Source organism: Triturus cristatus, chromosome 1_2, assembly GCF_964204655.1.
Source record: "Triturus cristatus chromosome 1_2, aTriCri1.1, whole genome shotgun sequence".
Lineage (NCBI taxonomy): Eukaryota > Metazoa > Chordata > Amphibia > Caudata > Salamandridae > Triturus > Triturus cristatus.
The window spans coordinates 1,040,863,262-1,040,935,350 of NC_140580.1; positions in this window are offsets into that span (position 1 = coordinate 1,040,863,262).

Sequence of the window (72,089 nt, forward strand, 5' to 3'; positions counted from 1 at the left end):
CGATCCTCTTTGATTATGTCCTACATCGTAAAGAGGAAGCGTCATTCCGTTTCCTCTAAAACGACGCCGATTGTCACCACTTTCCTTCGTTTTTACATGTTCGTTTTTTGGGGGTGTGGGAGACCCCCCAAGCCCCCTTTTTTTTCCGCATGCATTTTTTTGGGGGGAGACCCACCAAGCCCCCCTTTTCTTTTTTTACCTTTGAACACAGGTCTTCGCCGCCGACATCAAAAACGGACGGGGAACAACCATTACAATGCAACTTTTACAACGCACTACACTTACAACGCATTTTTTACAACGCAAAATCCATTACAACGCATTCCATTACATAGCATGACACTACAACGCATTTTTAAAAACTACCTTTACAACGCATTCCATTACAACGCATACTACCTTTACAACGCATACCATTACAACGCATAATATTACACTACACTATCCAACACTTACCCTACTGTTGCACCCCCTGGGGTTAGAATAGTAATTTTTACCCCTATACTATCCAACACTTACCCTACTGTTGCACCCCCTGGAGTTAGAATAGTAATTTTTACCCCTATACTATCCAACACTTACTCTACTGTTGCACCCCCTGGAGTTAGAATAGTAATTTTTACCCCAATACTATCCAACACTCACCCTACTGTTGCACCCCCTGGAGTTAGAATAGTAATTTTTACCCCTATACTATCCAACACTTACCCTACTGTTGCACCCCCTGGAGTTAGAATAGTAATTTTTACCCCTATACTATCCAACACTTACCCTACTGTTGCACCCCCTGGAGTTAGAATAGTAATTTTTACCCCTATACTATCCAACACTTTCCCTACTGTTGCACCCCCTGGAGTTAGAATAGTAATTTTTACCCCTATACTATCCAACACTTACCCTACTGTTGCACCCCATGGAGTTAGAAAAGTAATTTTTACCCCTATACTATCTAATACTTACCTAAAATGCAATTTAATATTATGCGTTGTAATGGTATGCGTTGTAAAGGTAGTATGCATTGTAATGGAATGCGTTGTAAAGGTAGTTTTTAAAAATGCGTTGTAGTGTCATGCTATGTAATGGAATGCGTTGTAATGGATTTTGCGTTGTAAAAAATGTGTTGTAAGTGTATACGTTGTAAAAGTGTGCGTTGTAACGACATACATCCAAAACGGACTTAACCTGAGGAAGATGAACTGGTTCCAGTGAAGCTTGCGTGGTAAAGACGGTCGTGGAAGGCATACGTGTGGTAAAGACATTTACGTGGTAAGTGTACCGTTGTAAACGTAACGCGTAGAAAAGCCTTCGTGGTTAAGGATGTTTCCCGTTACAGTAATAGGTGAGATAAAGCATGCCAGGTTTACTTTTGAGAGAAAAGGTAAGTTTTTAATTTCTTTTTAAACTGATACTTGGAGTCAATTTGTTGAAGGTAAAGAGAGAGTTAATTCCATGCCAAAGGGCCCAAGTAGGATAAAAAACGGCCACCAGTTTTTGAATGGCAGAACATAGAGACTGCAGCCAGGTAGCTATTAGAGGAGCGTAATTTCCTATTTGGGCAATATCATTGTATCCTAGTGGATAGGTATCTTGGGCCTGTTTGATGCAGCACTCTGAACATTAGAAGCAAGATTTTGAACTTAATTTGTTTATTCACTGGAAGCCAATGCAAGGCCCACAAGTGAGAAGAAATATAAACCCTCATTGGTAGATTGAGAATTAGGCAAGCCGTAGCATTTTGTATTACCCACACTTTTTTAACTCGGTAATGGGGGAGACCTGAGTAGAGTGCATTTGATTAATCAAGGCCAAAATCCCCGTTTCCTGCCTGGATGGGAAAGAAAATGCAAGAATTTTGAGCTGTGCATAAAAGGCCACAACATGTTCTTACCACTGTATTAATTTGTTTTTGACTGCTTGTCGACCCAGACCCCCAAGCTTTTGTCCACCTCAACTTGCATACTTTGAGGGGAAGCTCCCTCAGGCCAATGAATTTGCCAATCCAAGGGGAGAATGTGCTCAAAACAGAGAAACTCTGTCTTCTCTACATTGCACTTTAGTTGGTTCAAGCACATCTATTGAAAAAGTGCAGTAAGACATGGTTTGACGGAATCTGGGGCAAAGGTTTCATCTCTGTTAAGTGAAAAGAAAAGCTGAGTATCTAGCATAAGCATAGGATGTCATTTTGACCCCAAAAGTCTCCAGCAAAGAGGCCGGCAGTGTCATATAGATATTGAACATTGTAGGGCTAATGGCTGAGCCCTGAGGAATTCTACTGTCACTTCTCTTGTGCCTGAGGAATTCGGTGGCATCCATACTTACTGGCACGTATCATCTAGAAATGACTTCAGCCACTTCCATGCAGCACCCCGATTCCTATATTCTGTAGGCAGGAAAACAGCCTGGAATGGGGCACTGTATCAAAGGCTTCTGATAAGTCTAGAAGAATGAGTACTGCCTTTCCCCCAGCATCCAGGGTATTTCTGACAAGTTCAGACACTTCCAGAAGGGCCTAAAGCTAGACTGGCTGATGTGAAGTAGCTCATTGGATTCTAAGTAGCCCGACAACTGCCAATTTACACATGATTCCAATACTTTGGACAATGCTGGCAGAAAAGAGATGGATCTATAAATGCTATTTGTGAGCATACAGGCCCATAGGAATGAATGGGAAATTGCATGCGCAATTTGCAAGTACCCAATAGGTACTCACATATTGCGCATACAATTTCAAGGGTACAAGGGTGTCAAAAGGACACCCTGTTGCGCCCCTGAAATTGATCTGTGCACACATGTTGCGCACACACATGCCCCAAGGGCATGTGTGTGTGTAACCTACAACTTTGAAAAATGCTATTTGCGATTTCATCATGCATTGCATTTAAGGAATCGCAATTTGCTATTCCTTAAATGCAATCTCAATTTAAGAAATCTCAATAAATTAAGATTCGTTAAATTGCGAGAGCCTTACAGTTTGATGCATCGCAGAAGCCCTTTTTGCGGGCGCAAACGGATGATTTTTGCGAATCGCACCGTTTGCGCTCGCAAAAAAGGTTGAAGCATGTGCCTGTTTGCCTGTTGACAAGGAATCATTCAACAGTGTATTAACCACGGATTCATGGTATCCCCCCACAAAGCTAAAAGAAAGGGGAGGGGCAGGAGTCCAAAGCTGAGCCTGACTTCAGATTTATAATAGCTGACTTAGTGTCTGACATAGAGAGGGTATTAAAGGAGAGTAATGAACATGGCACATCTTTGGGGTCTTGATATTAGTGTTTAAAGAAGCATCAGATGTCTCTGTCGTATTCTGGCTGATTTGTATTTCCTGGATTTTATGGTGGAAGAACACAGTCAGTTCACACCATTCAGCTGAGGGTTCCTTACTTCTTAGACAGACTAATGGTTCTGTAAAACTTTTTACAATTTAAAAAAAATTCTTACTCTATTATCATGTCATTGTATCATTTCATGCCTTTGTGTCTCAAACGTTCCCACTCGATGCTCATTTATTTTATTGATTGGAGATGGGCTTTGATGTGGATGCCATCTGTGTGCCATGAAAATGCAATTCTAAAGTCTCCCGGGGAAGATTTATTTACATACAAAGAATACATGCACACTCCACATGCAGTGCCTCCCATCAGGGTGCACCAATCTCAGAGGTTGAAGTAGAGAACATTGTGCTCCGACTCATTGATAATGCAGAGCAACAGAAGACGATGCAACAATGGAAATAATTAGTGGATAGGATGGCACAGTATGTTGGACATAGCGCCTCCCCATCTTCTGTCAAAGTCACCAACAAGGCATTCACCAGCCTTATCTAAAAAGAAATGCCACAACAAGCGTATTATAAACATCCAGTCAACAGTTTTAGAACTATACTAGGCATGAAATATCTCTCCCAACTTTGTCTTATCAAGTGCAATCATGCATTAAACCGTCTTTATCGAAATACAGCAAGGAGCCAGAAGGTATTTCAGATACAGAGGTGTGGCAGCAAGAAAGGGGATGCGAGAGGAACCTTGTGTTGTGTTAGTTCATTCTGTTCCTGCCAAATGCTCACAAAACACCTTTGAAGCCATGTGTTTCTTATGACCGTACTCGAGAGGGCCAGCACCTCTGCACTTTGTACCTGGTGCTCTGAATTTCATCAACCCGTCCTAGAAGCTCTTTCCCACTGGAGATTGCTGCCATTTTTGACACTTTATGCGCAGTGACGTTTGGCTGCCTCTCCTGTCTGCCAATGGTGCCAACCTTGAAATGTATAGAGCCAATCTTGAGCTCTCTTTCAGCAGCACTGTAGGCAGCGGCCTAGAGTTGCTCTGCCTTACTGTTCCTTGCCTCTTCCTGTTTGACTCAGGAGCTTTGAGGTTGGAGTCTTTTTAGATTGCGCTGCTAAGTTCTGCCACAGTGTGTATTTCTATGATACGCTCACAATGACGTATGCGTGAAGAGTTTTGTCGGGTCTTAGGGGCATACTATCAAGAAACGGCATTAAAAGTATCGCTGCTTTAGCGGCAGAAAACTGCCGCTAAAGCGGCAATAATGGGCTCGATAATATGCCGCAGAGAATTCCAATAGAAGCCCATGTTCTGGTGTCAACATGGGCTTCTGTGGGAATTCTCAAGAGCATAGGCTCATTATCGCCGCTTTAGCGGCAGTTTTCTGCCGCTAAAGCGGCGATAATTTTAACGCCGTGCTTGATAATATGCCCCTTAGTGAGGGATAATAACATTTTACATATTCTTGTTGCAATTCTGCATGAAGCTTAGCTGTCTGGCAACTGACATAGTAAGTGAATAAAAGAAAATCTTGACAAAAAAACGAAAACAAAAGACAATCAATCAAATGAAAGATGTTCAGTGTACACTGAGGTTCTGCTAAATACGTCTTCGACTGCAGAGAAAATGTAATTAGCATCAAAGGTCCTGCCCAGAAGCAAGTAACTGACGTCCTGTCAGTCTCTCGCATCTAGGGTCATGAATGTGCACCTGTGGCAACATCTACCTTGCGAAGATGTGCAAATGAACCACAGTGTGCTTCCACTCACATCTAGAACTGCACAAGTGAATGCCTCCACATGCCTCCACAGCGCCATGCTTCACTGGCTGTCAGCCACACTATCTCTTGCAGCTCTCGCAACATCTGCAGACAGGAAACTATCAGACTGGGGACAGAGGAGCGCAAAACAGAAAAGAATCCGGCAAAGGCCTTCCCCATCTGTGGATCGAGATGTGTGACTCCTTTCATCATATTTATTAGGACTGTCCCAATCCGTCTACATTTAAAAAAAAAAGCAGAATACTCCTATCTTTAAAGAACAGTGTACAAAGATATAGTACCAGTACAAGAGTGTAGTCTGGTGTATTCAGTAGGGAATAGCATCGTTATACCTTAATATCAGAGCCAAAATATATAGAGCAGAAATATTGAAAGGTAAAAAAACAAACTAAAAAAAGGTACATATATGGAAGTGCAGATTTACTGTTCTTACCATGTACCTTGGAGATATATATATCTATATTCACTTAAAAAACCATAGGTTTCTCACATGTTATAGTTAGGTGGACATTTCACTCGTAAAAAACCAATGAAATTCCACCGTTATAGTTAGTTCAGATAACTATAACTCGCGCGCCCACAATCCAGTGCTCATGACGTCACATATTTCATCACTCATGACATGGTCAGTGGCATCACTCATGACATCACTGATGACATCATCCTTGGGATAGAGTGGCGGTCGCGCGAGTTATAGTTATCTGAACTAACTATAACGGTGGAATTTCATTCGTTTTTTACGAGTGAAATGTCCACCTAACTATAACATGTGTGAAACCTATGGTTTTTAAAGTTAATTTGCAAGGTTTTTTAAATGCTAATTCCTAACTATAACGTGCCTGAAACCTATGGTTTTTTAAGTGAATTTGTACGGTTTTTTAAATGCTAATTTTTTTTTTTTTTTTTTTTTATGGTTTTTTACCGTGCGCACACCCCGCGATTTAAAAAAAAAATGTTTTTTCACCCTTCGGGGTCCTTTAGGGACCCCCTGACAAAGGCTAGGGGGTCAGGAACTCTCTACCCTGCCCCCTTTTCACGTTCGCCACCTCTCTTTTTCACTCTCGCACCCACAACAAACAAAATGGCGGCCGACACTTCCTGATTCCGACCGATTCAAACGTTGACTGACATGTAACCACCAATCAGAATTACGCTCGCCCACGTTAGGATGCGCGCACGGTGCGCGGCTATAGATATGTATGTGCTTTTAAATGCAATTTTCTCAGGAACTACTGAACAGATTGACTCCATATATGCAAAAGGCACTTCCCTGACCTGAGGACTTCCTCTCTGCCAAATTTCAAGTAATTCTGTTCAGCCGTTCGGGCTGTACCTTCGACTAAAGGTTCTAAGGGAAAATGCATGGGGAAAACGCGTTTTGGGACCCCCCTTTTTTCTCGGCCCCCGCTTGACGAATCACCCCAAGAATTTCAGGGTAGGAGCTGAGTGGAGCGCCCCATTAGTTTTGAAAATTTCGCGAGGATTCGTAAACCGGCGCCAAAGTTATTCAAAATAGAATTTTCAGATTTCCTATGGAAACACGGTCCTAACTATAACTATCTACTGGCGACCGCCAGTAGATAATATATATATCTATCTATATATATATATATATATATATATATATACACACCTTTTTTATATATATATATACATATATATATATATATATATATATATATATATATATATATATATATTTCCAACAAACTCCTCCCGAAAGAAAGAGCAGAGGCCACATCGGGGAACAAAGGAAGCTTCTTTATTGGAATCGCTTGGCGAATGCATTTCAGCCTTGTCCGGCCTTCATCAGCGCCATGGTGTAACAGGAGGCTGTTTTGCGCTGTGCTTTAAATATGTCCTGCCGCACTGCATTTGGTGCAAAGTCCGCTACTCCCATTCGATGTTGTGCTCACCATTTGCAGTTCCCGAGTTGCTTAGAGGACTGCAGTTCCCAGGGTGCATCTGGCAACTCCCAGGTAAGTGGTGCATGGAGTTGTGCTCAGAATAGTCCAAGTACTTTGCGGTAGGCAGGATCTTGCTCACAGCATGAAAAGTCCCCTGCTGATTAAAATTCAAGTTGCCGCCTCGGGTCCCCTTTGACCGCTTCAACCCTCTTGTCTGGATTTCAAATAGGCGGGGGTAAATATGCAATGCATTTCGCCCAAACCAAGGTAGATACCCTCATTGTACCGCTGCATGTTGATCCAAACTTGAAGGTGGGCCTGGATCCTTCAATATCTTGAAGTTAGAAAAAATGCCGAAGCAGGAGCCAGTGACATCCAGGCCGACTTGGGAAACGGGTGCCTCCGTATCGCGTCTCTGGTTGACGTGTTTAACATTTCCAACAAACTCCTCCCGAAAGAAAGAGCAGAGGCCACATCGGGGAACAAAGGAAGCTTCTTTATTGGAATCGCTTGGCGAATGCATTTCAGCCTTGTCCGGCCTTCTTCAGCGCCATGGTGTAACAGGAGGCTGTTTCGCGCTGTGCTTTAAATATGTCCTGCCGCACTGCGATTGGTGCAAAGTCCGCTACTCCCATTCGATGTTGTGCTCACCATTTGCAGTTCCCGAGCTGCTTAGAGGACTGCAGTTCCCAGGGTGCATCTGGCAACTCCCAGGTAAGTGGTGCATGGAGTTGTGCTCAGAATAGTCCAAGTACTTTGCGGTAGGCAGGATCTTGCTCACAGCATGAAAAGTCCCCTGCTGATTAAAATTCAAGTTGCCGCCTCGGGTCCCCTTTGACCGCTTCAACCCTCTTGTCTGGATTTCAAATAGGCGGGGGTAAATATGCAATGCATTTCGCCCAAACCAAGGTAGATACCCTCATTGTACCGCTGCATGTTGATCCAAACTTGAAGGCGGGCCTGGATCCTTCAATATCTTGAAGTTAGAAAAAATGCCGAAGCAGGAGCCAGTATATATATATATAATCCTAGCGCTAACTGCCTAACATGAGATTATCGCTGGAAACCCAGCAATAATCTCACGTAGTTTGGCGTTAGTTTGCTGATAGGGACTCCCAAACTTAGCCATGATATCCACCTTTCATAGGATATCATGGCTAAGTCAGTCCTGAAGCAGGCGTAAGGAAAGTAGCGATAACAGGGGTTATCGCTACTTTTCCTGCCGCTATGCTTCATAGCGTGGGGCTTGATGATAGGAGAAATGTCGCTAAGCGACATTTCTCCTGTCATGTTAGGTCAGGAACGCCCACTTTGTATCTCATTAGAGATGCAAAGCTGGGCGTTAGGAATCCCCACGCTAAAGCAAGGTTTCACGCGTCAGCGTGGCCTTGCTAATTAGGCGATAAAATTACCGCCGAAAACGGCCGCAAAAGCGGCGATAATTTTTTATCGCCAGCTTGTAAATATGCCCCCAATAAAATAACGTAGGGTGTAAAGAAGGCATAGAGATGATTGGATTTATGATCTTGCAGAATGTCCAGGTACTTGATCTTACTCCAGCCCCACTCCAGGAGAAAATTGAACTCTCCATCTCATAACACTCAGAACCCACCTGCCACCAGGGGGACCTATACTACCTAGCACATGGGAGTATTAACACAATTGCCTGTTCATCACAACCCTTAAAGTTTGCACCCAAGCATTTAACTCATGGGCTTGACATCTCTTTGGTCATCATGTGGTAGCTCTAAAGCATCTATCAGCCGATGTTGTCATATATAGTATGTTCCACTTGGCCCTTTCAGCAGGGTCACCCCCAAACATTTTGCCTCTACCCTTCTGGTACTCTTGTCAGCTACAGATGGCTACAGCCTCCAGTATTGCTGCGCTGGGATTTTCTACTTCCACAAAGGTGACTATGTCCGAACGAAGAAATCTTCACCGCGACTTAGCACTGCAGCACCCCGACAACAATGCTCGCTCCTCGGAAACTTCCTGATGCCTTGCCACACTGAATTTTACCTTCACAGAACATATTTTCCTCAAATTTCCTTCTAAGTCCGAAGGTAAGCACTGACTGGGTCTAATCCACTCTTTGTATCTGACCTGTGCTTCTTCGCGGTTGGCCATATTTTTCGACTTTGACCTGGTCTTGCACGACTAGATGTCTGCAGTTGGTGCATTGATCGTTTTCTGGTGCGACCTTTCACCCTAAACTTTAAAGATTAATAACTCTTTTACGTGTTTTGTCTTTCCACTTGGTTCCTGTTTGTGTGCTGCATAAATACTTAACACATTGCCTCTAAGTTAAGGCTGACTGCTTTTATGCCAAGCTACCAGAGGGTTAAGCACAGGTTAATTTAGTGACTTTTGTGATTCACCCTGACAGGGACTGTGCCTATTGCTTGAACAGGGTTAACACCCCATTCAACCAACAGCCCAATTGCTCACACGGTAGAGCCACATCTTATCATGAATCCAATAGCCCCAACTGTAACAAAAGAGGCAAACATCACAAATACAAAAACACAAAATGCAAAAATACAGATAAAAGCCTGTTTGAAACAGAAGGGGGATGGGAGCACACTGCTACCTCCCAGCACAGTTCGCCCCTTTGCATCCTGGTACATGCAGTTCAATTTAAATGCTTACTTAAAATTTTGCAGAGTGTCTCACCAAAGTTGGTGCAGGTTAGTGCTGTTAATCTCTAGACACATGTGTTTCTGGATTTCATCCTTCTTCAGTAGAGATAAAACGAAATTCCTCGGGGGTTTGCTGAGAAAGCTGCCACAATTCTCTCAGGTCTCTGTACCTCTCCCTGGCGCACAGGTGCCTCCCATGAGCTCGTCAGCCCAGTGGCTCAAGGGAGCCTTTTTGAAACAGAAGGGGGATGGGAGCACACTGCTACCTCCCAGCACAGTTCGCCCCTTTGCATCCTGGTACATGCAGTTCAATTTAAATGCTTACTTAAAATTTTGCAGTGTCTCACCAAAGTTGGTGCAGGTTAGTGCTGTTAATCTCTAGACACATGTGTTTCTGGATTTCATCCTTCTTCAGTAGAGATAAAACGAAATTCTTCTGGTGTTTGCTGAGAAAGCTGCCACAATTCTCTCAGGTCTCTGTACCTCTCCCTGGCGCACAGGTGCCTCCCATGAGCTCGTCAGCCCAGTGGCTCAAGGGAGCCTTTTTGAAACAGAAGGGGGAATGGAGCACACTGCTACCTCCCAGCACAGTTCGCCCCTTTGCATCCTGGTACATGCAGTTCAATTTAAATGCTTACTTAAAATTTTGCAGAGTGTCTCACCAGAGTTGGTGCAGGTTAGTGCTGTTAATCTCTAGACACATGTGTTTCTGGATTTCATCCTTCTTCAGTAGAGATAAAACGAAATTCTTCTGGGGTTTGCTGAGAAAGCTGCCACAATTCTCTCAGGTCTCTGTACCTCTCCCTGGCGCACAGGTGCCTCCCATGAGCTCGTCAGCCCAGTGGCTCAAGGGAGCCTTTTTGAAACAGAAGGGGGATGGGAGCACACTGCTACCTCCCAGCACAGTTTGCCCCTTTGCATCCTGGTACATGCAGTTCAATTTAAATGCTTACTTAAAATTTTGCAGAGTGTCTCACCAAAGTTGGTGCAGGTTAGTGCTGTTAATCTCTAGACACATGTGTTTCTGGATTTCATCCTTCTTCAGTAGAGATAAAACGAAATTCTTCTGGGGTTTGCTGAGAAAGCTGCCACAATTCTCTCAGGTCTCTGTACCTCTCCCTGGCGCACAGGTGCCTCCCATGAGCTCGTCAGCCCAGTGGCTCAAGGGAGCCTTTTTGAAACAGAAGGGGGATGGGAGCACACTGCTACCTCCCAGCACAGTTCGCCCCTTTGCATCCTGGTACATGCAGTTCAATTTAAATGCTTACTTAAAATTTTGCAGAGTGTCTCACCAAAGTTGGTGCAGGTTAGTGCTGTTAATCTCTAGACACATGTGTTTCTGGATTTCATCCTTCTTCAGTAGAGATAAAACGAAATTCTTCTGGGGTTTGCTGAGAAAGCTGCCACAATTCTCTCAGGTCTCTGTACCTCTCCCTGGCGCACAGGTGCCTCCCATGAGCTCGTCAGCCCAGTGGCTCAAGGGAGCCTTTTTGAAACAGAAGGGGGATGGGAGCACACTGCTACCTCCCAGCACAGTTTGCCCCTTTGCATCCTGGTACATGCAGTTCAATTTAAATGCTTACTTAAAATGTTGCAGAGTGTCTCACCAAAGTTGGTGCAGGTTAGTGCTGTTAATCTCTAGACACATGTGTTTCTGGATTTCATCCTTCTTCAGTAGAGATAAAACGAAATTCTTCTGGGGTTTGCTGAGAAAGCTGCCACAATTCTCTCAGGTCTCTGTACCTCTCCCTGGCGCACAGGTGCCTCCCATGAGCTCGTCAGCCCAGTGGCTCAAGGGAGCCTTTTTGAAACAGAAGGGGGATGGGAGCACACTGCTACCTCCCAGCACAGTTCGCCCCTTTGCATCCTGGTACATGCAGTTCAATTTAAATGCTTACTTAAAATTTTGCAGAGTGTCTCACCAAAGTTGGTGCAGGTTAGTGCTGTTAATCTCTAGACACATGTGTTTCTGGATTTCATCCTTCTTCAGTAGAGATAAAACGAAATTCTTCTGGGGTTTGCTGAGAAAGCTGCCACAATTCTCTCAGGTCTCTGTACCTCTCCCTGGCGCACAGGTGCCTCCCATGAGCTCGTCAGCCCAGTGGCTCAAGGGAGCCTTTTTGAAACAGAAGGGGGATGGGAGCACACTGCTACCTCCCAGCACAGTTCGCCCCTTTGCATCCTGGTACATGCAGTTCAATTTAAATGCTTACTTAAAATTTTGCAGTGTCTCACCAAAGTTGGTGCAGGTTAGTGCTGTTAATCTCTAGACACATGTGTTTCTGGATTTCATCCTATTTTTAATTGCAGGCAGTCTACACGGCACCCCTCTACACTTACCTACTCCCTGCTGACGAGAGGCAACTACCTCGGAACACGTGTCCAGGGATGGCTAATGCGACACATACTTATTCTTACACTTCGTAGCATAGGTGTACTCGCCGTCGCTACTACATCGCCCATAGTTCCATGGGGCAACTTGCTGGTATGACGAGCAGTGTGCGGCCATTTATACCTAATTCATTACGGCTCTCCTGAGCTACCGGACTGACGAGTCTTTGACCGGCACCTGTGCGCCTTGAAAGGTACTTCACCTATTTTTAATTGCAGGCAGTCTACACGGCACCCCTCTACACTTACCTACTCCCTGCTGACGAGAGGCAACTACCTCGAAACACGTGTCCAGGGATGGCTAATGCGACACATACTTATTCTTACACTTCGTAGCATAGGTGTACTCGCCGTCGCTACTACATTGCCCATAGTTCCATGGGGCAACTTGCTGGTATGACGAGCAGTGTGCGGCCATTTATACCTAATTCATTACGGCTCTCCTGAGCTACTGGACTGACGAGTCTTTGACCGGCACCTGCGCGCCTTGAAAGGTACTTCACCTATTTTTAATTGCAGGCAGTCTACACGGCACCCCTCTACACTTACCTACTCTCTGCTGACGAGAGGCAACTACCTCGAAACACGTGTCCAGGGATGGCTAATGCGACACATACTTATTCTTACACTTCGTAGCATAGGTGTACTCGCCGTCGCTACTACATCGCCCATAGTTCCATGGGGCAACTTGCTGGTATGACGAGCAGTGTGCGGCCATTTATACCTAATAGATAAAAGCCTGTGTCTACGTCTAATGATTCCCTTCAATACAAATGGCCCCTTCATATTCCTCATTCATTCTCCAAAGACTCTTTCGGCATACCTCAATAGAAGACATAAACCATAACAAGACACTTTCTGTCGAGAGTGAAGAGTGTTGCAACATTATGCCCAGTACATCAGAAGAGACAGCCAATAAAACCAACTAGCTATCAAGCCTTAAGATCCCTTAATTCTACCGCAGATGTGGTGCTGGAAGTAGGTGTAAAGTCCAAAGTTTCAGACTTTAGGAAAAAATATATGGCTATCTCAATAAAAGGACCTTCAGCAATTTTGCACTGCTAAGAAAATTAAGGCTGTCACAGGAGGCATTGAAAAAAATAGAAAAGACGGACTATTGAGACCTTTTGTTCACAATCATACAAGAGCAGGACTGCGGCTGTGGGAATTATAACATGCATCTATAGGCAGATGCATCTATGAATTACACGCATCCACGGTTGAACGAGAGCCCTCAGAATAGCCACAGGCAATGCAGAGCTTACAGAGAGTGACCTGCAGAATGGGAATATATGGTAGCGTTTGCATAAGGAAACAACACTGTGGGTCATCCTCATTAGTGCAGATGAGCAGGGTCAGGCCATAGTGTAGGGTTGAATTGCGAGCCATCTGGGTCACTGAAGGAGTAATTGCAAATGGGGATATTATAAAAAGTAATTATTCGGCATTTCCACTGCCGGATAGAAATGTCTGAAGACAATATTCATGCACAGAGCAATGCTGGTTCAGTGGAAGAGCAAACACACAGGAGGGGAGCATGCTGTGAGCTCGAAGGAGTGAGGACAGAACACCCATGAAAACCATTTGCCCGAGTCTAGTGGTCTAGTAGCAAACACATAGATGTACCACTTCACATGTACAAGGTCAGGTGTTTTGTTGTGTCCCTACAGATGTACTGCAACCACATAATACAAAACTTCACGTGCATGAAATTTACAACATATGTAGTTGGCTGACATGATCAAGGTGTATCAGTGATCAGACAGTGATGCCTACATCTGCTGAAGTTTCCTCTGATTGAAACTGTTTTCAAACATAAGAGATTGAATCGGATCACATGAGGAGAACACACTGTGGAGATGTTGCATAGTTGACCCTGCATGCAATTGTAGACATCTTCAACCAACCTGTTCTGTGAAGCACGGTGAGACACAGAATGCCCTCACAGAAAGGAATGAGAGAGTGCTGCAGAGAGGCAGGTCAGGCTGGGACCCAGAATTTCATATCCAGCCACATTGCCTGAGACAAAGATGTGGGGCACAAGCCAACAGTGTACCTACAGTGAAAGGAAGAAGGAGCAAGCACTGGAAGTTGGCATGGTACCGCTGATAAGTTAAATCATGGTGCCGAGAAGCTGGCTAAACCAAGGTGGTGTAATGGTTCATCTGTTCCTGGCAGTGAGGCAAATGTCACAGGTACCCATGCAAAATACAGAGCACCAGCACCACCTGAACTCTCCACTTCCAGCCTTGTCTGCTGCTGCAATGCAGCATGTTCCCAGCTCTTCTTAACTAACATTAACTTCCAGTTAGTCTCATCCAAGGCACTGACTTAATATTAACTAATAAAATAATGCACTCACAATGCTAGACATTGAACTGCATTGTTAAGCTACATTGTTAACACCACCTGATAGGAGAGACATCACCTAGATGACTACTGCATCTTTTTTGGTTGTAGACAATGTATTACTTTTATTGACAGTACACAGCTATGGTACTGTGGCACAAATACGTTTATGTCATCCAGACTATCAGCATAATAGCAGTGTAGCAGGCCTGGAGAAGGAAGGCAGTCCAACCTCTCTTTCTTGGCTCCAGGAACAGTGGCCACCATATTGGTTTGGGTTTAGCGCAGAAACCCATTACACCTTGTATTGCTGTAGAAAAAATGTCCACCTTCCTTTTAAAGAGTTAAAAAGGAACTATAGAACATGGAAATAAAATATACACAGTTGCCCCACTAGATAGCAATATCTGCGGATCAAATCCGAAGAATTCTTGCTGGCTACCTCAGCTCTTCTGTATGCCTACTCTGGGCACAGCACTTCACACACAGTGTATGAACAGGACAGTCACACATAAAAGTTAAAAGTACATGTACAACTTTTTCAATACAGTGCACCCTGCCCTTTGGACTGTTTTGGCCCACCCAAGGGATGACTTATGTGTATTAAAAAGGAAGGTTTAGGCCTGGTAAAAGTTTTATTTTGGCAAGTCTAAATAGCAGTTTACAACTGAACACACCCTGCAATGGCAGGTCTGATATATGTTTAAAGTGCTACTTAAGTTGGGGCCACAATGTGTGCTTCAGGCCCACTAGAAGCATTTAATTTACAGGCCCCAGGTACATGTAGTGCCTCTTTACCAGAGAATTACAGGTAAATTAAATCTGCCAATTGGGTGGAAGCCAATTTCACCATGTTTAAAGAAGAGAGCACAAGCACTTTAGCACTGGTTAGCAGGGTTAAAGTGTGCAGAGTCCTAAGGCTAACAAAAACGAATTCTGCAGAAACAGGAGAAGCAAGTCAAAATGTTTGGGGGAAGACCACCCTAAGACTGACTGGTCTAGCACACATTCCTCACAGCTGAAAGTGGGGAAAACTACCAATTCTGCTGGGAATTCTCATCACTAAGATGGAAAAACCTGGAGAGACCATCAGCATTGGTGTGGTCTGACCCAGGGTGGTGTTCCACCATGAGATCCATTCCCTGTATGGGGATTGACCACATCAACAGCTTGGGGTTCTCACCACTCATTTGCATGAGCCGTCTGAGGGGCCAGTGGTCTGTCTGTACCAAGACGTGAGTCCCAAACAGGCATGATCTCAGCCTCTTCAGTGCCCAGACTACAGCAAGGCCTCTCTTTCAATACTACTGCACCTCTGTTCCCAGGAAAGTAACATTCTATTGATGAAGGCTTTTAGTTGGCCTAGGCCCTCCTCATTAAACTGTGCTAAGACAGCCCCTATGCCATGCTCTGAAACGTCTGTCAGGCCAAACAAATCCTGGGAGAAGTAAGGAGCCTTGACTACAGGTGTTGTACACATGGCCTCCTTGAGGATGTGGCAGGCTTTCTGACAGGTCTCTGTCCTGATCACCTTTTTGGGTGGCACCAGGTGTGGTAGCATTTGACACCTACACAACTGGACTGGATCAAAGAATGTTGGAGGGCTCAATCATCCCTAATGCCAGCATTGTGATGGCTTCCTCCTTGATACTGGTTCCCACTTTCCCTGCCAACCTGTCCATTTTGTTATTAACAGCTGTACTGTCTCCAGTATCTATGGCGTGGGTATACACGTGGGGAAGCCCAGGGGTGAGGGAGAAAAGTTACGCAAACTGATCCAACCGTTATTGAGATTCCCTCTGCTGCTCTGGAGTCAGAGCAGGGGAGAAGTTGACACCCTCTACTAATCCGTCATGCTCCTTGGAGGATAGGAGGTGAAGGAGAGATTCACTTTCCTTTTCCACCCCATCATCTGTCACCAGGGACATGTTGACCTCAGACATCTCAAAGTATGGCTTGAGGCAATTGATAAGGAGAACCCTTAGGTTGTTTCTAGGGGTTTTGAGGTCTGCCAGGTAGGTGGCCTTCCCCTTCTGCTCCTTTACCTCAGAGGGTCCTGTCCAGTGATCTTGGAGAGCCCTGGGCTCCTAAAGCTCAATGACCCACACCTTCTTTTCAGGGTGACATTCTACCAGAGTGACCTTCTGGTCACAGCAGAGTTTCATTACCTCTTGGCTGGCTATAAGATTCTCTGTACCCTTCTTACAGAAGCTCTGCATCTGGTTGTGGAGAGCCAGCATGTAGCTGACTACATCCTGACAGGGCTTCCTGGGAGCTCGCTCTCACCCATCTTTTACAAGGCTCAGAAGACCCATAACAGGGTGGCCATACAGGAGCTCAAATGGGATACACCCATGCCTCTTCTGCGCTACCTCCCTGTCGGCAAATATCAGGCTTGCTATGAGGATGTTCCACTTTCGCCTCATGGGCTCAGGAAGGCCCATAAGCATGCCTGTAAAGCTCTTGTTGAATCTCGCAACAAGCACATTTGTTTCTGGGTGACATGGTGTGGAGAATTTATAGGTTACTCCATGCTCATCCCACATGAACTTTATGTACGTGGACATGAAGTTGGTGCAACTGTCAGACAGACCTTTCTTGGAGAACCCTACTCGGGTAAAAATCCCCATCAGGACCATAGCCACTGCAGGTTCAGTCACTGACCGGCCTCTGTGTATCTAGTGGTGTGCTCCACCAACATCAGGATGAACCTGTTGCCTAAGGCAGTTTTGGGGTCCAAGGGTCCAACAGTGCTAACGCCTACCTTCTCAAAGGGAGGGCCAATGGCAGGCAAGGAAACAATGGGAGCTTTCAGCTTTTTCCTGTTTTTCCACTGGTCTGGCAGGTGGGACAAGGCGTACAGGATGTATCTGAGGCTGTCTCCTTTTGGGGCCAATTGAAGTGGGAGACAAGCCTGGAAAAGTTCTTGTCCTGCCCTAGATGTCCTTCTAGTGGTATGACATGAGCCAACCCCAGTACGAAGGTCTAGCAACACTGGGGGACCACCACAACACCGGTGCCTCAGGTCCAGGAACCCTAGGCACAAAATATAGAAGGGCATTCTCCCAAGAGATAAGATAATATCAAGAGTTATCACCTGCTGCCTAAACCTCAGCTTGCCACCTTCAGCCCTCACGGGGAGGGGGCACTGCTTCTGCGCCTTACAGAATTACCTTAGCCTTGAGCCTAACCCTCAACTTACCAACCAGCATTCTCAGGCAGGTGCCCCAGGACAGCAACATCCTCCCCAGTAGGCTCAGGGGTGGCCTCCTCCGGTGCCCTCTCACCTGTTACTGTGGATGTTTGAAGGGCTGGTTCCCCATGCCCCCTGCCCTTCCCCTTGTTGGCAACTGACTGGGCCATTCAGGCTCCAGACTTCCTTGACTGCCCTCTTGGGTAGCCATGGACCGTGTGGTCATGCAGATCCACTCAGGCAATCATATCATCTCCAGGTTTGGCCTCAGCTCCACTTCCTTCCAGACAGTGTGCTCTATGTCATTGCCCAACAGGCAATCTACAGTCATGGCAGGGCTTATAGCTATCTTTAGAGAACCTGAGACCCCCCCCCCACTCAAGGAGAACCATAGCCACTGGGTGGTGACTGTTATGGCTGTCTGCGACCATGACCTGGTGGAATGTATTAGGGATGATCTGTTCTGAGGACACCAGATGACATCTCACGGTAAATACTGGCTTCTATGTCTACCAGAGAGTCCACATGTTGCCCATTGATGGTGACCTACCGCCTATACTTGGAAGTATTGGCAGGCATGTGGGCTTTTGACACCATCTCTCTATTACCCTGGTACACTAGGATAGCCTCTCTGTCACATCCCCTAAGCTGCCTGGGACCATTTTCTCCCCAAGCGCTACACTCACAAACCCAGGTGTCTGCCCACCTGTGGGGGGCTGTGCCCACTTGGGACGCTTGGTGCCTCCCTTGGAGTGCCCATACTTGTTGACTGTACACTGGAGGGGCGAACCTCTCTGTCTGCTTATCATCAAACCTGTTTGTCTTTGGCTGTCCTGATTGTGAGTGGTTACTGCTCCCTTGGGAATTATTATGGGGGCCTTTAGAGAACTTTAGATACTTTCATGGACTCTCTTCTGCTGTCCCAGAGTCTGCCTCATTAGCTAGCCCTCTGTGTCAGTGAGCTTACAATCCACTAGGTGTGAGCACAGCTCTGTAAAACAGATATTGAGCATGATGTGCTCTCTCAGTATCAGATTAAGCAACCCAGTAAAATCATCAGCTTTGCTCTCCCTCACCAAGCCATCCAGTGCCTTGATGGAGTAATCAATAAAATCCACTCAAGACTGGTTTGGTAGTTTCTGGCTGTCCCTAAATCTCATGTGGTACTTTTCTGGGGTGAGTCCACATTTGGTGACAATAAGGGCTTTCATGGGGGCATACCTCATCTGGTCTCCTATCGCTAGCATGAGCAGGGTGCCCCTCCCCACTGTAGGCATGTGTTTCCAGAAACTCAATCCCAAATAGTTCTCTTTTAGTTTTAAAAGGAGATTTTATTGAGGTCAATTACAACAGAATAACAATAAAATACAGTGTCTAAAATACATTGAAGATGTAAAAAGAAATATCATAGGTACGATATAGAAATAAAGGGAGAAGGGAAGAAAATATAAAAGAGAGAAAAAGAAAAAAAAAAAAAGAAAAGAAAGAAGACAATGTCAGTTAATGCAACAAGACATATGCAAATAACAATGTATCTATTAATATGGAAAAAATTTGCAGTAAATATGAATAGAATACAAAATATATAGAAACTCCTCTAATAGAAATATAGAAAGATAACCATAATACAATCCTTAAAAACAGATATATGAAACCATCAGGAATATGTTCATGGAGGTTTGGGAACTTCTTCTGCACAAGGATTATGTAAAGGCAGGGATCGGGCAGACAGGTTTAAGAAATCTGTAATGGGGAGCCATAATAAATCACGCTTAATTGCTAGTGTAATGGGGTAAACATAAGCTCTATCTAATCTATGATGGTAGCAAACTCCATACCACCACGCCTGAAAAGAAACATTTGAAGAATCCTTCCAAGATTTAGTGATTTGTTGAAACGCTACAGCTATAAGTAGGTCAATAATGGATGTGTTAGCATTAGAAGAGGACCATATATCTGAGAGACTACCTAGAAAAATATGTGAAAAAGTGAGAGGAAAATGAGTGGAAAAAATCTTATTAATCTGACTCCATACATCAGACCAAAATTTATAAATCACCGGGCATGTAAATAACATATGTTTCAAATCTGCTAGTGAGGCTGAACAAGACCAACAAGAAGAGGGAATGGAGGGATCAATTACATGTAATTTGGCGGGAGTGATGAAAAGTCTATTATATATAAAAAATAACGTTTGAGTTGTATTAGCTGCTCTAGATGATTTCCTTATCTTGATCCAGATCTTTTGCCACACTGAGACAGAAAACGTTTCTCCCAAATCTAACTCCCAATCATTTTCTACTTTAGATTTATCTCGGTTGCTAGAAACATCTCTCAATTTCTTATAGATATGGGAAGCGGAGGAAGAAGCAAGCACATAAGGGAGGGAGAGATGAGAAGAGTTGGTGTGAACCACTGAATCAGAGAGGGCATCATAACTATCCTGAACAGCTGTGCGTAATAAATTATATTTGGGCTCGAAAGATATAGGCAGAGAAAAGTGGGATTGAAAGATAGAAAAGGAAATACAAATACCTTCATCAAACAATTGATGAGTCCAATTAACACCAAAATCCTTCCAGTCTTTCCAAAATATCATCTTGTTCCTAATTTTAATAAGAGGATTGTACCACAACGAAGACTGCAAAAAACGAGAGCGATCATCTAAACCCTCCAAGAAAAGAGGGGAAAAGATCTTCCGAGAATTTTTAAGAATAGGAAGAGAGAATTTATTAGGAATATAGGACAGTGACACAAATTCTTCAAAAGTAAAAGGGTGAAAGAAAGAAGATTCAATCTCAACCCACAAAGGTGTTGAAGAGATAACAGATCTCTGCTCAGATAACAGGGAGACAGAGTTTCTGAGAAAAAAGGAAGTATGATAAGACGCAAAATCTGGAAAGTTAACGCCACCCAGTTGTTTAGGGCATTTGAGTTTCGCAAACGACATCCTCGCTCTCTTATGACTCCATAAGAATTTTGACAGAGTAGAGTAGATATCCTTATAACAGGATTTAGGGATATTAACTGGAAGATTAGAAAGATAAAACAAAATTATTGGTACTAACATCACTTTAATCGAGTCTAATCTACCCCACCAGGATAAAAACAAGGGATGCCACCGAGTCGTAGAATCTTTTAGTGTTGATTGTAAATTTTTAATATTTAATGTGACAGTGTCCTTAATAGAGGGTTTGAACCATAAACCTAAATTTAATCTTAATCGGACTCCAGTGAAAAGAAGAGGCCAAGAAGTCTACGTGAAAACAAAATTTATTCAAAGGGAGGATTTCGCATTTATCAACATTAAGTTTATAACCTGATACGTCCGCAAAGGCAGAGACTTCCGATAGAAAGGATGGAATAGAGGATTGGGGGTTAGAAATGAATAAAAGAATGTCATCCGCATAAGCAGAAAGCTTCAAATGCTTACCCCCATATGGGAAGCCGGTAATATCCTTATTCATTCTAATTTTTGTCAAGAAAGGTTCTAAAGTCAAAATAAAAAGAAGAGGAGAAAGAGGACATCCTTGTCGTATACCCCTGAAAAGAGGAAACGAAGATGAAATAAGGCCATTAGCTAAGATAAACGATCTAGGAAAAGAATATAATAAAGAAATATAAGCAAGAAATTTCTGGCCAAAACCAAACCAAACAAGAACTGCGAACATAAATTGCCAATTAACCCTGTCAAAGGCTTTTTCGGCGTCTAACGCAATAGCAGCTAAAGAGTGTTGATAGGAATGGGACTTGCTAAGGACGTTGAAAAAGAGGCGGGTATTGTCAGAAAGATGACGACCCTTAATGAATCCACATTGTTCTTTGCCAATTATATTGGGTAAAATTTTATCGAGTCGAAGTGCAAGAATTTTTGCAAATATTTTATAGTCTAAGTTGATCAGAGAAATAGGTCTATAATTTTTACATAAAGTATGGTCCTTATTATCTTTAGGGAGGAGACAAACTAAAGCTTCCTGAAAGGAACCCTCAGATCTTTTGGAAGAGATAAAGAATGAAAATAGCTGATGAAGTCTGGGAACAAGCAACTTAGAAAAATGAATATAAAATTCTATTGTAAACCCATCTGGTCCAGGAGCCTTGCCTTTTTTAAGCACCTGAATAGACTCCAAGATATCTTTAGGGCCTATATCTGCTTCTAATGGAGCAAAATCAGTGTCTGGAAAGGAAGGAGAAGGGATAGAAGATAAATAAAGATCAATATCCGATAACAGAGGAGGGGATTCCGGGGTATAAAGATTCTGATAAAAATTTGTAAATTCGGCCAGAATATCTTCATCTTTATGAAGAGTGATATTAGATGCGGAGACAATAGACTCGATTTTTGTGCGCTCTTTCTTAACCTTAAGATACTTTGCAAGAAGGTTACCTGCCTTATTCTGCGCGCTGTAGTACTTGGCACTGGATTTCAGTCAAATTAAATTTGCAGACTCTGTGGAGAATTTATTAAAGGAAAGTTTGGCTTTAATAAGTTTGTCTAAATCAGACTGAGATTTAGTTAAATAATAAGTATGTTCTAATTGTTTAATTTGTGTGTTAATTGATTGTAAGGATTGGGAGGCAATACGTCTTTTATGAGAAACGAACGAAATAATGAAATCTCTAGAAGCAGCTTTAAAAGTGTCCCATAACATCCGAGGAGATATCATAGGAGACTCATTTTCTGAAAAAAATAGGGATGAAAACTCAAGGTAAGCAGGGGTAAATTTGGGATCCAATAAAAGAGAGTTATTAAACCTCCATCTTCTAGTACCTTTTAAGGGGGGAAGTAACTCTAAGCGCAAGGAAACTGGAGCGTGATCAGAAATTAAAATAGAACCTATATCAGACTGAGTAATGTGCTGGGTCAGGGCTTTAGAAATAAAAATGTAGTCAATTCGGGATTGGGAAGAATGGGCCGGTGAGTAATATGTAAATTCCTGAAGCGTGGGATGGCAGAGTCTCCAGGAATCAACAAGAGAGCGTTGGGATATAGTGGATGTGAATTGATTATGCATGAAAGAAGGAGAAAAACAAGACTGGGACCTCCGGTCTAAGATAGGATCCATAATTGTATTACAATCACCCCCTAGGATAAGATATTCATCGGAGAATTGCATCAGCAAATTGAGAATCTGGGGCCAAAATAATTTGTCTTGTATAGACGAAGCATACAGATTCAAAATGGTTAGAGGGATTTTATCAACCAACAAAGATACAGTAACCCACCTACCATCAGAGTCATTGGCTTGATTTATAACTTTGATATTTAACCGCTTATGACAAAGAATGGCAACCCCATTACGTTTCCCCAAACCAGGAGACGCAAAAACATGACCCACCCAATTACGGCGTAACTTCATAACTTCCGTTTCTTTTACATGAATTTCTTGTAACAACACAATATCCCCTTTTAAATTTGCTAAGTGAGATAAAACTTGTTGCCGTTTAATAGGGGAACCCAAACCTTTAACATTCCAAGTAAATATATTCAACGACATCTAAATATATAACTCATAACAGAAACATCATGTGAGAGATACTTAAAGATATGGCTAATCAAAGAAATAAATAACATCATATAAAAATCTGAGAAAGGAGCAATAACGCTAGAGGAAAAATGGAGGGATATGAGAATGAAATATGAAATCATACATAATCTGAAAAAGAAGAAATTGTAAGCAGAAAGATACAAAGTGAAAAAAGTGAAGAGTAAAGATAAATAAAGAAAAGGATACCAAAGATCACTTAACAATCGGGAAATGAAGAAAATTAACAAACTAAAAGAAGAGAAGTGAATGACAGAGAGGACAAGGACAATAGGCAGAAAAAAAACAACTTCAATATATGTAATATGACTATAAGAAAGAGAGAAAGAGTAAAAAGAAACAGAAATAGATGAAAAGGTGTCAAAAAGCACATAAAAGTTATGAAATATCACCAATACTTGAGAAGAAAAACAAAAAACAAAGAGACATAGTAGAGAAACCCAATAAAATATATCATACGAACATACCACAAATAAACATTGAGGATGGGGTAGGTGAAGCCACATAGGAAAAGGCAGCATATCAAGACGGACAACTCCAGGACTGATGAGGGCACGAGGAACAACCACCTCCAGGGATAATGAGTAATAAGGAGGAAAGGATTGCACAATGAATCTACAGAGGAAACAAAGAAGAAAAAACGTTAACCAACAAAGTCATGTACTGAACACAAAAAAGAAAATGTAAAAATTGACATAAAAATAGAAAAGGACGACAAGTGCCAATACAAGCAAAGAAATTACGCTCGAGACATGTCCATAGATTCATCTCTACAAGTATTCAAAAAATGCTGGAGAAGTGCAGGATCCTCATAATTAGTTGTTTTGTTTTGATATGTCACTTTGAACAAACATGGATGGAATAGACCATAACGAGCATTCAAATTGCGGAGGGCAGGCCTCATATCCAAAAATTTCTTCCGGCGATCCGCCGTGGCTTTAGAGTAATCTTGGGCAAAGAACAAATTAGAGCCATTCCAAAGAATCTTTCCTTTTTGTTTGGCAGCTTGTAGGACTTTGAGCAGATCAGTGTACTCCAAAAAATATAAAATAACCCCTCTAGGTTTCACATGAGAGGACGTAGCCGAAGAACCCGGGCTATGACCCAAGCGGTGAGCTCGCTGGATGTTGAGAGGAGGTGTTGCAGGAAAACCGAGAATTTTTGGTAGAAAAGAGCGAAAAAACAGCAAGGGGTCAGGACCTTCAAGTCCTTCCGAAAGGTCATAAATGCGTAGGTTATTACGCCTATTTCTGTTTTCCAAATTCTCCACCTGCTGCGCCAGATGCATGATCTCCCTTCGCATATCAGGAATGTGATCTGTAGCGGCTTGAAGAGATTCAACATGAATCTCAAGATCATCCACCCTCTTCTCTGTATTTGACCAATTATCCTCAAGGTGTTGGAGGCGAACATTAGTCTCTGTCATGTAAGGCTTAAGAGAGCGTATTTCTTCCAACAAAAGCTCCATTGAAAGAATAGGTGAAGTATTAGGAGGAGAAGGGGGATTCATTTTTGTTCTTTTACCAGAAGATGAAGAGGAGGCAGAGGGAATCTTAGAGAGTGACTTAGTACTGGAGCAAGAAGTAACCGAAGTCGAAGGTTTAGAAGTAACAACCTCAGAGCCGGGCTCTTCCATACATTCCTGCAGCACACTGAAAGGAATAGAGTCCTCCATGGATGAGTTTTTGGGCTGCTGAGCGCTACCACGGCTAGTGCGAGGCATTGCCATTCAACTCAAGAAAAATGAAAAATAATACCAAGAAATTAGGGTAAATAAATTGCGTTGATAAAGTTATCCAATGAGGCTGAAGCAAAAAACGCTATGAAGTAATATGCCCAAATCCAGAGTCTGACTAAAAAGCCACACCACGACGTCAGGAAGAAATAGAAGTTAAAAATGTAACATTTGAGGCCATGAAACGCTCACCGTTGGTCACATAATGAAATGGGTGTGAGGAAAACCTTCAGCGATGAAAACGCGGGAAACCGGAGCATTCAAAATGGCGGCCGCAGTTTTCACGGAGCCGCGAGAGAACACCAGAAGCAAATAACAGCCAATTCCGCTGTCAAACAGGTTTCACTGACAACCCAAACGATGCAGGCAAGCATCCGGAACATGTTCCCACCACTGGAAGATCCCGCCGTGAAGAAAAGAAGCCCTGGGGGAGGCCCAACGCGCTACCCCGTCACGGAGCTCCGGCAGGTAGCGGCCATTTTCTTCGGCGTTCAAGCCACGCCCCCCCAAATAGTTCTCTGAAACCCTGTGCATCGTTAAGGCTACTTCACAGGTTGAGAAGCACTTGTCAATATTATCTCTTTCCAGGTAGCTAGCCACCAGGTCTTTGGGGATGTGAACCTTTTTTGTCTCCTTTAGACCCTGTAACACTGCTGCCAACATTGTTTCTGGACCCCACTTGTTTGTCTCTGATGTCCAGCTCAATGAGACTTAGCTCATGAGCCATTCTCCTTTTATCCACAGCCAGTTTGGTATTTGGTATTTATTTATTATGCATGATTAATTAAAACCTTTGCATGTACAAAAATAAAATTCCGTTCATTCCATGGTAAAATCACTATATACAGTAGCTTATTTGTCGCAGACAAAAAAGTTATTAACACAATTTGCAAAATATAGCTGTTGTTGTTATTGTAGCTGTGGCTGAAGGTGTTTGAGTCTGGGTTTCGTATTGAACTTAATCTTTAAGCGACTCAGGGCAGGTTTTTTAGTCTCTTTGCGGTAATGTCAAGGAATTTAGGGGCCTATGCATCAACAATGCCATTTGCGATTCCTTATTAGCGAAAAATAAGGCATCGCTAATAAGGAATAGCAAAAGGCTATGCATGTAGGAATCGCTATTCAAATAGTGATTCCTTAATATTCCTTATTACCGAATCGGTAATACCGAATCGGTAATAAGGAATACCTACCCATTCATTCCTATGGGCTTGGAGGCCCATAGGAATGAATGTAAAGCCAGTCTGTATTAGCGATTCGGTATTACCGAATCGCTAATAGCGGGAGCACTTTCAAGGGTGCCAGGGTGTCAAAAGGACACCCTGTTGCACCCCTGAAAATGATATGTGCACATATGTTGCACACACACATGCTCTAAGGGCATGTGTGTGCGCAACATGAAACTTTGAAAAATGCACAAAAGTGCATTTTTCAAAGTTTTTGCAAATTACCATGCATTTCATCTTCATGGTAATTTGCTCCCCCTATTAGCGAAATCGCTAATTTTCTAACTTTGATGCATTGCATTTAAGGAATCTCACTTTGGGATTCCTTAAATGCAATCGCTATTTAAGGAATCGGTATTTAAGGAATCCCTATTTAAAGAATCGCTATTTAAGGATTCCTTAAATAGCGATTTCTGCTTTTGGGTTGATGCATTGGGATTGGGTATTTTTTACTTAATACCGGGAGCTATTACCGAATCGGTATTTTACCGACTGGATTTTGGGTTGATGCATGAGGCTGCAAATCAACCTACAGTTTAACTGTACCCGGTCTGGATTAAAGCACAACATTAATGCTTGTCTGCATGATCTGACACCATATTGTTTGAAGACAGGTTTTAATAGGGTGCTCCTGATGTCTTTTAACTTATTGCAAATGCATACAATATGGATTCCATCTTCTGTACTGCTACTACATAGCCGGCATTGGGCGTTTTCATCCTTTCTCTCCCAGGGAGGCAAGAATTGATTGAAGGGGCCTGCACCCAGTCTTAATCTGAGAAATTTTTCCTTTATAGTAATTTTTAAGCCCACTTTCAGGTAGGGTTGAGGTGTTAGTTTGTTGTAAGTGTGTAAAACCATCCAGCCATGTGATCTTTTATCTAGGGTTTTTTTATCATCTAATGCGGATAGGGTACGAGTTACCTTTGTAACTGTTTTTTTGAAAATTTGATGGTTACCCTGGACTTCCCACAGTTCTGTTAACCCCAGCTGTTTGATCGCTTCCTGGAGGTATGCGTTTGCCGATGTGTTTCTTGGGAGGGAAAGTTCTGTCCAGAGTAGCTCGTTCAGGGTTCCCTTGTCATCGTGTTTAATTTTGTGCAAGCATTTTACATAGGCTCCCATGCGTTCTAAGGATTGTTTTTGAAGTCCAAATTCTAATCGAATTTGAGCGGGGGAGGCCGTTCTGGGGAGATGGAAAATTGCGCGGTATGCCTTAGATATTATATTATCAAGAGTTACGGCATCTTTTCCCTTCAGCGCTTCACTCCCATAGTATATGGCTGGCTGAAATTTTGCTTGCATGATCCTAAGCAAGGGATCGAATGACAAATCCGGTAGAAGTTTCTTTAGGGGTTTGATTGTTAGATATGTTGTTACCCCCTTTCTCCGCACGGCTTCTAGTTGTAGTTTTGCTGAGTTATTTTGATCCAGTATGACCCCTAAGTATTTATAACTGGCACCTTGATCCAGGCGATGGCCTTCTAGAAACCAACTAAGATGTTTTCTCTTGTGGTAATTAACCGCCATGGTTTTTGTTTTGTTGTAATTTATTTTTAGAGCGTTTTCTTGCGAGAACTGTAAAGTGGCATTCAGTAGGTGTTGTAGGCCAACGGGGGGTCCTGCTTATCAAAACCAAGTCGTCCGCGTATAACAGGCAAGATAGGGGAACATTTCCTAGTTTAGGAGCGTGGCCTATGCTGCTGCTCAGTATCTCTGGTAAGTCTGCAAGAAATAAGTTAAATAGCATGGGGGCTAAAACGCATCCTTGTTTGAGTCCTTTTGAGGTGGGAATTTTTCTTGATATTTTACCACCATTTGCAAGTTTTATCCTAACCCATGTATTGGTATGCAGATTCCTTAGTTGGGAAAGAAGATTGGAAGGAATACCCCAACTGTCGAGCTTTTGCCAAAGCTTGGTGCGGTCGACGTGGTCGAAAGCTGCTGTAAAATCTATAAAGCATAGAAAAAGTGGGTATTTTCCCTGTTTAGCAGCGTCCATGAGTAGGGTCAGTTCCATTATGTTGGTTATGGTTCCTTGCCTTTTCCGGAAGCCAGTTTGGGTCAAGGGTATTACCTTGTTTTCCTCGGTCCAGGTAGATATTTCTTTTAAGAGGAGCCCTGCAAAGTATTTAGCCCCTGTATCAATCAGGGTTATTAGACGATAATTTTTTGGTTCAGCCCTAGCCCCTTGTTTGTGAATTGGGCTTATAATTGAGCCTCTCCAAGAGTCTGGAATTGTGCAATTTATAATTGCGTTTTGAAAGATGGGCTCCAGTGCCTTGCTCCAGAAGTCCGGGTCGTTTTTAAACAGTATGGGTGGTATCCCATTGGGGCCCGGAGCACCTGATGGTTGGCCCTTTGCTATTTGGTTCATTATCAATTTGGTAGTTTGGGCCGTGTTCTCTCCGTTTGTGGGCGGTTCTGCTATGTGTTCTGTAGAATGCTCTATGTTTTGATTTGGAGCTATTCTTGTATGGATATCGGGTGAGTACTGGCTGAGGAGTGCTGACTGATTTTTGGCCTTGATGCTAATCCCAGGAATTTGATGTTTGGGATGACTTGTTGATTCTTCGTTATTATTGAAATGGTTAAAAAGGAAATTTGCCCAAACCTCTTCGGAAATGTTGGAATTAATTCCGCGATGCTGTGGCTGCTGCAATTTATTTATTGATTGCCAAAATTTAACGTTGTTTTTTTGTTTGGCATCATAAATCAATTTGGCTCAGAAATCGTTGTTCTTTGTTGTTTTTCTTAGCCAACTTCTCTTTTTTAGGAGGGCTTTAGTTTCACGTAGCGACTGTCGGAGGTTTTGGTTGCCAGGTTGTCTCCGTAGCTGTCTTAGTGTGTGGTTTATTGTTGTTTTCAGTTTCTTCGAGTCGGGGCTAGTGATTTTCAAATTTGGAGGGACATTTATGTACTTTTTGGAACTTTTATTTACAGGGAATCTTTTTCCAAGATTGGCGATGAAAGTCTCCCATATTTCCAGTTGGTAAACGAGGTTGTCTTGTGCTTCCTTCAGCGCATCTTAAGCCTGTACTGTTACGTTTTCTATGTTTGTTGAGTTACACCTAATGCGGTGGAGGTTTATTGTTCCCACTGGGACAATAGATGTTTCTGCCTCCTGGTGTAATATAGCTGTAGAATGAAGTACCATCTCTTGCGGCATATGGTCACTAAGGGTACTGTTGCCTATTTGAAATTTTGTTGAACATAGTTAATGTTGTGAAGGTGAAGTCTATCGTCGTCGATGCTTTGAGCGAATGGTACGTTGGTGCTGGAGGGTTATCGTCTTTGAAGCGGCAATTGGTTGCCCTCAGGTTTAGGTGTTCAAGTTCTGACAGAAAGAGTATTGAGCGCTTAGTAGATTTATTGACCAATGGGAGGCCTTGGTTTGGGACTCCCCAAATGCCAGTCAGGTCAAGGCAGAGGTCGTCTTCCTGTGTTGTCCCTAGGAGGTGCATGTTACAGTCTCCTGCCATAATGATTTTATCGGTGTTTTCCTCTTCCATTATTCTTGATATTTCATTAACCACTTCCTTTGATGATTGTACTTTATTTTTCGGGTGGAGGTAAACATTTATCAATATTACCTTTTGAGTTTTCTGGTCAAGAGACATTTTGATTACTGAGGCTTGTATACAACTTGGGGAAGTGATTTGAATTGTTAAAGGGTGCATCTCACCGAATTTCAGTATAGAAGAAAGAAGGAGCAGACCACTTGAACGGCGTCCAAATCTGGTGTTTTTTATTGCAGGTTTGAAACATGAAATATATCCCGGGAGGTCAAAGGATGTATCCTCCCAGGTCTCCTGAAGTAAGATAATGTCAAACATTTTGAGGTAGGTCAGAAATTCCGGGTCACTTTGCTTGGAAGGGTGCCACTTATATTAAAAACTGACTCTACTAGCAACCCTTAGCCATTTTTAACTTATCACGTCACTGACACACTCACATCACCACTTGCCTTTATTAGGACCCAGACCACACACCCACATGCACCATACGGCGTTTTCTCTTAAAAGATCTCCGCTAAAGTGACCCTCCGGGGGGCCCGTAGGGCATTGCAGCGCCGGCCCGACGAGGAGCAAAACGCCCAATGATGAAGCATGACATCCTTCGGGGTGTGTGAGGGCAACAAGAGAAATTAAGTTATGCTTCCCCCTCTAATTTCTGGGTCCAATAATAGCCTAGGACTTTAGTTTCCTCTAATCATTTTGAGTCTTTCTCATTTCCTTATCCTCATTTTGGAACAGTGTCTCCTTTTGATTAATACAGATGATATACGGAGCACAGACACTGGACCACAACAAGCTCCTGGTCCCCCCTCTCTTCTTGTACAGATAATTAGCACGGCGGCTTAGCCGAGGGACCCCTTCTTTCAGCCCCCCCCACTTTTCTTTCCCCTTGTATCTTTCCATTTTCCACTTGAGTACTTAAAAATGTCCACCTCAAACATGGGGGACTACCTGGGACTTGGTTTTGATGATGATATTGTGGCCGAAATCTTGAAAACTCCCTCACTACTGGATAGTGAGGGGAATATGGCCAGTACATCATCACAAGGTGATTGGAATTCCCTGGCATCACTCAAGAAGTTATAAGTCAAAATTGCCATGCACGGCACAATCATGACTGAATACCTGAGAGCAAGTGCTGCACCCAATGGCCTGATTGTCCGCACAGCACCAAGAATCTTCCTGGAAGACCTCATTTTCCGCAAAGAATGGAGCCAGATCGCATGGAAGTGCACCCGCGACTGGTTGATTCTCATAATTGGAACAGCTAAACGTCTCTCCGAGGCATTAATCATTAAGATCAATATCGCAGAGAATGGACTGAAAACTGGGATCAGTATTTCAGCCTACAAGACCCGTTTAGCAGAAATAAATGCAGAGATGGCAGACCATCGTGATTACCTATTACAGCAGAAAGTGTCGAAACTACAGAAAGACATAAAAAAATTCGACAGAGAGAAGGTATATCCCTACACCAAGGAGGACTACAGACCAACAGACAGCGATGCAGCCTCAGATGAAGGCTCCACATCATCAACCAACTCAGGACGCTCCATGTACAGCAACTCCAGCAACAGTAGCTGGGGAAGGAACAGCAATAAACCAGGTCTACTCCCTCTACCCCCTATGCCACCCATGTATGGTTATGCGCACCAACCTTACCCTCAACAGGGCCCGATGTGGTATCCAGCCTTTCCGGGTCAACTCCCAGGATTTCAACAACCATTCTTCCCTAATGCACCTCCTCCTTTTCAGAACAGAGGCAGGGGACGAGGCAGAGGAAGAAGAAGAAGTCAAAAACAGGTTCAATGGCAGGATCCAGAGACACAACAGAGGACAACAAGGAGCACGACACTTCCAAGACCCTGATAGTGAACCTCACAGATGAAGACTTAAACACAGATGAAACCACCGTCCTGGAACTTGGTCTTGGTTTTGTAGCCACCCCTAAGGAGGATAACCTCCGTTTGAACGAGGAGCTGCAACAACTTTTTCGAAAAATTCGTATCAAATCCTTTTTCAGTAACCACCCTACCCCAGATCGCCAGGATACCGGACTCAGACCACCTTCCAGATTTACTCCATCGGCTGGCATGGTCCCTAGTGAAGTATTGACATTTGAGAAGGCAGTCCTCAAGGAGGCCAACAATTTGAAAAGACAACATGTCTATGACAACTTGCCCAAAAGACTCCGCCAGGCTGTACTTTCACTCACTAATGATGAAACCATCATTATAAAACCGGCGGATAAGAGTGGGGCCACTGTTATCCTATCAGTTAATGACTATGATAAAGAATGCGTCAAACAACTTGGGAAAATGGAATATTACAAAAAGTTGGAGACAGATCCCACTGAGAAACTTTTATCACGCATACGCATCCTAGTCAATGAAGCAACAATGGAAGGTTGGATCACACCTCATGAGGAGGCTTTCCTGATCAACGAGGACCCTAGAATGCCGTACTTTTATATATTACCCAAAATTCACAAGGGTATCATTCCACCCCCAGGACGACCAATCGTCTCAGGCATTGGCTCGCTATTGGAACCACTTAGCAAGTTCTGTGACTTCTTTTTACGCCCTTTGGTTCAAGCCACTCCAGCTTACCTAAAAGATACCAGGGACGTTCTGAATCTGATGCAAGAGATTAATGAAAACAACACCGAGACCATCAACCTCCTCCTAACTTTAGATGTGGAGGCATTATATACTAACATCCCCCAAGATGCCACCATTGAAGTTGTAGAACAACTTCTACTTGAGACAGACCTCCCAACCAATACTCCTGCGGTCTTCATCACGGAACTCATGACGCTAGCCCTCAAGAACAACTTTTTTATGTATAAGACCGCCATCTACCACCAAATACAAGGGACCAGCATGGGGAGCACATTCGCGCCGAGCCTGGCAGGGCTGTACATGGCACATTTTGAGGCCAATAACATCTTTACGGACAACAATCCCTACAAAGAGAATATGGTAACCTGGAAACGATACATCGGCGATGTACTCATCTTATGGAAAGGGAATGCGGATACCTGCCAGGAGTTCTATCAATGGATTAACAACCTGAACCCCAATCTACGCTTCACCAAAACAGAAAGTGAAAAAGAAATCCCCTTTCTGGATCTATTGATCACCTTAGATGATGGCAAACTCCACACTACCATCTACAAAAAGACAACTGATCGCAATAGTTTGCTGGATTTTCGAAGCCATCATCCTAAAGCATTGAGGGAAAACTTGCCCTTTGGGCAATTTTTGAGAATCCGTCGGAACTGTAGTAACACTCATGAATTTGACACCCAGGCGAACACCCTGATGAGGAACCTAAAACAGAGAAACTACCCAGAGATGATTGTGCAACGTGCACGTAAACGAGCCAGAAACAACAACCGCCAGGCATTACTGGAAGATAGGATCAAGGAAACCGATAACATCATTACATGTGTCACCACCTTTACCCCTCTTTCAAACAAAATCAGAAACATTGTGAACCGTAACTGGAAAATTCTGAATGCAGGGAATCTTACAATGGAGCGCCCCAGATTTGCATTCAAGAGGACCACCAACTTACGCGACCAACTGGTCAACACTAGACCTCGCCCCAAGACCAACCGTCAGGAATCCACAGTATGGTCTCTACCTGCTGTGAAAGGTCATTACCCATGTGGGAGTTGTAGTGTGTGTCCCTTTACCAAACATACCACAAGTCTTGACTTGGACAACGTCATTTGGGATCAGCGGAACCACACAAATTGCAACACGAAAAATTGTGTTTACCTCATTACCTGCCCTTGTGCACTTCGCTACATAGGGATGACCACACGACAGGTCAAATTGAGGATCAGTGAACACAGGAGTACCATTAGACGAGGCAGAACAGCAACGAGACTCACTAATCACTACATCGAGAAAGGACACTCATGTGATGATATCAGGTGGACAGTCCTGGAAAACAACCAACTGTGGAATAGTAACACCTTACTACGTAGAGAACAACGTTGGGTACATCGTCTACGGACCAATGAAGATGGCCTCAACGATGAGATACCATGGACAGAACTGTAACCGAGCCTGCTCTCATCTCTGAAATGAGCAACCAACAAACCGCAGCCACCACTATGGACAGTAGAGCCTTATCCTCAGCAATTTCACAGTTCACCCGCCATATTAGCGGTTTGACGATCTGCAATCCCTACTTGGAAGTGGACACTGACAGGCACACGTTCCCTTCATTTAACTTCAGACTGACACATAGTCGTTGAGTTACCCACCCTTCACAACATCGGGTCCTGCAGAGTGAGGAGTAAACAGTAGACGTAACCCCCATATAATTGGGCTCTCCATCAAGTGTTGTGGCCAACCGGGCAATTAGTCACTTTTTGGGATCATCCAGATCTTGGGCATCCGGGTGAGTCTCGTTCTGGTAGACACTACACCCCAAACCCCACTAATTAACATCAACACACACAACAACCCCCCCCCCCCCCACCTGGGACTCCTCTGCCCCTATGGCTCCCTCATCTTAACAAGGTGGGATTTCAGCAGTCTTTGACTGGACACACACATGCGCCCACGATGTATTCTCCAACGACGAGCCACCTGGGAAATACACACGTGTTCATAAAGTGGATTTCTCACACTTAGACTACATGTCTCATAGGGAGAGAGTTTGATTAGATATCATTAGTTTCCTATACTTAGACTTTACACTGTCCATGTAACAGTTTCATGAGAGAACAGGGAACACACGCCATTGCGCATGCGCGCCACATAGACTTTTTCTATAAACTTTAAGACGGAGGCTTCATTACAACGCGCATGCGCGGAGACTTTCTGTCTGTTTTCCACACATGCGCAGTACTTAACGCTACGCCCAACACACACCTGTTTCCCATTGTGGACCGGAGACGGGGACCACCCTGTAACGCCCGCCCCGGGACTACAAATGGACCCTTGAGCAGCCTTCAATTCCTTTCCAGATAGGAGGACGGCTGGGGTAGGAGTATAAGAGGCCACGCCGGAGCAAAACTGTAAGTAGCTGATCTAAGGGGAACTGAGGAGATGGGTCGTGTATTAAACGGCGACTCAGTTGGCAGTAAGACTTGTTTTTCGTCCGTTGCAATGGAGAACAGTGAGATTGTATATGTATATAATTTTTGTCGATTTTAGTGACGAGGACCCCTGCTTCCACTTTTTTGGGTGGAACGCAGGCTTCTATTGCATTAACTAATTCTGGATTTGAGTCTTTTGTCCTTTCTAAGATATCAAAGTTTTTTAGATTGCGTTCTTTTGTAGACAGTGCGTTGTGTAGGTGTCTTTTGTCTGGTCCGTTTTGTTCGGGTTCTGTTTGTGGTTTTAGTTTAATATTTTGTGAATCCGTTGAGTGAATTTGTGCCACTGTTTGCTTTAGGTTTAATTTTATTTCAACATCAGAAATAGAGTTTGATTTGAGATTACTTGGATGTAAGGGTGTTTGCAAACCTTTAATCTCACTTGTCTTAGAAAATATTATAGATGCTGGATCTTTCAGAATCGCGAACTTGGTAAAGATCTTAGGTTGAAAGGAGTATGGGTTCTTTTGTTTGGAAGAGCCCTCTATATTTATTAGACTCCTGTTTCCAGGGTTTAGGCATGAGCCTGCCGTGAGGATGGTTGATTGAGCAGTTGTTGTAATTGGTTTCAACGCTTCGTTTAGTGATGACGTTACCAGCTTTGGATAGGTTTTGGAAGGGGATTGACCTAGGTTTCGGTTGGCTATCTGATCGTCCAGTAAGGTTGATATTTTGCTAGGGTTTAGATGTGATATAGGGTTTCTGGTTGTCTCGAGCTTGGCGTTTTTTGCTTTCTGGATGTCCAATTCATCATTGACGGAAACCTCGGAGCTACATTCGTAGTTTCCATTGTCTAGCGTTTTTTTCCTTTTTGTTGGTTTTTTTTGCTTTTTGTGCTAGTTTAGTGCTAGGTAAGTCTTTTCTTGTCCTGCCGGATCTCAGGTTTCCCAGTTATGAGCTTCGGATTAGAATCAGATGAACACTATCTTTTACTGGGAAGCGGTCTATGCTACCCTAAGTCGGTTGTTCCTGGTCACTGGTTTTAGCTTGTGTGCTTATGTGCGTACGTAGATTCAAGTATCCAGTGAGGTGTACGCCAAAGTCTCCACTCAGCCGTGTCCCAGTCCCCCCTCCGTTGCCCACTCTTGAAAAGTGAGGGGCAGGACGGACCTGGGGAGTGCAGTAAAACAGGGACGGTGGCCTGAAGGGCTTTCTTACAATTAACCTGTTATTGTTGTTACTCTTATTACTATTACCACATGTAGTTTTAACAATAACGGCGGCTGAGGGCTCTCACCAGTTTGGGTAGTGGAGGTTTGCCTGCTGTCCTGGTTTATGAGCACCGCCTAATGGACCTCCGTGGGCGGCTCCTTCCCCTTCTCTGGTGGTGCCTTCTCTCCTCTCCTCTCCTCTCCTCTGCTCAATGCTCCTCTGCTCGACTAACGGCTCTGTTAGCGGTGCCGTGGATGATATCACAGCGCGGCTCTACACCGGACGGGCTCGAACGGGTTTTTTTTTCTGGAATAGACCCTCCTAGTCACGGCCCTGTGTCAATAAGTCTGGTGGGGATGAAGGGGTCGGCCTAGCGTTTGGTCCTTCAGCCTGGCACCCGCAACTGCCGCTCTCTCTGTCTCTGACGTCTCGCAGCTCTCACCACGAGGGGATGGAGGGTGAGACAAGGCGAGGTGGGGCAAAGTTAGCAATCTGGGCAGGCTGATGGGACTGAAGCGGTTGCTCAGACCCGTGAGCCGCAAGCCTGCCGCTGGCCACCTCCGTGTAATCCGCGTAGTCAAGCGGTTCCTGTGCTGCCGCTCCTTTGTTTTTTTTGTCTCCCAGTCTGGCCCAGTTTGACCCAGCGTCTCCGAGGCGTCTCCGAGGCGGCCCGCAGCCTGTGGCCCCACACTACTCGGTCTTCTGGCCTCTGGCTATGGGTGTTGGAGGCTGCAACTCCGGGGGTCAATTCGGGTCGGGTTGGGTCAGGGTCAGTTCGGGTCCGGCCGCAGCACCACTGCTGCTGCTGCTCCTCCGCTTGCTAGCTCGCCAAGAGTTTCCCGATCACGTGACAATCACCTGACTCACACTGTCCACAGCCAGTTTCTTTCCAGCCAAAGCACCCCCCAACCTATGCCATTCTCTCCGGTGCTTCCAACTTTAATTTGTTCAGGCTGCAGCTTAAACTCCCTCTCAGCCTTTCTGTCCTCCAGCTTCTCTGGGGACAGACCACGGTAAGACACACTTTTCTCTGCCATGACAATGGGCACCACTCCTGGGGTTGACTTGTCCTCTCCCTCTGAGAGCTGCAGCATAAGACCTATGCCCTCGTCCTCCTCTTGTTTCTCCACATCATATTCCCCCTCCCTGTCCTCTGCTGCTGCCAGTGATTCATGAACTTCTGCCCAGCCCCTCAGAGCCTTCCGGAGTTCCAGCTTCCTGGTGTTCCTCTTGGCTGGATGTCCCCTCTTCTTACAGATCTCTTTGAGTTCAACCACAGTTTAGCTATCCAGGTTGGCAAGCTTAAACTCAATCCATGCAGGTGTAGCCGCTGGCACAGACAGTTAGGCAGAATGATGGTGAATTTGGAAAAAGTAAAAAGCCAAATCAAGGAGGATATAAAAGAAACTCAGGGGGATATTCTCAAGAGTGTGTGATAACTACCGCTAAATCGGCTTAACGCAACTCTTCACATCGCAGTCTATCGCGGGAAAATAACTCCATGTTAACGCGGTATTCTCAAGCAGGCGGCGCCATGTGATAGTCCCACGATAACGCGTCAAATGACTGCGTCGAAAGTACCGCAATGCCACAAAAACGCAAAACGCGAACGCGAAAATAGTGGCGATGAGGTCAATCGCGATACAAAAATCAGCGATAAGCAGCAATAGGCCTGCAATTCCCACGCGTCATACGGGAAAATGCTCCATAAAAGCAGAGTAAAAAAACGGTGGGATGAAAATGTACGAGCACAAGGATAAGTTACTTACCTGTAATCCTACTTCTCTTCCATGGGTATACTCCTCAATAATCATAAGCACTGAATTATCTCCGCCCATGTGCGGGAACCCGGAGCATATTTAAAAAAATACATATATATGTGTATGTTTTAGAAAAGGAGTACATAGTACTAAATAAACACACACATATACATGTATAACATAAAAATATGCAGCCCTATACATATCCAATAGACTAAGAAGCTAAAGTTACATGCATTTCTCTAGTATGAAAATAACACATATACATATAATGTAAGAGAAGGACATGCACAGTAATAGCATTCCACAATAAACTTTTATTTTCATAAAGGAAAACAGGTGATAGCAGGCAATTAGCCAAAAAAAATATACATAAATAAATAACATCCTTGTACAGAAAAGGAAACTGGCACCTCACCTTTAAGTCGTCAGAGACCCTGAGCACCTTGCCTTTAAGGCCTCCAGGAGCCCTCTGCTCACATCATGCACCACAGGTGGCAGTTAGGTCAGTTTTTTGTACGGCATAAGAAACCTGTAGGAACCTGCATCTAAGATGCAACAATGCCGTATAAACTGTTAATGCTCGTTAAGGCAGGAGGGTTGCTTATGAATTTGATGAGTATACCCCTGGAAGAGAACTAGGGGCCCGATTCACAGAACTAACTTAAGACAAAATCCTAAACTTACTGCTTTTGGTATTCACAGAAGTTAGGATATAGTCTTAAGTTTGTCTTAAGACAAACTTAAAACAGACTTAAGACAGACTTAAGACAAACTTAAGACAGACTTAAGTTAGGATTTTGTCTTAAATTTGTCTTAAGTCTGTCTTAAGTCTGTCTTAAGTTTGTCTTAAGACAAACTTAAGACAAAATCCTAACTTCTGTGAATACCAAACGTAGTAAGTTTAGGATTTTGTCTTAAGTTAGTTCGTGGTAGAAGCTTTCCCTCTAGTGAAATGAGCCTTAGGTTTACCCGGAAGGGGTTTGTTGGCCAATTGGTATGACAGTATAATACAAGAAACTATCCATCTCGAAATGGATCTTTTGGAAGCTGCAGAACCTGTATTAACAGGACCATAGTTAAGAAACAAACGTTCTGATTTCCTCAGTGTCTTTTTCCTGTCCAAATAAAATTTCTGAGATCTAGGGAGTGGAGAGATCTTTCTGGAGGATTCGAAGGGTTCTGAAAAAAGGTAAGTAAAGTGATAGTCTGGTTAATATGGAAGTCCGAGACTACTTTAGGCGAAAAACTAGGATGTGTTCTGAGAACCACTCTGTTGGCGTGAAACACAGGTTAAGGTTCTTTACAGCAAAGGGCCTGGATCTCACTCACCCTGCGAGCAGATGTAATGGCCACCAGGAACGCGGCTTTCCATGTTAAATGCTGTAAGGAAGCTTTATGAATAGGCTCGAAAGGGCCCCCATCAACTTTGTTAACACAATGTTAAGCTCCCATGGAGGAGAGGGAGACGTGACTGGTGGGTAAACCTTTCTCAATCCCTCAAGAAAATCCTTTGCCACAGGAATTCTAAACAAATACGTCTGGTTGGGGGACTTCCTATAGGCTGTGATAGCTTCAAGGTGGACTTTGATAGAAGTGAACTGAAGACCAGATCTAGCCAAATGCAGCAAGTAGGGTAAAATCACCTGTTCCTAACCCCATATGGGATCATGTCAATTGTCCACACACCCTAGGAAGAAACGCTTCCACTTGAAGGCATACGATCTCCTCGTGGAAGGTATTTTAGCTTCTTTAAGAATAGCCATACAATCTGGGATCAATTGGAGGTGTCCATATTCTATGAGTTCAGGAGCCATGCTGTCAACCAGAGGGAGGACAGGTTGGGGTGGAATACTCTCCCTGCCTGCTTGGATAGGTGATCCGGGTGGCATGGCAACCTCCTGTGTGGCACTTCAGATAATTGAAGGAGGTCCGGAAACCACCACTGGCGAGGCCACTCCGGGGCTATTAGGATCATCCTGGAGTTGGTCCTATACAGCTTGTTAATTAAAACTGGGATCAACGGAATCGGTGGAAAAGCATACAGTAAGCTCTGAGACCATTCGATCAAAAGAGCATTCCCTTGAGATCCTTGCTGGGGAAACCTGGATGCGAAGACGGGGCATTTTGCGTTTACCGCGTCTGCAAACAGGTTGAAGTCTGGCGTTCCACATTCTCAAAAGATGCTGTGAGCGACCTCGTTGTTGAGAACCCAATCGTGGGCTTAGACGAAGTCTTTGCTGAGGAACTCCGCCTGAGAGTTGAGAGAGCCCGGTAGATGAATGGCTACTATTGACAGGTCTCTCGCTAGAAGGCAGTTCAATATGGTTTGAGACTCTGCGGAGAGTGTTCTTGATCGGGTACCGCCCTGTTTGTTCACATAATACATCGTCGTTGTATTGTCCGTTTAGATTAGAATGGCCCGAGACTTGAACAACAGAAACAGGGACTTGAGAGCTAGATGTACGGCTCTCAGCTCTAGCAGGTTGATGTGGTAACTCTTTTCTGAGTCGGACCATAGACCTTGTACTTGCAGAGGACCCATATGAGCACCCCAACCCTGGAGAGAGGCGTCCGTGACTATAGTCTGGGTTGGAGGGTCCTGGTGGAAAGGAACTCCCTTCATCAGGTGTGATCGCTTCATCCACCACCGGATGGAGTCTTTGGCTGATTGGTGGAGAATTATCTGATCCTCCCAGCGCCCTGATACTTGCATCCACTGGTCTTCCAAGCATTGTTGTAATGGACGCATGTGCAATCGTGCGTTTGGTACTATAAAGATGCATGATGCCATCAAGCCCAGTAGTGATGACACCTGTTGAACTGTCGAGAGGTGCGTGAGAAGAAGGTTCAGGCATTTCTCTTGGATTGATGACAACCTCTCCTCCGAATGACACACGCTTGCTTTTTTTCGTTGTCCAGGAAGGAGCCTAGGTAATGGATCCTTTGCGTTGGATTTTGTATGGACTTCTTGAAGTTGACATGAAGGCCCAAGTTGTTGAGGAGCTGAAGGCAGCATGAGAGATGATCCTGCAACAGAGTAGGAGATGGGCTTTTCAGGAGCCAGTCGTCCAGGTAAGGATATATGAATATTTTCTGCTTGCGGAGAAAAGAGACCACCACAGCCATACATTTGGAGAATGTTCGGGGGGCTGTTTTGAGCCCAAACGGGAGAACTGAGTACTGGTAATGTTGAAAAGACATTCGAAATCGTAGAAATTTGCAATGTTTCTTTGATATTGGTACATGGAAGTTTGCATCCTGTAAGTCAATGGAGCACATCCAATCCCCTTCATGAAGCTGTGGGAAAATTTGATAGAGTGCTAACATTCCCAAAATTTCTCTCTGCGGATGTATTTGATCAACAGTCTCAAGTCCAGTATAGGTCTGTATTCTGTGGTGGGGCCTCTTTTTTGCACAAGGAAGTAACGCAAGTAGATTCCTTGATTTCTTTGCGGAGCGAGGACTTGTTCTATAGCTCCTTTCTTCAATAAGGTATTTACCTCTGTTTGTAACAATCGGTGGTCTCGGTGAGAAACGCCTCTTGGAGGTATAGATGGAGGAGGAGTTGTGAACTTGAGAAGATAGCCATTTTGAACAATGTTGATGACCCATTTGTCTTTTGTTATACGTTTCCACTCCTCCAGATGTAACGAAACACTTCCTCCCACCGGAGTGGACAACAGATTTGGAGGAAGACACACCTCATGGCTTTTGGGGTTGCTTTGGTGCTGTTGACTGCTGTTTGTTTCCACCTCTGCCATGTCCCGGTCTACGTTGCTGGAACTGGGACCTTTGTAGCGTCTGACCTTGGGTCTGCGATGACCGGTTAGAGGATTGACCCCACTGCCGGAAAGAGCGTTTGTCATAGGAACGAAAGCGACAGAGGAATTCCTTCTTCTTTTCAAAGCCTACAGCCTTGAGAGTATCCACCTCAGTTTTCATTTTTGCCATTTCTTCATCCGCATGTGAACAAAACAACGACCAACCATTAAAGGGCAGATTGACTATCTTTCTTTGAGCATCGAGCTTGAGACCCGTGAGTCGAAGCCCTGCTGATCTTCGAGAGCAAATACCATCGGCATATCCATGGGCTGCCAAATCTGCAGAATCGACCCACATCCGCATCCGTGACGTAGAACAAATTACCATTGTCCTGCATCACATAGGCATCTCCTCACAGTCACAATGTACATTGACATGCAGTCTGCATGTAAATTGCGCCAATGCAGACACTGTGAAACCGCATCTCCCCTTCACCTTGCAGAGGGACAAGCAGCCCCTCCTGCACACAGACGTGTCATGCCCATGATCAATCAATTATGACAGCGTGGACGAATGTAGAGGCAGTGACTCCCGCTTACGTACTGTTATGGGACTTGAGTCACAGGGGGCATCCCTGTATCATGGTGGTACATAACTGACCCCAAAAGGAGCCCTGTTGTCACCTGTAGGTCGCAAATGGCATCCAAAATGGAATGATCTTGGACACATGTGAAACGCAGAAGAGTCAGATACCCTACTAACTGTGACACACAGAACTGGCAGTTCAAAACCGTGACACCCCAAACAGCCTCTCTGCACAGAGGTGACACACCCACCATCCATAAACAAATCATAAAATCGTTAGCAATACATGTCGCACTCACACTTGTCTGAGTGATGTGCCTGTACAGATGAGTGACATGCACTTAGGGAATGTCATTTATTTGCACATGCTGTGCCTGTGGGTATTCTGTCCTGTCCCATGATTGCCAAGGACTGTCACAATGTGACGTGTTCATCTGAAGAAATTTGCAATGATGGAGTCCCTGCGGGCTATTCCTGCTGCGGCTGCAGTGGGGTGTGGTCCACCTGCCTCATCTTCATCATCCTCGTCCGGTGCTTCTGGAACTGGTATCCATGGTGCCTTGCTTCATACACATATGTTGTGTAACACACAACATGCAATGATCATCTTGCACACGATGTCTGAGCTGTACAGGAGCCTTCCACCTGTGACGTCCAGGCACCTGAAACGTGACTTTAACAGGCCAAATGTGCATTCCAAGATGCCCCTGGTGCATTTGTGGGCTGCATTGTACTGCCTCTGGGCCTGTGTGTTGAGGGCTCGGAGGGGTGTCATCATCCAAGCGAAGAGTGCATATCCTTGGTCACCTGTGACAATGCAGAGACATGAGTCAATAGTTGGTTCTGCATGATTTGTTGGCAGGCTCACTGGTTCATTGGTGTGTTATATGTGTGATTTTGTGATTCCTGTATGACATGTACTACTTATTGCAAATGAGCGGCATCAATGTGTATTACGTAGCCTCACTGCTGCTCCTCCCTCCCCCGAGCCTATTCACTAGTGTGCGCATTGCAGTTGCACCACTTGCACCCCTACGGCACACCATTGTCATGCCCATCTGCACATGTCCACAAGCCTGACAGCGACACAGTGATGTGCGCTGAAGGTGTACGGCCACGTGTGTGTAGGCCTATGGTAAGAACAGGGTGGACACAGATGTAGAGTTCATGCCTGGCTGAACTCGTCCTGCGGTTGAGGGTAGACCTGTGGCTTATGTTGTGGAAATAGCGACACACACAACAGTTGGCATGTATGATCTCGGACCCCGAGAGGGCTTGCGCACCCTCATGTACCCCTTGGCTGAGGCCGCACTCCGTGGGCATGCTACATAGCAATATTGAACATTGCTTGACGGGTGGTGCAGACACTATGCCAGAGACACACGCATCAGTTATCTCTTTGTCAAGGCCTGAACTCAACCACGCCCAGAGTCACGTGTCGAATGACCACACTCCTACGCCATACTGCCATACGCCGGTCCATTCACTTACGCTCACAGGGGGGTCCGACACAGCCACATATCCCAGGTCTACCCCACTGCCTGAGGTGAGAAGGTTGCGCATGCTGTACACAGCACAATGTAATGTGGTATCGCCTGGGGCCCTCATGCATACATAATGACCACACAGACACACTGAAATAATTTGTGGAACTGGCTACGGGCACGTGCGCCTGGCACCCTTTATTGCCAGGGTCACACGTCCAGTGATGCCTGTGCTGGATGGGTGTTGGGTAGTGTAAGCAACCCCTCAGGGGTTGGTTGGTTCTGGCAACAACTACAACAGTGATCAGACAATCAGAAGTTCAAAGTACAAGCAGCAAGGCTCCATGACTTGAGCTGCACAGAGTTAGTGGCCCCGGATGCACTGTGGCCAGCACAGGCACACCCGCAAGGGACGGTGACTTGCGGTGCACTGAGATAGGGCCACGAGAGCTGAGCGGGTCCTCGTTGATGTCCAAGGAGAATGTCGCGGAGTGTTATGGGGGACAGAGGAAGGTGTCCATCCAGGGCATGATGCAGAGGGCAGAAGCAAGCAGAAACAGTCATGATGTAGGAGTTGAATGCTACAGTCTCCTTTTTCCCACCATGTCAGTATCAGCTACATGATGATGAAGGCAACCCCCAGGCCATAGACTCAGACGCCAACAAAGTCCAACGGGAGAGTGCCCATGACTCCCGTGGCACAGAGTCAGTGGCACCAGAGCTGGAACGGGATGTAGTCTGCGATGAGGCCTGTACAATGATATAGACTCTGCAATGAACAAATCAAGACTCAGTTCCAATTGTGTGTCCTACTCGGCCGCAGTGTGTGCCGGAGGCAGCGGTCAGCGTGGGGCAACCACTGTGCAGCCAGCTCCTCCTGGATCTCTAACACACAGCGTTGAAATGGCATGTGGAGAAGATTCCTGGTTGACGGAGGAGGAGGCACCAAAGCTGAGCGGGTGTGCACCCTGCGACTATGCCGTGTCTTGCCTGGGACGGACTGGATTGGATTTCTCAGAGGCCTGCTGGACCGGTGTGTAGGCCTAAGGCAGAAGTCCGCAAGGGCCCACAGACAGGTGTAGTCGGAATGCTATGCACAGAGTTGGTGGCACCACATCGAAGGGAGTATAGGGATTTAAACGATGTCATGAATATGTACTCTGCAGTCGTGTAATCAAGACTCAGTTCCAAATGTGTAACCTACTTGTCCGCTGTGTATGCCGGTGGAGTGCGTCAATGAGAAAGGAGTACTGCGGGCATTGCTCACGGAGGCCGCGATAGTCTGAGGAGGCTGCCAAGGTCATGGGCCTCTGGCTTGGAGCTAGCACACGCACGTGGTGGGCACTCTTGGAGACACGCCGGTGTCGGCAGGTGAGCAGTGAGGCCTGGATGCGCAGGGGCGGAAGAAACTGGTTCGGGAAGCAGCGGCCCGGGCTGCGGCAGGCGCACAGGATTGAAGGCACCGCCGCACACGGCGTCCGACTTGTGACGGGGTGAGAGGCACCGCCCTGGCAGACAAGATCGCCATTCCAGAAGAGAACCACGCCCATGGCTAAGTGCTTTTTATTCACACCCCTACGCTAGCCTGGCATATGCCGGGTAAGCCCACTCCGCACACGCTTACAGGGGGGATGTAACAAGCTACATTTCCATGATCTTCCCCACCGGCTGGTGTGACATGGTTGCGTCCAATGTCCACAACACTACCAGCACCAGCATTATATGTCAACATGGATATGTCTGTGGTCTGCATACTACTGTCTGTCCAGAACATCCACGCCACACTTGGCAATGTGTGCATTCTCATTCATGGGTCACTTGCCTCCTTCGCATATGCCTGGTTGCCACCTACCTCCACATTCCGCTAGTGTGTGGCTGCGGTGCCATGACGTTGGCGGCTCATGTACATGGCTAGCCCAGGTGGCCACAGTAAGTTGTGCTGTTGTGTCTGGTGGGTGGGCATGTTGCTTGGCATGTTGTATGTGGGTTTGTAATGTGTGCATTGCCAGAGTTGTGAGTTGCATGATTGTGAATTGGAAGTGTGTGGTGTGTTCATTTGGTACTTACCAACGAGCACTGCAGTTCCGTAGGTGCCATCCTGGAAGTGCTGGTTGATGATGGACTGTCGGAAGATGTATGAATCATGCACACTGCCTGGGTAGTTGGCGATGACATTGGTGAAGAGTCCCCGGTGGTCCACTATTGCCTGCACATTGATGGAATGCGTGTGCTTTCTCTTGCGGTAATTGTGTGCAGTGTCGGCAGGGGGCACAAGTAGGACATGTGTGCAGTCAATTGCCCCCAACACGTGCGGGAATCCAGCTATGGTGTAGAAGCATTGCTTGGTCTACAGCTGTTCCTGCACAGTGTGGGAGAATTATAGGTACTGGGGTACCAAGCTGATGATGGCATCTAGGACAGGTTTGAGGAACTTGGATAGGGCTGGCTATGAGACTCCTCCGGCTTTGGCTGTTGTTGGTTGGAATGTCCCAGAGGCCAAAAGGTTCAGCACAGCCAGCAGCTTTGTCTGCGGAGGGATGTTGGTTGTCCGCTGTGTTGGTACCGTCAGCCTTTGGGCAATAATGTTCAGGATGTAGAGGATGGTTGTCCTTTTGAGCCTGTAGTGGGCGATGACATACTCTGGTGTTAAGTCTGTGAGGCTGGTACGTTTCCTGAAGGTCCGCTGTCTTCGTCTGCGCTGCCTCTGTGGTGGTCTGGGGGGGAGGCAGGGAGGGACTGGGGGGGTGGTGGTCCTGGGGGTGGTGGCGGTTGGTGTTGTGGCCCTGTCGGGGCTCTGAGCTGCATGATGAGTAGCTCCATGGCATCTGTTGTTCTTCAGATGTGGCTCTGGGCTGGGCTCCCTTTATGCTGCAGGTTGTCATCCTGCTTTGCACCAGGTCAGAGCAGGTGTTAATTTCCTGCTGCTAACGCGCCTTATCGCCTGTTTTGGGATCCTATCGCCGATGTGGCTGGTCATTGAGAATGTTGCAGAGTGGTGGTGTAGCGGCTTTTTGCTCGGGAACGCCTACTCTGCATCTCATTAGCGATAGTTGCCGGGGTCATCCGTGGTGATGTTTTTTGCGGGTGCTATCGCAGGTAAACTGGTGGTATCGGCTGTTAGCACCAGCTTGTGAATGGGGCAATGAATTTATAGCAACTTTGGATGAGATAAAGTGATAGATAACTGGTGATAGATCCTTGAGAATATGCCCCTAATATTGGTATCAAATTAATTATCTGGATGTTAGAGTTTAACAAAATCATGTATGGCAGTGTAAAAACACATGTACTAAATCTCACTGCTGAACACCAAAGTAGGAAATCGGGTTACAGGTTGAGGGCGGTTAAACTCTACTCAAGCAGCAAACACAATTATTTTCTTGTCAGGGTGAAACAAAAGCAAATCCCAAAATATTCTGTGCTTAACCCCATGATAGCTTGGCACAAGAGCAGTCAGGTTTAACTTAGAGTACATGTGTAAAGTATTTATGCAGCACACAGACAGTAATAAAGTGAAAACACAACACAAGAAAAATCCCATGCCAATTTAGAAAAACAGAGTAAAATGTAATAAATTATTTGACACCAAATGAAAAAAATCTGATTAAAAGTAGGCCTTGTGTAAAATTCCCCTTCGCTTGTAAAATTTGGGAACTCCACGTTCCGCGGAGAAAACAGAGTTCCCGATAAATTCCGCCTCGTAGCAGAATTTATTTTCAGTTGGAGTGCTCGGCCTGGGTTTTTACGCGTGCTGGTGTGCTAGCCAAGCGCACACGAGTGCCGGCAAGATTTGTCAGGCTCCAGCAAAACTGGCTGTTTGTCACCTTCTTGCAAATCCAACTCAGAATTTTCAAATGAGTTACAACACTTTCATATTAAAAAAATTCACCATGAAACCAGCGTACTGGAATATTTCCTGAATAAAAACGACTTCCCTGACTTGCCCAGACCACCCTTTCTGGAACTCTTGTGTAATTAGGGGGTTAGGGGTTTCCCCCCGTCTAGGACAAGTACAGCAAAAATATAACTGCTCAATAATATACAGCTAGTAAGGGATTGGGACCCATCACCCCTCTTTTCCCCCCAAAAGACTTGCCAAACACCTGCAAGCGCTTGCCGGTCACTAGTTTGGCTTTAGGCCACGCCTGCAACATCCGCCCCTTTTTTCCTGAAGACAGCGAGAGAAGGCCAGTGACCGCAGCTGCATCCTCAAGCAAATTTTCTCCTCGTGGTGCCGTTCGTGCACGATTTCGAGCAGGAGAACACCCTTTGCATTGCCAAACTTAAACAAGCATTGGCATAGCCAATAGGTCTCGCCTTTGGGACCTTATAAGTGTTTAGCTATGCAACAGTTGATGTTGTTGCACCAACTATATTGTGCTGCATAACTAAATACTTATAAGGTCCCAAAGGCGAGACCTATTGGCTATGCCAATGCTTGTTTTCCTTTCCTTTCCTCTCCCACCTCAAGAGCCTGTTGCTCGCCAGCCCCCCCTCCCACGTTGCTCGCCCTGCTGCACCCACACTCCGTAATCCTAACCCCCCCACTCCCAGGGCTTTAAAGAAGAACAACAAATTTGTTCTGTTGGAAAGGCTGCACAGCTGGCAAAAGCATTGCAAAATTCAACAGAAAAAATGCGAGACCTATGGTCTTTGCTCGCGCTTGTTAAAGAAGGGATTAAAAGCCAACTTTGTGTAAATCAGAAATAGAGTGGGTTATTTGGTCGTGTTGCATTCTTATCTCTCGTGTTGATGGAACACTGTACACCCTCTTGGTTGCTTTAATACGGAAACAAGTGAGGCGGGAGACATGCTGGATCTGTGTGTCAGGAGAAGGCGGGAATGGTGGAGAGGAGCCCGGGCCCGGTCACTGACGCAGGATTTCTGCTCTTTGATTTTCGTTTGCTTTATCTGCAAAGGAAACGCTGACAGGGAAGGATGACAGCTAGAGATGCATATTTTAAAAGCTTCTAATTAAGACCAAGAACAAGCATTGGCCGTAAAAGCAAACTCTGTGTAAATCAGAAAAAGAGTGGGTTATTTGTTTGTGTTGCATTCTTCTCTCTTGTGCTGATGGAACACTGTACGCCCTCTTGGTTGCTGTAATACGGAAACAAGTGAGGCGGGAGATGCGCTGGATCTGTGTGTCAGGAGAAGGCAGGAATGGTGGAGAGGAGCCCGGGCCCGGTCACTAACGCAGGATTCCTGCTCTTTGCTTTTCGTTTGCTTTATCTTCAAAGGAAACGCTGACAGGGAAGGATGACAGTTAGAGATGCATATTTTAAAAGCTTCTAATTAACACCAAGAACAAGCATTGGCCGCGCGGCCGTTAAAGCAAAAGTGATCGCGGTAAGCACGCGAGTGGTGCGCGTGCAGCAGTGATCGCTCTGGAAGGGAGGCAGATGGCAGCTGCACGCGTGCACGCTCGCGTGAACGCAAGCGCTAGGCCAGCCAAAGCGTGGGGTAGCACTTTGAAAACCCACCTAATAAATGTCTCGCAGAGCAGCGCATGCGCTGGCTCAGGCGAGACCTGAAAACGTTGCGTGAACGGGCACAATGAGCAGCTCCACCCGCAGAGTTTTTGGGGTGCTCCATGGAATTCCAATCCCTGGGCTCCACCCAGGCCTAATCAGTAGAATCAGAGATGTGCAATTTTAAAGGTTTAGGTAAAAATAGTGTTTAAATGCAAAAAGTGCAAAATGTGGTTATCAGGGCTACAGCAACGAAGTTTGAGCTGAATGCAAAGACCAAGATAGTTCTGCTGAGAAATGCACCTTAAATCATGGTTTCGGGTTTTAAATGGCAATTCTTTAGAGACAAAGCTCAACATTCCTACCTGCTCCTAAATGAAAGTAATCACTAATTAAATGTAATAAGGGAACCCAATGTTATCATTTGGGAGGCGCAGGCTTTGCAGTAGCGAAAAATGAATTTAAGAGTTTTCAACTGCCAGGACATGTAAAAGTTAAAAGTACATGTCCAACCGTTCACTTCGCTGTACCCTGCCCTCTGGGCTGTTTAGGGCCTACCCTAGGGGTGATGTGTAGTATATAGGAAGCTTTAGGCCTGGCAAAAGGTTTATTTCGCCAGGTCGAAAAGGCAGTTTACAGCTGCACATAGGCTGCAATGTGAGGCCTGAGATAGGTTTAAAGGGCTACCTAAGTGGGAGGCACAGTGAGTTATGCAGGCCCACTAGGTGCATTTAATTTATAGGCACAAGGTGTATGTAGTGCTTCTTTACTGAGGACTTTCAGGTAAATTAAATGTGTCACTTGAGTGTAAGCTATTTTCACCATCTTTGAAAAAGAGAGCACAAGAACATTAGCAGAGGTCAAAGGCCATATTTATTAAAGAGTTGCATCGCTTTTGCACCACGCAACGTGGTGCATGCAAAGAGTAACCCTTAAGTGTGATTTACTGTGTGTGGCCCTGAGTGGCTTGATAAATCCGGAGTCATGCAACTCAGTGCAAATAGCTGCATGCGTTTCTCTGCCCCAAAGAGGCGTTCTATGGGTGGTGTATGGATGTTCCCACGAAACACCCATGGATTTTGACACATTCCCAGGATTACCAAAAGTGGTAGACCTGGGTATACGCCAAAACTGCAATGCCTCCCCAGGTGAGGCGTAACGAGGAAAATTATGTTTATTTCTCCTTTTTGTCCCCTTATTATGTGTGGTGCATACTGCAGCACACATAGAAAGAGGAAAATGTTTCAGGGGATTGTTTTTGTACATTAAGGTGCTCCTTCCTGCACAAAAACAATCCTGTTTACAATGCAAACACCCTTGCACCATGACGCAAGAGTGTCTACGCTTGCGCTAGGGAACACTTTGTGCACCAGTGCTGGGAAAAGGCAGAAATGTACAGTAATATATTAAATACGGCACATCCCTACCCATTGCCTGTCATGCAGCGCAGCAAGGTGATTTGCTGCGCTGCGTGACTTTTTGATAAATAGGTCCCAAAGTGTGCAGCGTCCTAAGGCCAACAAAAACAAATTCAGCAAAAACAGGAAGAGTAAGGCAAAAGGTTTTGGAGAAGATCAAACTAAGGCTGATGGGTCTAACAGTTCTGTACAATTTAAGAGGTTCTGAAACACCTGACTCCACCAGTAGTTATGTTTTATGAGTACACATGGTTATTGAAGCAATTAGAGGGAGTACAGTTTTTGTGGATGTATCTCTGTCTGATTTACAGTGTGTTTCTGCCACTGCTTCACTAGTGAGCCCACCATGGACTTATTTCCCCGGTGGGCTCAAGTATCTGTCAAGGTGTAGTTTTTTATTCCTTGACTCAAAATATGGCAAATCGGGAAAGAGCCCTTCCCCTATGCCGTAAGGTCCGAGAGGAACTCTCAGAAGGGAGTACACCCTCCCGTGTTCTAACACTAAACCACAACAATTAGTCCTCGAGTACGTAAACAAAAGTCCACGATTTATCACAGGCAAACCCAGGTGAGAAAAGTATAGGAAGTCCCTATGTGAAGTTATGACTTGTTACCCACATGGGTTGGTTTCACATTGATTGAACATGCGCAGGATGCGGATAGCGAGAGGATGCGATATATGTCGCCACCACACTACGTTTTGCCACCTAGTCGAGTGTGTTAAAGTTATACAGTATTGATTTCACACATCAAATAGGTGTGCTGGATGATGTGTATTTTACACCGGTCTGATGTGACTACACAGGTGTGTTGGTTAACACATCACATATGGGAAGCAGTGATTTTAATCCAACAATGATACACTATGATCTCCTTCATTTTGTTCTTGTATTTGCAGATGGATCAATTGAAAAAGATAAATTACCTTCACACTGAGACATGGAGCAGCTAACTGTCCTTACATAAATAGGTGAGAAAAGTATAGGAAGTCCCTATGTGAAGTTATGACTTGTTACCCACATGGGTTGGTTTCACATTGATTGAACATGCGCAGGATGCGGATAGCGAGAGGATGCGATATATGTCGCCACCACACTACGTTTTGCCACCTAGTCGAGTGTGTTAAAGTTATACAGTATTGATTTCACACATCAAATAGGTGTGCTGGATGATGTGTATTTTACACCGGTCTGATGTGACTACACAGGTGTGTTGGTTAACACATCACATATGGGAAGCAGTGATTTTAATCCAACAATGATACACTATGATCTCCTTCATTTTGTTCTTGTATTTGCAGATGGATCAATTGAAAAAGATAAATTACCTTTACACTGAGACAAGGAGCAGCTAACTGTCCTTACATAAATAGCAGTATAGGGATTCCCCTTTTGCATTTTCCAGGGAGGACTCATTTCAGCCCTGAAGAAAGTCCAGCACCCATTTGGGGCAACATAGGACTGAAACATGTTGACACAGGGGTCATAGGACCATAATGCTCTTATTGACCCCTTTTTCTTACATTTTTAATATCCCTGACAGTTCCAAGAATAAAAGGAAACTGGGATCTGCCTGCGTATTTTTTATTTTTAACTCTCGCTGGAAATATATCATCAAGAGCTCCCTGGAATATGGTCGAGCCCACCCTGACTTTTAGGCGTCAGGGTGATCCGATGATGAAGCATGACACCACTAGTGTGTGTGAGGGTAATTAAAACCAAAGTGTTAGAACTGGGGGTCTCTAGTTGGCAGAGGTAGGTACCTTTGACCAAATAGGAACCCTTGCTTCTAAATAAGGGAAAGGGGATTACACTACTGGATAACCCCTGCTCACCCCCTTGGTAGCTTGGCACTAGCAGACAGGCTTATCTCAGAGGCAGTGTGTTAAGCATTTGTGAACACATACAGTATTGAAGTGAAAACACTACAGATGGACACCACACACATTTTATATAAATATATATTATTTATATAGACTTAACACAAGATCACAAACGACAAAAATCCACACCATACTGTACTCAAAATTGACTTGAAGATAGTAGAAGTAACTTAGTTCAAGTTGATGGTAAATGCGACACAGTTCTCACAAAAGTACCTGGATGCGTAACGCAAAATAAACAAAAGGCTTGCAGCATTGGAGATGCATTGTTTCCTTGCTTCGGGGGAGACGATGCATCGTGCCTCAATGCTTGCGCAGAGTAGGGGATGCGTCTTGATCCTTACCAGAGAGGAGGTGATGAGTAGATTCTCGTGCTGCAGCCCGGTTACCATGCGTCAATTTGGTGCCTTAATGCGATGCTACAATCCGGTGCGATGCGATAAGATGGCGCCATTGATGCGACGAGGTTGAGACGATGCAGGCATGCCCTGGCAGCCTTGCGGCGACTCTGTACTTTGGAGCCGCGACAGGCCCTGTGACACGCTTCTCCAATGATGCGACGACGACCCTCGCGGTTGTGACGTGCTTCTCCGATGATGCGACAGCAGACAGCTGTGACGAAGGCACACTTCTGGGAGATGCGGTGACAGCACGCTTCTCCGGTGATGCGATGACTACAGCTGCGGCGGCGACACGCTTCTTCTTGTTGCGTTGCGCTTCCAGCTCCCAGCGACATGCAGGCTTCTGCAGATAGAAGTCCCAGCATGGACATTCAGAGGGGAGCTGGTGGTGAAGTCTGCTGTCCCTGAGACTTCAGCAGTAGGCAAGCACAAGTTCAAGCCCTTGGAGAAATATTCTGCAAGATAATGAATTACACACAAAAGTTCCTTCACCTCTCCTTGGCACTGAAGACACCACTGTAGGCCAACCCAGCAACACAGCACACTGGCAGGGGGGCAGTCCACTCCTACAGATTCCTTTAGTTCTTCTCCTTGGCAGAGGTTTCTTCTTGTTGTTCCAGAAGTGATCTAAAGTATTGGGGTCTGGGTCCCCATATTTAGACTACTTTTCTCTTTGTTCTCTGAAGGCAGAGAGGCCTTTGCCTAGTCCAAACCAGTTCTGGTCAGTCCTAGAGCACTTTGTTGACAAGACTCCTTCTTTCCTTTCATAGTGCAGGGCAGAGACATCAGACGCACCACAGGAGGTGGAGCCAGCATTGTGGAGGGAAGGCACAGCCCTATTCAGGTCCCAGGTGCAACTCCTCCCACCCATCTACATGTAGATCTTCCTATTCAGCCCTGTGCTGACTCGCCTTCTCTCCTGGAATCACCCAGCCCCTGTCACTCACAGAACCAGACACACAATACACAACCTAGCAAAGGTAGGCTAGGACAGTTAAGCAAGAAAATACCTACTTTCTAAAAGTGGTATTTTCAAACTCAGAATGTTAAAACCAACTTCACTAAAAGATGTATTTTATCATTCTGAGTTCAGGCATACTAAACTCGAATTTCCACCATGTTCCCTGAATCAGTTAGGATTATAAGATGTAATAATCAAACTGCCTATTCTGGCCTATGGGGAACAGGTAGCCTTGCAATAGGGAAAAACGAAAATGGCTGTAATTCACTATTAGGACATGCCACACACACCAGGGCATGTCCAACCTTATACTTACAATGCACCCTGCCCTTGGGCCTACCATAGGGGTGTCTGATGTAAAGATAAGGGAAGGTTTAGGGACTGGCAAGTGGGTGCACTTGGTCAGTCAGCATGGCAGTACCAGACTGCACATAGGCTCTGCAATGGCAGACCTGGCACACACTTTACAAGCTTTTTCTGTGGGTGGCACAACCAGTGCTGCAAGCCCACCAGCAGCATTTGATTTACAAGCCCTGGGCACACATGGTGCACTGTACTAGGGTCTGACAAGTAAATCAAATAACCCAATCATGGAGTCACTAATCAATACATCAATTTAACATAGGGAGCACTTGCACTGTGGCACTGAATAGCAGTGGCACAGTGCCCAAAGCATCTAAAGCCAGCAAACAGATCAAAAACAGAGGAGGCAATCAGAAAAAATGGAAGGGAGACTCACGCCAATGTTACCGGGATCTAACACAAAGGAATTGTTTCCTTCCCCACTCCCTAGTGGGTAACAAGTCATAACTTCACATAGGGACTTCCCATCCTTTTCTCACCAGGGTTTGCCTGTGATAAATCGTGGACTTTTATTCACGTACTCGAGGAGTACCTGTTGTGGTTTAGTAGTTTTTTATCCCTTCTTTTAAAGTTTACAACTGATGGATTTGTACATATCTCTGGCAGAAGGGAGTTCCAGATTCTGACCACATTCCCAGTAACTGACCTTGTGCATGAGCTTCCTTTCTTGAAATGGGGTGGTTCCAACTGTGGTTTATCTTAGATATGTAGTGAGTGGTTTCTTCCTGATCTTGTTCTTTTTTCACAAGGCATTTAGGGTTTCTCATTGAAATGCTTTGTGTGTGATGCAGGATGTCTTTAAGATGCATCTTGCTTCGATTGGAAGCCATTCTGGCCTGTGTGAGGGTGATGTGGTCACAGTGTCATTCTCCTGAGATGAGTTCTGCAACTGCATTGAGTATGGTCTTCAAAGGGGTTAGGTGGGGTTGCGGTGTGCATGTGAGAATAACATTGACATAGTCTAAGTTTGAGATTATCAATGCTTGTAACACACTCTCTGGTATAAAGTGTCTGATCTTTTTGTGGAGTTTGAGGCTGTATAAGGAATCTTTTGAAGCTGACTTTATGTGAATAGTCATGAACAGTCTCTTGTTGGGTGTGATCCCCAATGATATGGTGCAGCTGATGATTTTTAGACTGCAGTTGCCAGCAGCCAGGTGAGGGATTCATTCATAGATTGGTGTGTTGTTGGCTTGTGAAGAGATTAGGAGTTCCTTTTTCTGTGGGTTGCATTTTAGGTTATTTATTGCTTGACAGTATTGGTTTTGATAATGAGCCTTTCAGTTTCATTAGTTGCAATTGGATATTGAGGTACAAGGTGAACCAGTTTAGGACTGTGTCATCAATATATGATTCTAAGGTGTTTATGAGTGGTTCGTGATTGACTGTTTTGAAAGCTGAAAAGTGGTCCAGAAGTATTAGCAGGCACGAGCTGCGTCCATCCAGCAACCTAAATATGTAATTGCTAATCTTGAGGATGGCTTTTCCAATAATGTAGTTTGCTCTGAAACCTGATTGGAAGATGTCAATCAGGTGATGGTTTTCAATATGTTAATTGAGTTCTAAGCACACATTTTTCGAGTATCTTCGAAGGGAATGGTACATTGGTTACAGAGCAAAAATTGTTCAGGTTTTCGAGATCTGCACCTGGTTTCTTGGTTTTGTACAGTCACAAAGATTAAATTAGAGCCTGTGTAACTGCAAAATGGCTTTTTAAAAACGTACAAAAACAAAATTTTGATTTTGTAACACATTACTGAATTGCAATTTGGGTTTTAGAATAAATACAGGATTGGTGTTTGAAAGAGTCATGGAAAAGGTGTTCCATCCAAACACCAATTCTTTAGCTTATATATTAATGTTTTGCGACTGAAATCTGGCCACAAAACATTAATTTTTTACCACCATATCAAAATTAGTGGTAACCATATGCAAACAAAGGAGGAGTTGCCAAGAGACCCCTTCTCCTTTGTGAATATTAGCAAGATAATTTTTTAGGAGCAGGCAGTGGTCCCTAGGGCCACTGCCTGCTATAGGGACTACTGCCTGCTAGTAAAAATTGTTTCTAAAATTATTAATTTTCCTTTCAAATGCATCCCATTTTCCAATTAGGAAACCAAGCTGCATTTAAAAATTAAAAGTAAAATATTGCTTTTTTTAAAAGCAATCAAAGACATGATAGTATGATACTGACCCCAGCAGGCCACCATACCGGTGACTCTGACCAATCTTAGAGGGTCTAAATGTGCTACCTACCTCATGCATATTAATGAAGTAGGTCAAATTGTGACCCAATGCAAATCGGTATCTTGTGAGCCATCCTATTAATACATAGGTACAAATACTAATGCATTCAGTAGACGTCGGTGTGTAAATTGCACCCACTTCTACTAAATCCATTTGAGTGGATTCCTAATAAGAATTTGCAAATTGCAAATCGTTATTTGATGCAAAGTACAATTCTTAGTATATCCCGCCCGTAATTCCTTAGAGACCTGCACAGGAGAACACAATGAAAACTGAAGCCACACATCTCCGCGCTCAACGGTAAGTCCTTTCTCATGCTGTCACTGCCCTTTCTCATGTGACATCATAAGTCCCACTCATAGGACCACACCAACCACCACTGAGCCAGGACATCTCCAATGCCTGCTGATCAATGCCAATCGATCCACAAACATGCCACCAACATCTGGGATCCATCACCTCCCTCACCACTGACATCGGCTTCTTCACCAAAACCTGTCTCAACCCCACATCAGCACCTGACATTGCTACCATCACACCGAACGGATACAAGATCATACACCAGGATTGAATCAACAAACACAGAAATGGCATAGCCATCATCCACAAAGAATCCCTTCACTGCTGCTACCAATGGCACCACCTCCATCAACCAACACCTCATCTTCCAACTCAACACAGATGGCAAGGCCACCATCAGAGGCACCCTCGGACAAAGACCTCCAGGACCACTTCCTGCCTTCTGTGTGGCCATATCTGACTTCATCGCCCTTCTGGCCATCAACTACAAGAATTTCATCTTCCTTAGAGACCTCAACTTCCATATCGACGACCCCAACAAAGCCAACACAGCCAACCTACTCAGGAGAATAAACAACCTCGGCCTCACCAAACTTATCACCGACCCCTGGACATCGCAGGACCCACGCTGGACTCCATCTTCACATCGAGCACCAGATACAGCCATGCCTCCAACATCACCTGGGCGGATCATTTGATCATCCACTTCTCCATCACAGCCACACCTGGCAGCCCCAACATCCTGATCAGCGCCACCCACAGGAGCTGGAGCATGGTAGATGAAAAACTCTGGACCAACACCCTCTGTCCCTCCCGCTCAGACACCATGAGGAGGCCGCCAAAAACTTCAACTCATGGATAACCAAATGCGCCGACATAGTCACCCCTCTCAGTGCCGCCAAACCAAGAATAACCCTCCAGCTGGTTCACACTGGAATTGAAATCCACCAAATGCAACTAAAATTGACTGGAAAGAATCCGGCACACCAGCAAGGAGCTAAGCGATAATGTCCCCTTAAAACTTGCCCTCAACAACTTCCACCAACAACTAGAAGACACTAAAAAGTACATCCTGACCACCCGCCTTAAAGCCAGTGCCAGCCACAGCAAAGAACTCTTCAGCATAGTCAAGGAGTTCTCCAACCCCTCAACAACCGAAAACGCAATCACTCCCTGTCAAGAGTTCTGCAACACCATAGTAGACTTTGTTCACAGCAAAATCTCCACAACCTACGAACAGTTCGACCCTCAACCACCCATTGCTAGCATCCATAGCCTCCTCAACCTCACCGATCCCCACTTGAATCCTATGATTACAACCTGGGATCAACTCACAATGTAGATCACCTCCACCATCATGAGCTCCATCAACTCAGGAGCACCCTGGGACACCTGACCCCACCATGTTTAACCTGGGAAACAGCACCATGAGCAAGGAACTCACCACCATCTTCAACTCCTCCATCACCTCTGCCACCTTCTCAATGAAAAGGAAACATGCAGAAGTTAAACCACTGCTCCAAAAACCATCCACAGACCGGGAAGATCTCAAGATCTACTGGCCCATCCCCCTGCTCCCTTTTCCTGCCAAAGTTCTGGAAACAGCTATCAACCGCCAACTCACCAACCACCTAGAGAACAACAACCTACTGGACCCATCCCAAGCTGGATTCCAGAGAAATCACAGCACTGAAATTGCCCTAATCGCAGCCACGGATGACATCAGGGCTCTCCTAGACCAAAGAGAAACCACAGCCATGGTCCTCTTTGACTTCTTGTCTGCCTTTGACACCTTATCCCACTAGACCCTCCTAAAAAGACTCTACCAGATGGGGACCTAAGGGGACACCCTCAAATGGATCTCATCCTTCCTCACCAGAAGAACACTGAGCGCCTGCCTTCTGTCTTACACCTCGGGCCCAAAGGGCATCATCTGCGGCGTTCCACAAGGGTCCTAACTAAGTACCACTCTGTTCAACACCTATATAGTCCCTCTAGCCAGAGTGTCTGGACCCATAGTATGATCATCATATCATACACGGAAAACACTCAGCTCATCCTATCACTATCATCACACCTCGCAAACACCAAGGCCAGCATCGCCAGCTTGATACAAAACAACTGCCTCAAATTCAGCTCTGTTTTTTGGAGGTCCTCTTCTTCGTGACCAACAAATCCCAGTGGGATGACTCTTGGTGATCAGCAGAGCTAGGATCCTCACCATCACCCACAGAACATGCCAGGAACCTGGTCGGTATTTGGACAAAATTTTGGAAATACAAATATCATTGGACAGAATATTTTGTCAAAAATATCAAGGAAAAGAAAATTGTGTAGGTCATTTTCTATGGGTAGGTAAAGTTTAACTATATATAACTCCACATATATGTATCTTGACAATATATATGTCTTCAAGGTACGTAGATCTGGAGTGAAGAAAAGTATATTTATACTTGCCTATTTGCACTTACCTTCTCAATATTCTTGTCCTTGATATTTTTGACACAATAGTATGTCCACACGCTATTTGTGTTTCTGATATTCTAGCAGTGATCCTCTTCGGCATCATACTAGACAGACAGCAAACTCACCATGAAAAAACAGATAAACACAGTATCATCAACCTGCTTCTTCACTCTCCGCATGCTCTGGGCAATCTTCAAGCGGCCCCCCACCAACTCCAGATGAACTGTAAGCGAGGCCCATGTCACCAGCCACCTGGACTACAGCAACACACTCTAAGTGGGTATCACTGCACGGCTGCTAAACAGACTTCAGGCCATTCAAAACTCAGCTGTCAGAGTCATTGTCTACCTCTCAAGGCGGGCCCACATCACCCCTCACCTCAGAGCACTTCACTGGCTCCCAAGTCCACAAAAGGTGCCAGTTCAAGATTCTAACCCATACCTACAGGGCTCTGCACAACCAAGGACCAGTGTACATCAACTGCAGGTTGAATTTTCACCAACCCCTCAGAAAACTGTGCTCTTCCTTCCTCTCCCTCACCCACACTCTCTGCCCACGCTGAAGCAGATGCGGTGACTGCTCCTTCCCCTACCTGGCCGCCAAGGCCTGAAATGACCTCTCCCTCCACCTCTGAACCTCCCCACCCTGCATGAATTCAGGAAAGGTCTAAAAACCTGACTGTTCGACTAATCTACATCCAGCATCAGCAATCCCCAGCATCTGGATACCCTCACGGGTGATAAGCAGTGGTTTACAAATCCAGTTTGATATTGAGCAGGTCGTGAATAGGCGATAGTGAAACAGAGTAAAAGAAAGGAGGAGAGAGAGAAAATCGATGGATGCATCAGGAAGTGATAGAGAAGTGCTAACAGAAATGAGGAGGGAGGTATATTTATGGACTGTTTAAGGTCTGAACTAATATTATCTATACAGAGAGGGGCATTGTGGTCAACCATTGGTTGGTTATCACATGTATCAGCCAGTGGGTTTTTCTGCTTTCTCTCTAGCTGTTTTTGCTTTGCTGAGTACAGACACAATGACAAACTCTATTGTTTAACTTTCTATTTAATACACCATTCTGTTAAGTACTTAAGTTTCATAAGAGAGCTTGAGTAGCATATAAAGATGGGTGAAAGACTGGTTTAGGGCAGTGAGAGAATTCTTAATAGGCTCTGGAAAGCAAATGAGGCTGTGGAAGTGTCTGTCACATGTGAACCGTGACTAAGATAATATTATAGGCAGGAGGCAAAGTCAGTCACATTGCAGCTGCAACTCTATAGGTGTGCAGGGCCAGACCTGGAAGAATCAACCACATGTGAGTCACATATTTGTGGGGTTGGGCCAGGCGCGCAACACCCATTGGACTCAAAGGGCTTCAGCCCCCCCTGTCGTGTGTGGCAGCCGGGATGAGACAGTTTCCCGGGGCACATACAGCTGCACCCGAGCACTTCACAGGTCTTTAAAAGACCATTTGCATGTTAATGAGGCCTCGCTGTTGTGTCACCCCTTCTAAGAGCCCCTGCAGTTCCACTCTGCCTATTGCTTAAAGTTTCAGCCCCCTGCGAAATTTTTTCTTAGCCCCCCCAAAATTTGGCTCTAGTTGCGCCTCTGGGTTGGGGGAATGTCAGTTGCATGCCTAGGCTGACCAACTGGCATTGGTGCAAATTCAGGACGGTGAGTGTAAAAATTCAGGACAAAGGGTCAAAATTCAGGACACAAATTCAGGACAGGAGGTCAAAATTCAGAACAATAGGTACGTTTTACAGACACATCAGAGGAGGTCGCGCAATAGTATATAAGTAAGCCCAGCCATATCCAACCATTTGCAAACCTATCCATCATGTATCCTTCCATCTATCATTTCACTCATCCATCCCTTCATCCATCCATCCACCCTTTCACCCTATCCATCTGTACACTCATCCATCCACTCTTCTACCCATCCATTCACTCATCCATCCATCCAGCCATTTACCCTTTCACCCATCCAGCCATCTTTTCACTTACTCATCCATCCACCCAGTCACTCATCCTTCCACCTATCCACCCTTTCAGTCATCCATCCATCCTCCCTTTCTCTCACCATCGACCCTTTCACTTAGCCATCCTTCATTCCATCCATCCACCCACCCATCCATCTACTCATCCACTCATGAATCCATCCATTGACCCTATGACTCATCCATCCTTTCTCTCATCCATCTATCCTTTCATTCCTTCACTCATCTATTCATCCTTTTGTCCATCTACCCTTCCTTTCACTCTTGCACTTATCAATTCATCAATCCATCCACCTTTTCACTCATCCATCCACCCTTTTACCCATCCAGCTACCCTTCCACCCATACATCCAGCTATTTACCTTTTCTCTCATTCATCCTTCCACTCACTCATCAATCCATCCATCCTCTCTCATTATCCATCTATTCAATCTTTCATTCATCCATTCACCCTTTCACTAATTCATCCAGCCATCCACCCATCCCTTCACTTATTCACTCGCCCACCTTTTCATATTAATTATGAGGTGAGCCTTTTTGAGAAGAGGCCCATCATGAACTTTACTCTCGCTGCAGGAGCCATTCCAGGACTGGGACAGGATCCACCACAGGGGGGGAGGGGGGGGGCGGGGCAGGAGCCATCACAGGCGGGGGAACAGGATCCACCAGGGTGGGCATGCAGTATTCTAGTATCATCTTGGTCTCTTCCAGGGTGGGGTAGGGCTCCTCACCCCCTCCTGGACAAGACAACGAGACAACAGGCTCTCTTTCTAAAATGTTAGTTTTGTCATCCCCCACTGTGATGTACAGTACTTAAAGGAGATACTCCAAGAGAACTGATTTAACTGATTGTCCTCCATACTTTGTTAATCAGTGTGGGTGTGTTTGTGCCATTTCTTTATTTTATTGCATTATAGAGTGCACGTTTGAAGAACTGAGGTTTGCTTACAATTTAGTGACAGTAATTAAGCTCTGTGAAGAGAACCACGTGCTGCCTTGGTGTAATCAGGGCCGGTTCTATGATTTTTGGGGCCCTGGGCAGAAAGGGAATGTGTGAGGCCCCTCTAAATTGCAGAGACATGACGCATTCAGGGCTGTTTGCATCTGAATAGGTGCCCCTGCTCCTGAAGCTGCAGCCCCTCCCTCTCAGTCACCTTCAAACACCTCTTAACAGCTCATCAAGGGCTGAAGGTGTGAGGGTTGCCATCCCGCTGTGCCTCTCCAATGCTGCTGGGTAGCTGAGCTTTGGTGCTGCATCGGAGTCTGTTACACCCGACCTCAGCAGCATCGGCGTCAAGAAGGGAGGTGGGTGGAAGCTGTGCCTAGGTTTGTGCGAGCGGTGCCCGGTTCAAATTACGGACAAATGGCGTCCGTTAAAGAATCCTTCACGGACAAAGGACAGACGGCCGAAATTACGGACTGTCCGTGAAATTTACGGACGGTTGGTCACCCTATGCAATGCCTGGTGCACGTTTACAAGCCAGTGGCATTGACAAAGACACATATACGTGTGAGATACACCTTTGAAAGGAGTGAAAGGGCTGGGGCAGAAGCAGTCACATGCCAGAAATACTTCTGAAAGGTAGGTAAGACACTAAAAGGGTCACTTGTATGTCAGGTGCACATTTGACAATTCAAAGGACCTGAGAAAAGTGCAATGACATGTTAGTCTCATGCTTGACTGTCCAGCTTGCGATAGTCAGATCAGTTCACATGTCCAGTGCACATTACAGGCCTTGCGGCTTGGACATAGTGAGCCAGATGTCAAATGCACCTCTGGGCGGCCTGAAGGCTTGTTGTATACTCAGTTATATGTCTGGTGTATTTTTGAAAGGCCAGTAGGATTGGGGCAGACATGATTTGCATTCATGAGGAATAACTGAGTTCCAAATTGGGCTACACAGTCATATTAGGGCTCCACAAGACGGCTAGTACCATTAAAATATAAATTGGAATCATCACAGGGTTGGATAAGATGAAGCAAATACTAGACACCCATGCAGCTGTGCTCGCGTAGTACACGCTGCTGCACCAAAGGCCATGTGATACCCCACTTCCTTTGCGCATTGGATGCCCCATGCCAGTGCCCCACTGCTCACTTCTGATTCCCAACTTCAGGCTATGGGGCATATTTATAATAACTGACGCATCCCTGCATATCAACAGGAATGCGCCAGTTATTGTGCGCCCCAGCTCCGCCACCATGGATGCGCCGCATTTATAATGCGGCGCACCATGGGGCAAAAACGGCACAGCCACTTTTAGGAGGCGTTCCTGCGCCGGAACGCCCCCACCTGCCCTGGAACACCTACATGTGGCGCAGGGCTTTACAACGTGATGCATCTCCCAGATGTGTCACTTTGTAAATACCCCGCACCATGGCGCAGGATTTGCGCCGCTGCTGCGTCACAAAAGTGACGCAACGGCGGCGTAAATGAGGCGCAAGTCAAACATAAATCTGCCCCTATGTGTCCTGCTTTGTTCATTCACTAGTCAGCTTCATTCAGCGCGCCCCTCTCTGTCCAGCCAGTGCTTCTGGTGAGTCTAAGTGAATTGTAAAATTATGCCGGTCGGCGTAATTCGCATAATTTCTGTTTTTTTTAAATTGAGCTTGTTACACGAAATTCCACAAATGTCGCTATGTACCACTTCGCGTTAATTATACGTCATTTGCGGTAAAGAATTTACAATGATAACGCAATTTACGGTAAGGAACGTGAGCAGCTGTTGTTTGATGTACTTTCGTTTAAATCGTCCCTGCGCCAAAAAATGAGGTGAGGACACATTTCGTACTAAAGTAGTGTAGCGCAAAATGATTACTTTGCATTTTGCATAATTACATTTGAATTCATATAATTGTGCAGTAATTTCACAAATGCCGCGCACCATTAACTTCTGACAGACTTCTGTTTCTAGATGTAAGAGTTCGGAGCGCCAGAAATGGATGCAGTGACCCAAGAAGCGTAATACCGCAGATTAAATGAGGAACCGAAGCTGAGGCAAGGTCAGTCTAAAGCAGAGCAAAGTTGGCGAGCACAGCCTGAAGCAAACTGGAGAATGAGGCTCAGGTCTTATTGCAACAGCAGCGCGTGCACCATGACCCAGACAACAAGCAGTGGCCACCAGAACTAGCAAGATGTTCCACATAGCAGGCGTAACACTTTGTGAAAGTTTGTATGAACTTCTTTAGCCAGAAAACCAGTCTACTGCCACAACCACGAATGGAGCAGGCCGTAGCCATTATGACTTTGAAATATCGCTTACAATCCTCCATGGTACATTCTGACACCCCTTCGTTAGTATCCAGTGTGGTACACAAGGGCGTAACACAGGCCCCGCAGCACCCGCGGTGATGGGGGCCCCCCAAGCTCCAGGGGGCCCCCTCAGCACAGCACTTCAGCCGGAGAGCTCCTGATAGAGTCCAGAGGGGGCCCCTCCATGTACCTTGCAAGGGGCCCCATCAATTTTCGCCACGCCACTGGTGATACAGACACCTTGCGGCCAGGCTCCGTCACCGTCTCCTTCACCGTCTACTTTAAAACCACACAACTGTGTCACTCCATCTGGGAATCACTACCTCTGGCCATTGGGGACTCTGATGCAACCCTGACTACAGTGCATTCATTGTGTGACTAACCAGGCAGCCATGTCAGTCCCCAGCTGCCAGCGGTGATCAGTGAAGCCCTGCCGGAGGCTCACATTATCAGCAGGCCTGCTGACGCAGCAGTAAAATGGTGCTTAGGGAGTGACAAGATGGAGGAGCTGGGGACACAGCGGCTGCATGAAAGATATCAGAAAGAAAGGACATCTGGTCAGTCAGGAGAACCTCAATCTGTCATTGTGCGCAGTATCTACACGAGGAGACACACACATGGGCAGGTCGGTGGGAGAACTGAAGACGGTAGGATAGATTTGGTACAGGGATTGCTTGAAAGAGATGTTACCTACAAAGCCCATTCTGATACTGTCCACCGTTAAGCAGTGATGTCTGTGGGCTGAGTTGACATGTTTGCTCTGTTTGGTACATTTTAAAATAAATGTACTAAAGTAGTTTTTAAATCTCCAGACCTATTGAGCGCTCTGGGATTTTGTTTGGTGTGTAAGCTTGTTTGATTGTAAAAGAGATGTGCTACAGGTTGTTTGAATGAAATGTCCTCTACAAGCTGCTTGGTGAACAGTGTTCATGAAAGAGGGCTGGCTTTAGCGATGGTGGAGCCTAGTGCAGCAATCTTTTTTTGGTGCCCCCCCCCAACAAACCTCTTTGGATTCCCTCACCGCCACCCTGCAAAAGTGCCCCTCATATCACTCCAAAGCCCCTCGCTCACATTCATTTCATTTGTTTTAAACCACTGGTAAAGAAAAGGCTGGCTTCACTAATCCTCTGAGCTATCCACTTAAAATACAGATCTGTTGTTTGCAGCAGGCATATTAACCATCTGAGCTACTTTATGGCGAGTCAAAACAGCCACTAGACAAAACACAGATCTCTCTTTCTAGCAGGAACATTAATCACGAGAGTTATCTTGACATTTGTATTGCTGCCTGAAAGCCATACCCACAAGGAAGTCTGCAGCAGGTGCTTTTATATTGTAAGTGATTACTAAACTCAGAGCCCCCCTCCAGGTCAGTGCCCAGTGCTGCGGCACCAGTCCCAGCGCCCTGAAGCCAGCCCTGTCCTGAAAGGAAGTAGTGTGGGCTACAGGTTGGATGAAAAGCATTGTATATCAGAAGCATCTGACTGCTGCATAAGTTGGTACATGGTGGTTGCATGATTTTTATTCGCTCACTGTTCAATGGCAGTCCTTGCATATGCGCCTGTTACATGTTTGTGCACTTGCTCTGTGTACTCCTATTCAGCGGCAGTTTCTTCTTGAGGGTGGAGGAGCATCCCCCCGCCCGCTGCGAGACGCTGTTAATGTGAACCATAAAATGGCAATGAAATGATTTAATTGCCATTTTATTTTTCAGGAGGCACGCCACTGCCATCAGTCAGCCTCTGTGGCATAGCTAGGGGGGGTGGGCCACCCCAGGTGGCATGCGTTTTGGGGGTGGCAGCTATCCTCCCCCCCCCCCCCCCCACTCTTGCCTGAGGCTGTCGCGGCTGCAGAAATCAGCAGTACCCCCAATCAAACGCAGGGGCTGCCACGGGCGGTCTAAGTCCTAGCTACGACACTGGTCAGCCTTCTACTGAGCTGGAGAAATGGAGGCATGTCCTGTCCTCTACTGTCGATTGGCAGCATGGAGGACTAGAGGAAGGTTGGCCAGACACTGCCAAGTACCATGTCAGTTTGGCCGGCTGTCTTGTGAGGGCCAGCCTGACATGTACACATTGCAGGTCTCCAGCCAGCTGTCTTAGACCGCTGGGTGGAGACCAAGTACAGGGCTCCAGGGCCTGATGGAGCATCTAGCCAGCCCGCTACATCCAATCCTAGCCCTGCTCTCGTGAGCAGTGTCAGTGCTTAGGGAAGTTTGCACTTCGAATTGTGCTCGGAGCCACAGACAGGACACAGAGGACGCAGCCCGGGTAAGCACATTTATTTAATTTTTAATTTTATTGTAATGCATGCCAGTGTGTTTATTATTGCATGCTTGTTTTCTTGTGTGTTTTGGGAAGCAGTGGGGCACTTTACATGCCCCACCACTTTCATATGACACCAACCACTGCTGCTCCTATTCTCTTGTTCTGTGCCGATCACCCAGTGCTGGTCTCTGCATCTCTCTCGTGCAGCTGAATATTTATCATATAGTTCGAGGCAGAGAGAGTAGAATAAATCCCATGTCATATTTTAAGCCCTGCGCTCACTGCATGAGCCAATAAGAGAGTCACGTGCACCGGAAGCACCTCCTTACATTGAGATAAGCAAGCACTTGTCTGCAATGGGAAAAAAAGATACCCCTACAACACGCCAACATTGGTGGGGGAGGAGACTGGCCCCTGAGGTCAAAGACACTTACGCAGGGCAAGATGCCAACAGCCAATCCCTGCCACATGCAAACATGATATGGAAAAGAAAAGAAAGCGAACACATTGACATAGGCTGAGCATTTTGAGGTAAGAAGCAACAAAGGAAACTATACACACCAATTAATAATAAGCAATGCCAACAGCTATGGCTGGCTGAGACTGCGCAGCCACTAAAGCAATAGGGCAGAAATAAATGCCACCTGCCAAGGAGGCCTTTGATAATTAATCAGTCCGAATGATTGAGGGGTAGCCCTCTCGCTGAAGCGAGCGGCCGCAGCCCTTTGACCACTGTCTGTGCCAGCTAATAAAAAATGCAAGGCTTCCTGCTGTAGCTGGGCAGCTTGTTATCAGAGGCTGGGCGCGAGAGTGCTAGGGGATGCACAGAGCACACTCTACAAGCACGAACAAAGAGCTGCAGACCAACAGTCCATCCAGCCCCGCAGGCGAGGCTAAACAGCAGCTGTGAGAGCTCACTCTACGAATACGGAATCAAGTGTCTGCACCGGAATAGGCGGCATGAGTGTGAACTCGACACAGAGAAAGGACAAACGATTGTGGAACGCAGTTTGATTGGAGGGCCATGGAAAACAATGTCGATAGATATAATAGCCAGCAAACCGGGATATGTACCGTCTGCGGTATTCCTCTTAAGAATCGTCTTCACACTTCAACTGAAAAAGTGTTTCCATATAAAAAAGAAGAATGATTTGAAGAGAATGTAGATTGAAAATGTGCAGCACTGACAGCATTCTGCACGAGTAGTTTCACTTTTTGCCCATGTTATTAGGAGATACTCTTTAGAGTCATAATAATATATTTCATGAATTCTACAGGATCGTCGATGATTTTTGATGCCAGGGAACATTGTAGAAGAGATCTGGCTAGAAGCCATTTCTCTGAAAGTATTTTCTTTACTGGGCTAGCACAGATGTGCTTTGACCGAGCAGTAAGTCTAGCAGTTTTCTCACCCATGTGCAGAGTGCCGTGCCCTTTTAGAGCTGAGCACCATGGAGGCGCGCAAGGTGCACAAGACAATGGACTTTAGCCACCCACCCAACCCCTACTTCCAGGTGAGGAATTGCCCAGGTATTCTGGTGGGAACTCTAATCCTAAATTCACCCTAGTCAGCAGAGGGGTCCTCCGATACAGACTCCCCAGAAAGGCACCAAGGGTAGGGTCCAGCAATCCTGAGCCAACCAGAGGATGTACACACCAGCTTGTGGGCTGGGGCGCACAGTTCACCAGGTGTAGGCTTGGGGCTGTAGCTCCTGGTCAACTAATCGCAGCCCTTCAGGCAGCTGGATGTTTTGGGGATGGTGGCCTGGGATGCAGAAAAGGGTACAGTGCATCAGGGGCCACTTCTCACCGATGCAGGTGGTTACACCTAGGTGGTACAATGGTGTATGGGATTGCTGAAGCCCCTGGTGTGTAATGTTCATTGGGTTAGATTCTAGGCCCATTATATGTTATGATTTTGAAACTTTATAATTTATGAAAATGTACTACACTGCTTATTCGGTGATGTTTTCCTCACATGTGCTTGATATGTTGCTGCAAGGTATCTGGTATCCTTAACTTGCTTGTATTTATATCACTTTCCCACCAATCTTTGTTTGTTCTGTCAGTGCTTCGTTTGGGTTGAGGAGGGGTGCAGGCCAGACTGGGGGTATCCAGGTCCTATAATCTAACTGTAAGAAAACCTGATTTAAGAGTATTGGGAAAGTTTAGCCATTTTTAACACTCTCCCTCCTACTGTACAGATGTTACATAGTTTTCTATGAGCGCCTTGAGATTAGTTAATGGCTTTAATTCTTTAAAAAAAGGATGGTTTATGCTAAAAGATGTCTCCTCCGTTCTTGAGCTTGTAAAATGCCTGAGATTCACAAATGCTTCTAAGTGTTGTAGCGACTGGTCTAGTGAGACGTGAAAATGGTAGACAGAAGGATAACGCGTGGAAGCCACACCTCTCAGATGTCTGGCAAAAGCTCCTATTGCTGGCAGGCAGGGTGCTGCTACTACAGCTAGAAAATGAGAGATGGGGACCTCAACTGATCATCACTCTGGGTCTCCATGGAAACTAATGGACATATATTCTACTGTTTGAGCAAGATCTTCAAGTCTCGCCCACACATAAGACTAATATTGGAGCGGGCAGCTTGGCAAGGGTTTTCTGTGAAAAGTGTTGGATGCAGAAAACATATAATTTAATGCCACTAAGAAGTTAATATAGTCAGATGGTGGAGGCCACTGCACTACCAAAGGGACTTGTTTTGTGACTAGTTATGTTTAATGTTTTTGTAAATTATATTTCAGATAAACTGATAGAAAAATGTGCTTGCTTGCAGCTGATGATAACATTTATAATAGCACCACTGTCTCTGTAGATATCTAAGTAGAAGCAGAAAGGGACAAGGTCTTAGTTTGCATCAAAGTGCAGTCTAACTAAGAAAAACAGCCACCACCCGCAACCTTACAGAAACTCTGAAGCTAGACACAAATCATTCCCTTTGCTCTCTGGTCCACTGCATATCCTATGCAAGATAATGAATATTCACATAAATATTTCATGTTCAGACATTGGCGGATATGCTGGGGTGCGATGGGAGGAATGCAGAGTGCACGCGACTGAGGAAAGTGGTGATTACACAGCAGGGAAGGGGCCTTGTATGGGAGTTTGATGACAGTTTGTCTGAGGATAGCTTCTGTAACTATTGTCTAGAGAGCCAGCGGCTTCCTGAACCCTTAAGATAATATCCACATCCATGTTCAGATTTGTACATGAGGTCCATACGGGCACTCTTGAACGTGTGTCATATAATATGTTTCAAGCTGTGTTATTTTTTTTATGTTTTTAAATGTGCATCTTAGAGTTTATGCTGCATACTTTTTACCAATTTTTTTTGTTCTACACATAATTTTAACATTTGCTGACAAACCTCGGGTGGGCACACGCATGTTTTTTGCTGGGCCGGTGACGCGGGGGAGGGCGTAGGTAGCCTTTTGCGCTCCCGCGCCTCAACATCAAGGGTGGCGATTGGCTGCAGGCAGGGCTGTGACCTCAGAAGGCATTTGATAGGCTTGCAGGGCACGCGTCCAATCGGACCATGAAGCCCTGCCCCTGGGGCATGAGACAGCGGTGAGGTCTTTTCGCTCCTGATTGCTGCCTCGCAAGGACGGTGCCCTCGCTGCTCCCGCCGCAATGGCCAGCAGCATCTCCTTTGTCCCACCCACTATCCCCATAGCAAATAGGGTTAAGATGTTCACATTTGGGAATATCTGACTTGTCTTGTTTTTATCTAATCTTTTGTTTTTCAGGTCAGGTGCTTTTGTCGTATTTTGTTTTGGGCCTTGCAGATAAGGTCAATCAGCCATTACCTTTCCTTACATTTGCACGAAAATGGGGACCCGGGCCCCACCCAAGGCGTGCTGGCAGAAGGTCGATTGGAGGATCCAGGGCCACGGGAGGTTGTGAGCGATCGCCGGCATCTGGCCCTTCTGGCCAAACACCTGAGTATGCACAATGGGCATTCCTAGCACTGACCCTTGGGGGGGAGAAGTAATGGGTCAAGGGGGTGCCTGAGGTAGATATCCTAGAAGGCACATGTGCCCTTCGCACAGGGGCACCCGAAGAGGGGTTGCGATGTGGGTGAGTGGGGTCCACCACTAAGGGGGGAGCCACCACAAGTCATTGGGTTGAAATGCTGGGCCTGGATCGGGAGATATCGCGAGAGACAATCATGATCTCGCTCGAGGCATAAATTGGGGTATGCAGGAACATGTCTAGATAATGGTAAGAAGAGGATGTCTAGAGTCTCGGTTAAGGTTAGCTGTCCATCACCTTGTGTAAATAAAGCTATAAATATTAAGGGTTACTGCGCTTGCAACTTAATGTTTGTAATAAAATACGGCAGAGGTTTACGGCCACTAATCTAAAGAATTATGCAAAGTTTATGTCTTCGGGGGGGGGACGTGGCTGGTTGGGGGTTTGGAGCGGAAGGCCACAGCGATGCCAGGCCATTCCATTTTGAAAGTGGAAAACCATGGGACTGGATATAGAGTTTGGCTGTCAAACTATCAGTATAACCTCCCCTGAAGCTTTTAACCCCCTGTGGCTGTTGCCTTACTGCCTCCTCAACCACCCCTGCTTATAACCCCTCCATCTGCTGTGACTCAAACGCCATAACCCTGCCCCATTTAACGTACCCCGCTACCTCATACCTTGTTGGTCCTTGAAATATTATGTCCAAGTTGATGGATAATTCCAGGGGGAAAAATCATAATATCCCTGACATGTCGATGTTCCATTGCTGACCACCTCTGAATGAGGTCTTAAAGCTATTAGGTCGACCAAGACAAGGGCATCAACTTTTGCTGTGGTTTTTTCTGTCCCGGCTTGACCATGGCTGTCAGTTGAAATGTCACCCCAACTATTGAGAACGCCAAGGCATAATAATATTGGGATTGTGATGGATCTTAGCATGTTAATGGCCTTATTGCTGTGCTGATGTCCAAGTCAACCAGGGGAATCATGTGTTTTGGGATGCATAGGGGAAATAGTGCTGGTATGCACCAGAACAGGGTTCCTTGCACAAGAGAAACTGGTGAATTCATGGAATTCCCTACCCATTGCACCCCACTGTACCACACTGAAGGTGAATTAACAAAATTCCCTGGGTCTTGGTGACCTAGACAAACACCAGGATTAGTATTCCAGTGGTGCATAACCTCCATCCGGCTGTAGGTATTTTCAGCAATCCCTCTGACCCTTAAAGCACATCCATATTTTCGGTCTTAGGGTATCTCTGAGTCTTGGCAAAGGGTTTTTCCCACCCTTTGGAGTGTTGTTATCAGAAATATGATGTGCCTGGGTGACAGAACTATTTTACCCTTCATGGAGTCCTAGGAATATCACAAGCCTGTTCACATGTGGTGAGGAAGACAATTTTTACTACAATCAGATCAGCGTTATAGGGGCACAACCCCATCCTCCCTCACTGCAAACCTCTTGGTAAATTGCGCAATGAGTTTTTCCATTAAATGTAGATAAGGTGCAGCCAATGGTAAGCTGCTGACAGGAGTCTCCACCTTAGTCCTCAATATTCAATTGGTAGCTGAGAGTGGAGTAAAACGTAAAACCAAGCATGGCGTGTGCATGATAAAGAGTGTGGGTCTCAAAGTACTG